General features: G+C 44.3%; 1 protein-coding gene across 1 annotated transcript; it reads left to right on the top strand.

Annotated features, from left to right (window-relative positions):
* The first annotated feature begins 21,746 nt into the window (after window positions 1-21,746).
* Window positions 21,747-59,963, top strand: EGLN3 (egl-9 family hypoxia inducible factor 3). Its single transcript, XM_060272974.2, has 5 exons — window positions 21,747-22,503; window positions 49,018-49,137; window positions 51,958-52,094; window positions 54,814-54,887; window positions 56,321-59,963. Exons 1-5 carry the CDS (start codon window positions 21,898-21,900, stop codon window positions 56,356-56,358), a joined length of 975 nt encoding a protein of 324 aa, XP_060128957.1. The 5' UTR covers window positions 21,747-21,897; the 3' UTR covers window positions 56,359-59,963.
* The last annotated feature ends 8,668 nt before the right edge of the window (window positions 59,964-68,631 follow it).

Here is a 68,631-nt window from a genome sequence, read left to right as displayed (position 1 = left end):
AGAACAGACTGTAGTATGAGACAGACTGCAGACAGAAGAAGAAAGGTGTGTGTTAGGCTTTGAAGCATCTTACTGTTCGAGTATCTCCAATGCTCAACCCGTATATATTTGTAAATACAGGAACTGCAAATACTGCAGTAACACCAATAAGCTTCCACTGTGACCTTTTTCCAAAGGAAAACTATAGCTGAGTAAGTGCTGCACTCCTGGAACTTCTCACTTGTTGGAGAAGTGGGGCACAGTATCTGTGTAGATTACCTGCCTTGCCACTTTGCTGGATCCTCTAGTTTTCTTTTCTCCAAAGAAGAGTGATGCTAACTTTGGGAGAAGGTGAACACCAGGTGCTTATTCTAGCAATGAGCAGAATGAGTTCTTATTTCTCTTCCACAAGCACATGTGTGTTACCTGCTTGCTCCCTGGCGCAAACTTCCTAGAACCATCGCACAAAACTGTAAACAAATAAATACAGGAACTGCAAATACTGCAGTAACACCAATAAGCTTCCACTGTGACCTTCTTCCAAAGGAAAACTATAGCTGAGTAAGTGCCGCACTCCTGGAACTTCTCACTTGTTGGAGAAGTGGGGCACAGTATCTGTGTAGATTACCTGCCTTGCCACTTTGCTGGATCCTCTAGTTTTCTTTTCTCCAAAGAAGAGTGATGCTAACTTTGGGAGAAGGTGAACACCAGGTGCTTATTCTAGCAATGAGCAGAATGAGTTCTTATTTCTCTTCCACAAGCACACGTGTGTTACCTGCTTGCTCCCTGGCGCAAACTTCCTAGAACCATCGCACAAAACTGTAAACAAATAAATAAGAAAAGTGACTCATACATTGTCTTAAAGAGACAGTAAGCTGTGTTATGTTTCCACTGATCTGCAAAGGTTAAGGAACGCATTCTGCCAGATAAAGTGAGCACAGAGGGTCTTAGGTTAACCTGCAGTGAATCTTGAATATTAAGCCAAACTGGGTGAGTTCCCAGTGCTTCTGATGTGTTCCCACAAAAAAACCGCAAAATTTCCCTTCTTAACAAGCGTAGAACAGAGGCAAGCTGTTGCATAGTTATTTCTCTCTCTGTCTGTCTCTTCCAAAGGGCAAACAGTGTTTGAGTCTGATACTAGGCAGAACCAGAATCAACTGGTAGAAACATTGTGAAATAAAATCGCAGCCAAGGAAGGGGAAAGGCAGTAGTTGTGCTTAACATTCATGACTTCTTGCCCTGTCAGTGCTGCTTCAACTCCAAAGTTCAAAATCACTTTGAAGGACAGTGGCCTTTCTACTGGATCCATAGATCCTCAGACCAATGTGAATTCATGAACCCTCCTGGATGGAAGCTTACATTAACCCTTGCAACCCAAACCCCTAGCTTTTCTTCAGTCTAAATCTGACCTTGCTGTTTTCTATATCCCCTACAACATTTATGCACCTTTACACTGTTGCACCGCTAAATTTAATATATAATTCTAATAATTATTTTCCTTTTACACTAGATGTCATTCTGGGCAACACTGTAGCCCTGGTTCAGCCCAGTAGATTCCCCCCATGACAGAAGGTAAAGGTAAAGGGACCACTGACCATTAGGTCCAGTCGTGACCAACTCTGAGGTTGCGGTGCTCATCTCGCTCTATTGGCCGAGGGAGCCGGCGTACAGCTTCCAGGTCATGTGGCAAGCATGACAAAGCCGCTTCCGGTGAACCAGAGCAGCGCATGGAAACACTGTTTACCTTCGCGCCAGAGCGGTACCTATTTATCTACTTGCACTTTGTGCTTTTGAACTGCTAGGTTGGCAGGAGCTGGGGCCGAGTAATGGGAGCTCACCCCATCACAGGGATTCGAACCACCGATCTTCTGATCGGCAAGCCCTAGGCTCTGTGGTTTAACCCACAGTGCCTTCCCCTTTAATTGGCACCTTGTTTAAACCAACAGCAAAGGCAGAATGAAGTCATGCGGGAGCCACAGATGTGGTGTGGTGTCCTGAGCTGTGTAAGGCTTTATAGGTCGACACCAGCACTTTGAACTGGGCCCGGAATCTAATTGGCAGCCAGTGAAGTTGTGGCAGGGTTGGTATTGGATTAGACAAATTTGTGGAGGAGAGGGCTATCAGTGGCTATGCTCTGGCTTCATGGTTGGAGGCAGGAATGCTTCTGAATGATGGTTACTGGAAACTGCACGAGGAGAGAGGGCTCTTGTGCCTGGGCCCTGTTTGTGAGTTTCCTACAGGCACCAGGGGAACCAATGGGTCATTGGCTTGACCCAGCAGGATTTTCCTATGCTTGTCTCATCAGGGTTTTTAATATTGTGGGGAGTAAGTGTTAGCATTTCACTCCTCCATTGCTGGATGTGTGATTGTTACATCACATGTCTGTGTTTACTTTCCAGGCTTGGAAAGTGTGAGAACGGAAGTCAGTCTTATCTCTTCCGCTGTATTGTACTTTTTGTACTTTAGTACTTTCTCTCTTGGAGAAGATGTGAGAGGATGCCATGATTGCTCTGTCCTGTATATATTGCTTAATAAATACTTAGAATGCACACACCTATGCTCCACGTTGTTTCTGCTATACTCTGCTAATAGAGTGTGCACATGTCTTTTGATATGTGTCGCTGGTGCGCACTGGGACTGATTCGTGAACGTCCTGGGCTGCGCTTCACCGGGAAAACACCTGGAGAGGTCTGTCTAATTCTGGGGGGTGCGTGTGCCCCCAGGCGTATTCCGACAGTAAGCTCTGAACTTTAGATCTTCTCCAACACATGCCCCAACTGAGAAGGCACTATTTGCACTAGAAGGAAAGCTATTATTATTATTACCATCACCACCATATGCAAGTTTTTAAGCTATAGGGAGAAAAATCAGGCAGTGCTAGAAAACTTGCAAAGCAGTGCATTAAAAACAGTTGGTCCAATAAAAGTTATTTCATCATCAGTTTTATCACTTATTCTTCATGGCCAAATGGAGCAACTACAGTACTATCGAGCTGGGAAATTCGGTGTTTGTTTGCTAGATTAATCTAAAGGCTTCTAGCTAGGTTAAGCAATTGCCATATCATGTAGCAAGGGTTGCTTTGAAGCTAGAAGTTAATTATCCACACTTTAATTATCCCATGGTTTAGCAGTCATTTACCGCTTCCCAAATGAACTCTGGCAATTGTAGTGAAGGGATGGGCCACAGCATGGAACAACAGCTAGGGATCCCAAGAGCAGAATTCACAGCACACTCACCATACTGCTATACCCAGGGTTGGGGGGGGGGGGCCTTTATTAAAATTAAAATGGTTTTTCTAAAAACCACAAAATATAAAGTTTTTGTTTGTTTTTATTTATTTATTTAAAAATTGTATACCTTTGATATATATAAAATATATATCAAAGCAGCTTACAGCAGTAAAAACATAAAATTATAAAATAGAAACCATTAAAAGGTTAAAAACAGACACCAATTAACCATTGTGGAAATATGCTTTCTTAACTGCCTACATAGGTCTGGTTTTCAGCCGGCGTTTATGTTTACGTTGTGCTACTGTAGTCCTATTAAAATGCCTCAGGAATTTTTATTAACAGCCTTCTCCTTGTCCCACCCATATTAAGTCCATTGGTTTTCTTTCCCCAATTTTCAAACTGCTGTTTAAACCAATGTGTTTAAAAAGCCATTTGGAATTTTGGCATGGGGAAAGTCTCGTGCATTTCCTGCACTTCAGCAAAAATTTCTGCCCAAACTGGCAAATATACAGGAAACAATCTACACACAAACGGCGGCAGCAGGGAAAGGGGAGATGGAACGGAATAGAGCATTCAGTACTGCAACATTTTGTTGCAGGCATCACCTGTTTTATCCAATTCTTCAACTCTTCCTTCTCAGAAATTTACTATCTCCTTCTTTTCTTTGATTAGAACAGATTTTACAGACTGTTCAGAAGCTGAAATTTATCCTGGAGCAACCAATTTATTTCATTTACCACTCTCCCTCCCTCCCTCCCTCCCTCCCTCCCTCCCTCCCTCCCTCCCTCCCTCCCTCCCTCCCTCCCTCCTTCCTTCCTTCCTTCCTTCCTTCCTTCCTTCCTTCCTTCCTGGGCTGTTTTAAAATGCCCTCATGCAACTGCAATCATGCAATGGTTGCAGGCAGTTTCACACGTCTGCAGTGTACTTTGCTCTCTCAGCTGTTCAGAAAGGGCAGGACATGCTTTTCCAGGAAAAGAAGGATGACCTAGAAGGTGTGGTGGCAAGTTATCATTAAACGAGCATATCTTTCATTATAACCTCAGGAGAATTGTATCAGGTATGAATTACAGCAGATGAGACTTGCATACCTGAACAGTTTTGTCATGCATGCTTCTACTTTGCAAGAGGCAGGGGGTGGGGTGGGGACAGGTGTTGTCCAGCACCCATGGGAGAATTTACAGTAGAAATTCCACAGAAATGAAGACTGGGAAGTGCAAAGGAAGCCAGTGTAGGAATGAGAGTTGGCAAAAGGGTGCTGGTGAAACTGGCCCCCACGGCTGCAGGCACAGGTGCGTGTGTGTGTGTGTGTGTGTGTGTGTGTGTGTGTGTGTGTGTGTGTGCTGGAACTGAGTTCCAGCAAGTTCCAGCTAACCAAAAGCCCTGAGTGTGTGTGGTGAAGCAACACTCCGATTGTGGGGAGATAAAACGCACAAGAAGCTTCCCGTCCTTTTTGCACTGTGACACAAAGGTGCGTGAATTTTTTTTGCCCTTCCTCCTCACCTTGCCCTCACTCTGAACACTTTGAGTACTTGGGTCGCATAAAGGTAAAGGTAAAGGGGCCCCTGACTATCAGGTCTAGTCGTGTCCGATTCTGGGGTTGTGGCGCTCATCTCGCTCTATAAGCCGAGGGAGCCGGCGTTTGTCCGCAGACAGCTTCCGGGTCATGTGGCCAGCATGACAAAGCCACTTCTGGCGAACCAGAGCAGCGCACGGAAACACCGTTTACCTTCCCGCCGGAGCGGTCCCTATTTATCTACTTGCACTTTGATGCGCTTACGAACTGCTAAGCTGGGACCGAGCAACGGGAGCTCACCCCGTTGCAGGGATTCGAACCGCCGACCTTCTAATCAGCAAGCCCTAGACTCTGTGGTTTAACCCACAGCGCCACCTGGGTCCCTATTACTTGGGTCACATAAAATGTAGTAATTTCTAATGTGGCCATTACTGTAAAGTGATTTTTTTTCAGGGGGGGGATACAGCTCCTTGCCAAGGGCACAGGGTATCCTAGTTACGCTTTCACATAGGGTCAGACATTTAGGGTTGGACCAGCCATTTGCACTGTGGTGGCTGACAAATCATTGTGTTCCTCTGCCACTATTAGATAAGTAGAGCTTGTGAGGGCATCTATGGAGGAACCCACCCCACATGACACATGCAGCTTGCAGTCTCACATGCAGCAGCATGTGAAATGGTGCACTGGGGTTGTATTTTGTTCGGGAACTTATATACGTGTGTCTTTATGAAGTGTGTGTGTGTTATACCAACTCATAAAATAAACCCACACTATTGTGGAAAGGCAATATAAATTATGCTAATGCATAATAAGAGCACTACGTAAGGGAGGAGTCCACTGTCTCCTCAAAAGCACACAAACGATGTAGAAGGGTCTAGTATTGCTTTGATGAGTGATGGTGAGATTAGATAAGATGAAGGGGCTTGATTAGGCAGGCAAAGCTGAGGATGGGAATGGCCAGCACCACTTTTTCCAAACATGCCTCCGACCTTCCATCATCCTCTGCCCTGCCAAGGAAGCTAGGAGCAGTAAGGTCTCTAAAAAGTGTCACAACTCCTCCAGGAAAAGGGAAAGACACTGCATTAATGGTGGGGGACCACAGTCACACAAAAACAAGAAGTGGAAAGCATGTGGAGCAATGATTCCAGCGAGAGATGATTTAATGCATAAAGGCAGGAAGTCATGACTGAAGTATTTCAAAACAGTGGTATTTACGACCATGGTCTTTGTTAATGGCCACCAGAATTACAGGGAAATTCCCCATTGGCACCAATGGGTGTTTTGAAGGGATGTGCACCAGCTGCAGAATTCAATATGTCTCTGTAGCTTTGGGAAACATCTAAATCTATTTCAGAGCCACTCTGTGTCTTTCCTATTCATTCTTCGTGACCCAGTTAGATCTTAAAAAACAAACAAACAAAATCTGTTCCCCTTCCTCATTCACCATGATGGGGAATTTTAAAATGGCTATAGCATCTGCTCTATTTCATCTGGGGTGGGGTGTGTGTGGCCTGGGTAGACCGACCAAGGCCACAAAACCACTTAAAAGGTAAAGTCGTGACTGACTCTGGGGTTGCAGCACTCATCTCGCGTTATTGGCCGAGGGAGCCGGTGTACAGCTTCCAGGTCATGTGGCCAGCATGACAAAGCCGCTTCTGGTGAACCAGAGCAGCACACGGAAACGCCGTTTACCTTCCCTATTTATCTACTTGCACTTTGACGTGCTTTCGAACTGCTAGGTTGGCAGGAGCTGGGACCGAGCAACAGGAGCTCACCCCGTCGTGGGGATTCGAACCACTGACCTTCTGATCGGCAAGCCCTAGGCTCTGTGGTTTAACCCACAGTGCCACATGCGTCCCACAAAACCACTTAGGGAGTAGCATATTGCTACTAACATGATCCAACTCTGAAACATAAGTTCACCTAGAAATTCAGGGTGTACACAGAGCTGATGCGCTCACCTAGTATTTTCTCTCACTGCAAATACTATTTTGAGGGGAAGCTTTTTCCTCAGGACTACAGTTTGACAGGGAAGAGTTAAATTCTCCCTCTGTGCTCTGCTTAGATCTTGTCAATTGATTGAGTTTCCTTCCAGTTGGTAAATTTTGCATTTTGATAAAAACCTCACACCTTTGAGGTAGTTTGGCCCTAAGTGATGTGACATTCTCTTGCACTAGCACATGGTTTGACATTAAACTGCAACTAACAGAGAGGACTTTTGTCCTAAAGAAAAAAGAAGCCTTTAGTTTGGGACATGTTTGCAACGGGTAACAATTATTTACTCAATTAGGTACACTCTTTTTGGGTGGGGTGGGGACGGGAATGGGAATGGTAAACCAAAGTCTTTCTTTATGGAGAAAGGAGATGACCAGGTGAGATTCAAAACTGAAGTTCTGTACATTTCACAGTTTGCTTAGATATATGTTGATTATTCTTGAAACAAGATGGAAAAATCAGAAAACAAGAAGTAAAATGGTGGATGGAAGGCCTGAAGGAAAAAGCAAACAGGGTGGGAGATAAGAGGCATTCTCTTTACCTAGTTTTTCTAAGCACTTGTATTATGAATAATTGTTTTTAAAAAACAACATTCTGGCATTTATCTAGTCATTCATTGAGTAAACACTGCAGCCCTAATATTTGGTGAAATTACATTTATATCACATATTTCTTCCATCATGAAGCTCAAGGCAGTGTATACATTGGTACCTCGGGTTAAGAACTTAATTTGTTCGGAAGGTCTGTTCTTAACCTGAAACTGTTCTTAACCTGAGGTACCACTTTAGCTAATGGGACCTTCCGCTGCTGCTGCGCCACTACTGTGCAATTTCTGTTCTCACCCTGAAGCAAAGTTCTTAACCCAAGGTACTATTTCTGGGTTAGCTGAGTCTGTAACCTGAAGCGTCTGTAACCTGAAGCGTCTGCAACCCGAGGTACCACTGTATGTGCTTTGAAGGAGGTCTCCTATCCGGGAACTACCCAGACCAGTTCGATTCTGCAAGGCAGTGGCTTGATGTGCCTTCAGACCATGTCACATCTTGCTGCTGAAGCTAACAGGTGCAATCCTGTGCACACTTACCTAGAAGTGGGTCTCATCCAACTCAGATTTGCCTTCATAGTCCCAACCTATGGGTGAAATTAGCAAACATGCTTTCCCTTTGTATAACTGAGTGAAAGGCAGAGAGTGTTGTGTGTAGTGAGGAAAGCAAAAGGCAGTAACTGTAGGTTTGTAATTTTGTACAGAATCTGGAATTTGACAAATGACTCCCCACCCCCCACTAATTTATGGCGTTCTATCGCCTCATTTCAATCTGCTGCTTTTATAATTCGGATACTAATATTACAGGTGAAATAATAGACTTTGTTGACTCAATGTATCTCTCACAAAATGTGTAAATCCATCCGTTCTATTTCCGTCAGGCATGACTGGGTGAACAACCTCTATAAATAAGCAAAGAAGTGACATGAATAATTCCGCCTTGAATTAAGGGCCAATGCTATCCTCATGTGACTTGAGCGGAGACCGACAATAAACCTGGTGCCATCAGCAGTGCCCCTGTGCAAGAACTGCGTGCCAGAAGTCCCAGCTAATAATTAAAGGTGCACAGTGTGTCAGAAGTCCCAGCTGATAATTAAACTTATTTTCGATCTTACAAGAATCACTGCATCCATGGTTCAGATTCAGTATTGCAGTGAATTCTCTTTGGAGCCAAAGGAACGTATGTTTTTTCTAATGAGGAACCAAGCCTTTGTTTTACAGCAAATATATTTATATGTATATATGTATATATTTTAAAAATATAGTTACTGATTCTTTCAGATCAACATCATTTCATAGATACGGCATGTTTTCTTCTCTAGTTATATAAAAAATATAGCTTGGTGCATGTGTTTTTATGTAGCTTGGCAACATTTTAATATATTGTACCTGATATGAAACACCATAACTATGTACCTGTTAATGCAATAAACAAATAAGTAATACAAATAGTATTTTGAATATTCAAAGTCCTAATTTGCAAGCAAAGAAGACAAAATCCAAACACTAATTTTATACATCTGTGAATCCATTCTTTCATGTCAAAGAAGGCATATTTTATTCATGCCACAGTGATAAATTAATCATTTATTTTTTTTGTTAATACGGATGTTTAGTTACAGCTGAAATGTATGTAACATTTCGTTATATGAACACACATTTAATTCTTCCACATCAAATTGAGTGGGATCAAGGGTGCTTAACTTTGACTGGATTATGCCTCGGAAGTTAAAATAAAATTCAGTCTAAGTCACTCCTCTGAGCAGACCTGAAATTATTATTTTTTCGATGCAACCAGAAACGGACAGAAAATATGAAATACTGTAAAAGTGCAAAAGTGCTCAGATTGTTTTTGCTTTGGTAGTTGGTGGAATGGGGCATTGCTTCCACGATCAGAATGTAACCAAAAAAGGAAACGTTGTGGTATGAAGAAAGACTGTTCCTCTGGATCAGATTAATCATAGCCCAGCTCTCTTCCTGCCTTCTGGTGTACGCTGCACGAAAACAGGATGGCATTTTGATGGATCGGGACAATTTTGTTCTTTTGGTAACTCTTTTAAAGGGTGCAGCAGTGGGAGGTAAAGTGGAAATGTGATCAGAAATGAGGAATGTCAACAATGTTGCTCAGTACTCGGAGATTTACTCTCGGAAAGGTCGTTGCATTTCTATAGTACTAAAAGTAGTGCAAAACTATAAATGGGAAAAGAAACTCAGTGCAAAGGATAAGAGCTTGCCAGGGCCGGCTCTAGGGGTAGGCTAGGTGGCGCGGGGCGCCAGGGCGCTGGGTTGGCAGGGGGGCGCTGCGCGGCAAAGCTGCGCGGAAACCACCAGCCACAGGAAGAAACGGGGCGGGGCGGGGGTGCCGGAGCGATCTGCGTACCACGGCGCCAGGGCGCCCAACCTGCTTAAGACGGCCCTGGAGCTTGCACACTGAGGTGACTCCCTTAACCAGCATTCAGAATACCAAGATATTAACATCTATGAATGTGCCTTGGAAAATGTAGCACATGTTCATTTTCCAGAGAAGGCCCTTTGGGTCCTCTGCTGAAGGTCAGCTCAGCTCCTCTGGGAAAAGGCAGATGACATGTAAAATAAGTTCATGGCACTGTTGTTCATGTAGCATTTTCTATATAGCTGTCACCATTTCACTCTGTTAAACCTCTGGATCTGGTCAGTAGAGAACCCCAAATAGTTGTTAGGTTAGGTAGCAGCCAATGTCCCTCTCCCATATCTTCACAGGGCAATGAGCTGTTTTTATTTATTTATTTGGAATTCCCCTTACACAGATAAATAGCATGAAGCCAACAGGTTCCAGCACATGGGAGAAATGCAGTCCCTCCAGCCTGACACGGAAAGCGTAGTGCTGTGCGCTTCTTCATACATCTTAAGAGAATGCAGTCTTCCGCGAGCAATGTGGCAAGCTGCCCTCACTGCAAGCCCTTAAGGCAAATACGTATTTGCATTCTCAGACTGTTCTGAAAGCACAATAGAAGACGCTTTGATCTTTCCTGCAAGTTAGGACAGCTGCGGAATAGATGCAAGCTCTTCTTGGTTTTCCCAGTTCTCTACCTGGCATCAAGGAAACTGGGAATGGCAGAGGTGAATGTTAAAATAAACCATGCCAAACGCATTCTAGGACAGAACCTGTAACCAAGAGCATATTGGAAGGACTATTGTTCTCTGAGAACAAGTCAAACAGGACAGGTTATAGTCATAAAAAATGATCGCAGGAGAAATATGTTCCACATTTTAACGCGAGTGATTAAGGTCTGAACTTCCTGGCGAATGTGAGCAGTTCAGTTTAATGAAAGGGGAATTTTAACTAAAGCCAAACAACTTTTACATCCTGGTCTGGCTGCCCAGACATAGAGGCCTGGCTGAGACACACAAAACCATGTAAAAAAATTCCTTCAGTAGCACCTTAAAGACCAACTAAGTTTATATTTTGGTATGAGCTTTCGTGTGCATGCACACTTCTTCAGATACGGATGCACACAAAAGCTCATACCAAAATATAAACTTAGTTGGTCTTTAAGGTGCTACTGAAGGAATTTTTTTATTTTGCTTCGACTCAGACCAACACGGCTACCTACCTGTATACAAAACCATGGATAGGGATATGCTCTGTGCTTATGTCCTCCTTCAGTCTCCTCTCCTCATGGATGCTGCTTCAGTTAGCTACTTCCTTATTTCAATCAAATCCCAGTGAGCTGTTACCAAGCCCCCAATCCACCTTTCATGCTCGCCTGCCAAACTAGGATTGCAAATTGCTTTAGAGAGATCAAGGCCTGTTTGCTTTTTTCCAGCTTTCTAAACTGTTGTTTGAGAAGCTGAGGAAGTATTTTGAATTGAATTAAATCTATTTTAATGAATACTTCATACCCTCCAATATTCTCTGATGAAAACAGGGACATCCTATTTACCAATAATAACAACAACAATAATCTGACTGGGTTGCCCTAGCCACTCTGGGCTGCTTGCAACATATATAAAAATCGAGCCAAGGAGATATAACTCTTCTCTTTGGCGATCACTCATAGCCGAGTAAGATTGTCTTCCATAAACATGGTTTTAACAATGGGTCTGTAAGTGACTGTGGAGGCCAATTCTGGACCCACACGTCCTTCCACAGTGGGGACATTGGTTCCCGGGTGGGAGCTGATCACGGTGTGGATTTGCCAAGCGTGCCTTCCTCTTAGCATGTTTCTCCCTTGCGTTCTGAATTCAAGTGTCTTCAAAGTCCACGACACCTTTGATAATGGCTGTTCTTCAACTATACAACCTCTAGAAGACATCTGAAGGCAGCTCTCTAAAGGGAAGTTATTGAATGTTTAATGTTTTGTTATGGCCTGCTTTAGGCAGTATGTGATCATATTTGGTGCAGAAGTTGCCTTTTTGAAGAATCAGCCACAAACCTGACCAGCACAAGAAGTTGGCATAAAGTAAGCTGGTGTAAATTAAGCCAGAAGAAAGGAATTCCAGATTCAAACCCCATTTGTGTGTCGAGGCTTACCAGAAATTACCCTTAAAATAACTCACAACAGACACGAAAATTTTGGTTTGGTTTTTGGCATTAATTTAGGCCACAACTTTATTTAAATACAATTTTAATCCGAGTGTTGGCTTAGGCTTTTGGTTAACCATTCGTCCTTCCCTAAGAAGGACCATCTCCATCTGTCCATTGTGGACAGGACTCAACTCATCTGTCCACTTGGGACAGGACTCAATCATCTGTCCCCTTCGGACAGGACTCACATCATCTGCCCACTCTTGGGGCAGGACTCACTTCATCTGTCCACTTGGGACAGGACTCACCACTGTCCGCTTGGACAGTACCAGCTCCGACTTCCTGAAGGGAAGTCAAGTGAACACCCCTGGGAGAGGAGGTAGCTGAGGCCAGGCATTCCCTCCTCTCTTTTTCCAAGAATGTTCCCCAAGGCTCTTACTCTTATAATTGCCCCCTCCATCCCGCCTATGGCAGGGATGTAAGGACGAGAGCGTAAGCCCCGGGATTCCTTTAATGGAATACTTCTATGTGGAGCAACAAAGGTGTGGGGGGGGTAGGCATCTGGATGCCACACCCCTCTTCCAACCGATTCACCAACCAAAAGCCTAACCGCCAACCTAACAAGTTGTGACAATTTGCTAAGCAGTAGGCGAAAACCAAGAGGCAAAGCCAATCAGCCAATTGGAAAAATTCCTACTGGGCCCCTGAATACAGGCGACCCCTAGAGAGGCAAAGCAATGTCAGGCTTAAACCTGCAAAAGAAAGCGGCGGGTGGGAGGGAGATTGAAGCCAAGGCAAACGTGATCAGAAAATGGAGGACACAAGCTTAAATGGGGGCCCCATGGGCGTACCCAGCATGGGGCAGGGATGGACAGCTGCCCCCCCCTAGAAGGCCAAACCGCAGGCCCGACTAAGGAAGCAAATACCCGGCGCCCCGTTTGTTGACAGGGGAGGGGGGGAGGAAACGCTGTTGGTGCCGCGGCTCCGCGGCTCCTCGGCGGTGGCTCCTCCTCTCAGCCCGCCCTGCCTACATCTGCACCAATCCCCGCCCATTAAAACCTTCGCACCTCCCAATGGAAAGCCCTGCCGGGTGGCAACCTCTCCTGCCTAGGAGTTCTGCTGGGATGGCAAGTGAAGGAGACGCGGCTCCCTGCATTGGTTGCAGCCACTGCTGTGCTCTGCCTCCCGGTAGGCTGCACTGCGATCGTCGGTGCCGTGGGCTGGGAATCGCCCCCTTTCCCCCCCTCCGCACCCCACCTCCCCCCCCGAGTTAGGAGTTGCTACTGAGACTCCTCCTGGACCGGGAGAGGAAGTGCACCGACAGGAGCCAGTTCAGCCTCGGCGGGCAGAAGCAGCAGAAGCCCACAAAGGAGGAGCAGGGGGCGGTGCCCGAAGGCGGTGGTCGCGGCTGGTGAAAGGAAGCTGCATGGGGGCGTTTGCGCCGGATTGCCGGTGGCAGGAGTAGCCCAGTGGCAGCGACCCTTCCTCGCCGCCCCCAACCCCAGGCAATAGGAAAGGAGCTGCCTTGTGGGGAGGCACAGCTCTCCGCTCCCCCTGCGTGCATTGCCCTCTCCAGACATTGGCTGCTGTTTCCTTCTTTCCAATGCGCCCCCCCCCAGTCGCTCTCCCTTGCTGCCCCTGCCGAAAGAGGGGCGTTGAGGGCAGGGGAGCCGCCGCTGCCACTGTAGGGTCGCAGCTGGGGGGGGCTCGCTCGCCTGCGCTGCGCCACCCCACCTTTCCCATCTTTTGCTCCCTCGCGATAGGGAGGCGGCGGTGGCAGCTTCTTCTTCTTTGAGGGTCTCAGCTTGGCAGGGGGGTCCCCAGTATCCTCCCAGGCCACGGGGGGATGGCCCCTCAGGACTAGCAGACCTCTGAGCCCCTTCCCCACCCCAGATATATAGGGTGGGAACTGGAAAGGCTTCGGGGGGACCTGGAGGAGGGAAAGCGGGGCCCAAAGGGGTTTTTCAGGGGGGGTGGTTAGGCCGTAAATGGATGGGAGCAGTGTCTTCAGAGCAGGGGAATTTCGTGTGAGAGAGTTTAGGGGGTTCATTTAGCGGCTGCAGCCGCCGCCGAGTTGTTGGGCCCGCTGGCCCTGTAGCCCCGTCCACATTCCCACTTTGTGGCCCCTCCCCTCCCATGCCTTGGCCCCGCCCCTGAACGACCATGGCTTGCCCCCCCCTAGTTTTGATCCTGGGTACGCCCCTGGGGGGCCCCCTCCACCAATCCCAATACATGCATTTAAATAACCACGCCCCCATTACTCAGCATGACCTGTGGCCTAGGCCCCAGCCCAAACCCTATATTAAATTTCTTAACAGCCCTACCACAACCCACTTTATATTAGATGATATAAAGCGCTTTAGCACCAGAGCTGCCGCTGCTCTGCCTGAGCCTGTCAGAGGGAAAACAAACATTTTAAACAGTGTTTTATGCTAGGTTGCCTGGCCACATAGCAAGCTGAACAGGGTTATCTAGCCTAATTCCCCCCTTTGTGGACATGCCTCCCTTGACCCCAGAATGTGCCTTTTGGGGGATTTACACCAGCATTGGCTCAGCCAGCTAAGCTGGTATGAGCAAGTTATGCTGGTGTGTCTTTGGCTGAGTTGGGGACTTAACGCTGGCTGAGCCGGAGATCTCTTGCATCATAGCTGCCAAGTTTTCCCTTTTCTCGCGAGGAAGCCTATTCAGCATAAGGGAAAATCCCTTAAAAAGGGGGATAACTTGGCAGCTATGCTCTTGCATCCTAAGCTTCTCAATTTAGTGAATCTTGCCATAGGATTGCCACCTAAATAATGGATAATGATATCAAATCTACTGTATATTTTGGTAAGTTGTTTGCTTATTTGGGGTTTATTGTAGCTAAATTTTTGCATGATGTTTCTCGAGATCAAGTTGCAGGTTTTCAGCTATGTTTGCAACTGGACACCATTTTGAATTAAGAAGACAGACAGAACCTTTCAAAACAGTCCTGATCTCAACCAAACTTTGCATGATAGTTCCTGAGATCAAAGAGTGGGTTTTCATCTTAAGTGTGGATACAGTCAGATGCCAATTTGAATCAATAATATATTAACTTTTCAAAACCACACTTTTTAAATTATTTTTTAGAATTCCCAAGCAATGTTGGGTATGAGGCTGCTAGTATTATAAAATATCCCTTTATAAAAAAAGAAAATTAAGTTAGTGCTTACTTGAATAAAGGCATAATCAAGTAAATTAGCATAAAGTTTCATTTTCCTATAATATGTTTCTTCTTGATATTACTGCTAATTACTTAATGTCCTTGTTCTAGAACCTACTGCCCCTTCAAAGGCTCACTTTCAAACTTCTACATGGATCCTAAAGTTGTCCCAATTCTTTGTAGAACATTCCACTTCCAAGTTTCCTTTATGTTCTTGGAGAATGCAATAAATAAAGAATTTCAATACTTACCAAAAAATCATGTTGACAGTGACAAATTAAATAAGGAATTAAGTATGTATGGTAATTTCAATAATCCACATTACTAGGAGTGGATTTTTCTGTTGGAACTGCTTTTGAAAGTGGCATTTCTCAGTTCATACGAACCATGGAATTTATTTGAGAGAAGCCAGATTGTGGGTAGCATTGATGGGTGTGTGTAGATAAATAGATATTTGCGCATACTGTAGCCTACATGCTGAAAGGTGACATCATTTGGAAAGTCAACAGCCTGTGAACCAAGTCAGACACTCTTATGCTGTTTCCAAACTCTTTAAACATTAGGATAAGAACTTTGAGGTTTCTTGCTTTGTGAAAGTGTAATATTTGCCCAGCGTGAGTTGAAAGCTGTCTAAGCATGATAGCTACTATGAGTGCTTGCTGCTAACTTTTTACTTATGGTAATTTCCTAATAACCAATTGATTTCTGTTGCTAATATGGCAATTTGTTAAAGCTCTCGAGACAAGAAAAGATTAAAAGAAGAGGAATGAGCCCATGTGGCTATCCGAAGATCACATTTATGAACAGTGGGGTGGCCAGCAGAAGAATTTTCTGAAGTGCAGAAATGACGCCTCGCTTTCAAGCCAAGGATTGTGGACATGCCACAGAGTACTAACAACTGTCTGAGGGCATCAGGGCTTTTCATTAAGCAGAATTGATGCAGCTTAATTTTAAAACCAGCACTTCTATCATTCATGCACAGTGGGCTCCATTTACACCGTACAAGGGAAGCTACTCATACGCGGGTGGCGCTGTGGGATAAACCACAGAGCCTAGGGCTTGCCGATCAGAAGGTCAGTGCCGCGGTTTGAATTCCCACGACGGGGTGAGCTCCTGTTGCTGGTCCCAGCTCCTGCCAACCTAGCAGTTCGAAAGCACGTCAAAGTGCAAGTAGATAAATAGGGACCGCTACAGCGGGAAGGTAAACGACGTTTCCATGTGCTGCTCTGGTTCACCAGAAGTGGCTTTGTCATGCTGGCCACATGACCTGGAAGCTGTACGCCGGCTCCCTCGGCCAATAACGCGAGATGAGCGCCGCAACCCCAGAGTTGGTCACGACTGGACCTAATGGTCAGGGGTCCCTTTACCTTTTTACTCATACTTAGCATCCATAAATTGGCATCCATTTTCAACACACAATTAAAACAAACAAATAACTAATGTCCTGATGCTAAGAAGAGTTGTCTGAGGCCTGGTCTACACACACCAGAATGAGGTGTTTGCATGCTGTGGTGCTAGAAGGGACTGCTTCCCTCACTGAGGGGGAGTGGTGAGAGGGTGAGGAGAGGAAATCACAGTTTTAATGTTTTCCTGTGAAACTCCATGCAAGTAAAATAAATCACTAGCAAATAAAAAATTAGCAGGCAAAGGACCAGAATAGAGGCCTGGTATTTAGTTGTCTATTTGTATAGAATATGCATTCATTTTTTAACATTAGGGGCATTCAGAAGTGGTATTCCTGCATTGCAATACAATGTGGTACAGTCCTTTTCAGTGCTATTTGTCAACAAAAGAAGTGCTGGAACTCACCCTGAACACCTCCCTTGTTCTCTTATAATGGCAATGGCGTCCATCTGAGAGGTGCCAGAACTGAGTTCCGGTGAGTTCCAGCTGAAAAAAAGCCCTAGGCCTTTCATTCTATCATGTCAGCATTCTACCTCTGCTACTTTCATTTGCTGCCTGAAGCAGTGGGTCCGAGATTGTCAGTGAAGCAATTGAGGAATTTGTTGGACCCACATTCTAGGCAGAGTTTGAGTTCCAACAGGTATCAAATCCCCACTCAGCCATTATGCTCACTGGCTGATCTTGGGCTAGTCACTATCTTATCCTTTTTCACAGGGCAGTTGTTGAGATAAAATTGGGTGGGGAAGAACCACATAGACCACTCTTGAACTTATTGAAAGAATGACAGGATATACATGTAATAAGTAAGTAAGCCATTGCTTTCCCCAGTGCCTCTTCAGCCCACCCACAGGCTGCTTACTACCAGGCTCTTACAAAGGGCAGTAACATAATCCATCCAACCACTGTGATAGTGTTGTGATAACATCCCATATCAGTTTCACTCTGTGGTTTCAGAGGATCTGCAACCAGCCAAAAAGAAAAGAAGAAACTCCTGTTGCCATAATGGCCTCTTTCCTTTCAGTTCAGACTCCATTCTCTACAAGGTTGAAGAAACCACAGTACTTCTTTCTTTCTTTCTTTTAGTACACTGAAGGAAGTATTTACGACACAACCTTTTTTTCCTTTTCAGAACTCTGTGTGTGCAGAGGAGCACGTATTTGGGTGGCTGCACTGTGTCTTTAATTACTGTGATTAGACATGGTAACACATCAATTGTGCATGCTGTGATTACGAGGCCAAGCAGATCTCAACGTGCACAGAACCACTGCAGAATGAAAAACAGTGTGTGGCCCTAAAGCAAGTCACTAGGATGCTTGTGCAATATAAAAAGTAGAGCATAGTCACAGCATTACTTTGACACTGAGCGCTGAAATGCACAGTTATCAACCCAGCAGCTCACCCTCTCCTTCCCATGCTTTCTTTCTGAACTTTAGTAGGCTATTCTCCTTTACTTGCTTGCCCTTGTCTACCCCTGGTTCTCATAAGGAGATCGTAGACAGATGGCAAAGGACCTCAGAATCATGTAGCCTAGCTCAATGCAGGGTTGCATGATGAAGGCCTCTGTGCAGGCAGGTCAGACTCTTCTTACTAGTCTGTTATTTTGTGGGTAACATACCTGCATTATTACAGCCTGGCCCATGTTTTCCAAATTAACAGAGTTGCTCATTATGCTGGGAGATCGGTGATTGATTGCCTGGCCTTTTCCTGACCTTTCCCAACAAACAAGCACACTCGGGACCAGACACAACATGCCATCACTAAGTAGGGCAATGCTTCTTGCCTAGGAGGCGGGTCGGATTTGCCAACAAATCTCAACAGAGACTCAGTTGGAAGTGTGGGGAGCATTTTCATCAGTAACCCACCCGAACCATGAGTGCAATAGCTGAAGGGCATGGATGGAGCAGGTTGATGGCCTGGTGAGAAGCTCCCTAGAGGGCATTTTTGCACAGCGAATTCAAGGAGCACGGGTGGCAAACTGTCGTGGGCATGTATGCTCTTTATCTTCAGCTCCAAAAGAAGTCATCACAGCTGAGGGGGTGCTTCTGCTGCTGGTGGTAATCTGATCAAGGGAGTGGCAGAGATGTCTAGGATAGTGATCAGACTCTATCGCTTGTCCTTTACAAGCGTTTTTGCAGGAAGGGCGCTTGCACAACACTGAGGGGGATGTCATTTGTGTGGAATCAGCAGCAGCCTCCTTGTATAAGGCATTCTGAGGGCAAAGGCAGAGAGATGTCCTACGTGGGGAGGAAGTGGTTTCGACACACGTTCTCTGTCCTGAAAACAAATGCCTCGGAATGTGGCGAGCTTGTGTTGAAACCACGTCCACCACATTTCAGAATATATGCTTGTGTTGGTACACTGAGTGCCCTAGGAGCAGATTCAGCCATACCCAGATAGTAAAAAAAGAGAAAAAAAGGTTTGAATGGGAAGGCAGCTGTGTCCTATTTGCCAGTCACAGTCAGGATGCAGCTTGAGCTGTCGTGGGCATGCCGCGTTGTTCACACTCTTGAAGCTGAAGTGCAAGCTGCTACAGGAGGCTGAGACCATGGGGGATCTCGTTATGAGAAAGCTGGAGAATGTCCATAATTCAAAGTAAATTAACACGTGATGAAAAGTAGTCATCATTTAGGCTTGATTTTAAGATGGGTCTGTAAAGGCACTGTTCAAAAACCAGCAGGCAATTAATATAAAACAGAAGGGATGCATGAATGTACATGCAAAGACTCAAATAGTCCTATTTAGGCTTGGGTCTTTGAAGTTAAATAAACATGCAAAGGGGGCACTAGCTTTGCCTCTCCATCACTGCCACTACTGCCCATGGATTGGAAGGCAACAGTCTGCAGCAGAGAACCTGCAGTACTCATGTAGCTCCTCCGAATGCAATGCAGAACTCTGAATTTCCACCGAGATAATACGTTGCAGGTACGGTTCTACTCTATCAGTTCTTGGTCTCATTTTTAAGAGTTCCAAAGTTTGAAAAAGCACCTATTTTTTTCCACAATGATACCTCGGAATTATAACAATCAGGCTTTAGCACCTGAAGTGGTCTTCGACTCCCATCACACCATCCATGACACTTATAAATAGAGGCTTTTATTGGTGAAATATGTATGTATCTCACAGCAGAGTGGCTGTATGGCATGCCGTATATCTATCTGTAGGATTTAGTGTTCAGTTTCTGAAACACTAGAGCACAATACGGAAGGAGGTGGAGGGTGTTGAAGAAAAGCATATTTAAAAATAAACCTAGATCTTAACACAATCAAATGTGATTTATAGCAAGTCTCTGTTTCTCTCTTTTCAAATTTAAGCACCAGCGCTGGGAGCTGTTCTTTAAGTTGCCACTATAAATCAAGGAGGACAGGCAAAACCCTTCCAAGACAAGGGAATACACTTATTGAATTTCACTTGCTCAGATTTCAAATTGATACTATTTACATACAAAACGTGATTTATTCATTGCAGATTTCCCCCATTTAATGTGTTGTTACTTTTCAAGCCTGGAACATATCACTGTAAATAAGAGCACTTGTACACTCAGGTGTTAGGAGATAGGCCTGTTGCACACAACACTCGGGATAACAGAGCCCTGAAATGTGAGCAGGCCATACAAGATACAGAATGTACTTGAGAGGAGTAACATTGTCAAAGGAAATCATCCCTCCAAATGCTTAAGTCGTATTAACAAGAACAAGATCATACACTAAGAACTGTGGAGAAAGCAAATTCTACTGCTGCACCACAGTGGAAACTGTGAAGTTAAGAGTTAGGTCCCAAGGTATGACCCAAGGCTACCAAATTACTAAAACTAAGCAGGTCTGGGTCTGGTCAGTGCCTGAATGGGACCCCCACATTGGAACCACATGTGTACCACTTTGGGTTTCAGGGTGGTAAGAAAGGTGGGATATAAATGTAATGAAATAAAATATACTTTGCTGTTGACCACACTACAATGACCCTCCAATGTGCCATGCTCTGCAGTAAACAACTACAAACACAGGTGTGAAATTTGTCCCATACTAGCTACCAGTTTGCTCCAAAGGAAGTCTTTTTATTTTGTTCATTTTGCTTTGGACTTGTACAGTGACTTTCATTCCACAGAATGGGATTAACCACACTATACTAGACACAGTTGAATTCAAGGCTTGTATCAAGCCTCCCCCGCCCCTGAAGTGAGGAGTGTGCTGTAGTGCATTGCATTGCAACTGTGATATAGTGCACATGCAGAAAGGAAGGCGCACTGAATTTTGGCCTTATACAAGGTGCTGCTGAAATTTTAAAGACCCAAGTCTTTCCGTGCTTGTATCCTAACACTTTGGGGGTTTGGGGTTTGCTTGTTTATTTGTTTGCTCTTGTACTGGGAGGTGTCAGATTTGTTTCCAGTGAAACAGAATTGCTGTCAAGAGCAATTGTTCCTGCTGGTCTAAGCCTGAAAGCATAGGAGCCAACTCCTAGGGTCTGAGGTCCCTTTGCCCCCTTGCCATTCATATGGTGTGTGTGCTGCATCTTGTTATTTATTGTGGAGAGCGGGGCTTACCTGAGCCCCCTCAATATTTTATTCAAGCTGGCATTCCTGCTGGAAAGCCAATTAAAAATCCAGGAATCTAATCAGGAGTACAGATGATGCTATAAAGAAGAGTGTGCCTGTGCATGTGCAGAATGCAGTTCCATCTACTAGACTAGAGACAGGATCAAGATAAGCTCAGACCCTCCAAGTGTCCCTATCTTCCAGGGAGAGGCCTAGATTTACAGAAGGTGTCCTGGTTTGATCCTGGAATGCCCTGCATTTCTTTAGCACGCCCCTATTTTCATCAGAGAGATGTTGGCGGGTATGTCGTAGCCTGATAACAATCGCACACCTTTCTTTTGAGAACCAAACAACAACCAAACACTTTGTCCTTCTTAAGTCCTGCGTTTTAAGTGAACTGGGGCACTTTTTGTACTAACAAACACATGGGGAACGCTTCGTTGCAGCAGCAGCAGCAGCAGCAGTGGTAACCCCATTATCTTGATTTCCAGAACTGGACAGGCCAGGACTGGAAAAGCGAAAAAAGTCAGCACAAAGCCCAGGTCCCCCCAGGTGAATGAATGGAGCCAGCCGCGGCCAGCGTTTGCGAGCTTCCTTTGTGGTTCCCGCCCCTCGTTCCAAGGCGGGCACGTAACAATCCCAGATCCCAGTCTCTCCCTGCACGTCCGGCACTGCCCGGGAGCTTTTTCGTGCGCTGCGTTGGATCCCGCGTGTTCCCAGCGCGTGTCCTCGAGGGATGGCTGGGGGAGGCGGCGGCGGCGAGAGAGAGAGGGAGGAAGCGAGGAGGGCGGGAAGGAGGGAGGCGCTGGGCGGGGGAGGAGGCGCCGCTCGCTCCCCGTGGTACGTGTGCACGCTCCCGAGCGGCATGTCCTTGCTCCTCGTATCCGGCGGCGTGTGGCGCGAGCATGGCATTTCCCGCGTGGAGCTCGGGCCCGGCCAGAAGCGGCATGCCGCCGCCGTGGTGAGGCGATGCCGCCCCGCCGGCCGGGAGCGGGATCTGGTCTTGTGCGCAAATCATGGCCTCCGGCGGGGAAGCGGCCGAGCAGCAGCCCCCGGCGGCCGCCCAGCTCCGCGGAGACTCAGTAGAAAGCATGAGGAGGATTTTCATCCGCCACCCGCCCGGGAGCCGCGAGGAGGGGGGCGTAGAGGAGCAGCCCGCTGGGCCGGCGGCAGGCCCCCTCGGAGGCCTCCTGTGCCCCGCCGCGAGCTCGGCGGAGGCCCCGGGCGTCGAGGGCGCTTTGCCCTCCGCCGGCTCTCCGCCTCCCAGCAAAGCTCCTCTCCGGGAGCCCCGCAGAGATGCGCAGAGGCTAGTGTTACACTACGTGGTGCCTTGCATGAACGCCTATGGCTTGTGCATAGTCGACCACTTCCTGGGGCACAGGATGGCCGAGAAAATCTTCCAAGAGGTCCTGGCTTTGCACCTGAGTGACAAATTCCAGGACGGCGCCCTGGCGAGCCAGAAGGCAGGCGGCGGCCGAGCCATTCGCGGGGACAAGATTTTGTGGGTTGAGGGCAGTGAGCCGGGCTGTGAAAATATAGGCTACCTCCTGAAAAGAATGGATAAGCTCATCATGTACGCAGATGGCAAGCTGGGGCGCTACAAAATTAGAGGAAGACACAAGGTTAGTAGCTTGCAAGCATCGAGGACCCTCGGGGTCCGCCCCGACCGAAGTTCACTCCGGGCTCCTCCGGAGTTTCTGATCTCCCTCTCTGCCATTTCATGCACTCTTCCGAGTCTTAACCACGCAATTCCTGGCCGCTCTGCTACAAGCTGCAACTTGGGCTTGGCATTTGGTCCACCCGTCCAGATCCTAACCGTAGTTCGATCGCTTTGTGAAACAACTTTTAAACCGGGTAGCCTTCACAGCCTGGCAGCCCACGTGGGATTTCCTAAATCCACGAACTGGAGAAGTAGCGGGTGCGTGTGTATGGCGGGGGGTAACCTCACTACGCTTAAAGACACAATTTCCTTTTTTTTGCTTTTCCGCCTTCATCAAAAGTTTCCGGTTTGTGAGCTAGTTTCAAGGAGAGCAATACTGTACATATATGTGTGCGTGTATATAATATAACCCTGAACATCTTTCTTTAACGACTCTCTATAATCTTTATATTGTTAATTGCTGAAACGAAAGTTATCTTGTCAGGCTATGAGAGTGGGCATATTTTCCTAGCTTTTAGGAGAAGAGGAATGAGACTTAGAATCCAGGTGGTGACAAGTCAGCGAGCGCTTTTTAAACACATAATCTGTAATGGGAGGCTTTTGAAAGCCGGGAACTGGTATTCCGCACGCATGATCTTGTTTGCAAAGCGAATTCCAGCTCTACAATATGTTTTGTCAGCAGATGATCAGGTGTGAAAAGGGGGGAGGATGTCTTGTAGTAGGAGAGGGAGAGAAAGAAAAGATGGGGATAAGCACTTGTAAACTCGCTCCCCATCCCTATACTGTAGCATTAAGTTGCCAAGAGGAACTCAACTGCCACTTAACGCCCTTATACCCCCCTCCGTTTGTTTACATTGGCTCGTAGTATGTGACCGTAGTAGAAGCGTACATGCTAGGGGAGAATTCCTCAATGGCGGAGGCCACACCCACTCCGAGTTGTAGGCGGCGCAGGACAAACCATAAGCCGCGCCTCCTCCAGACACGCGGCTTTTCCTCTCCTCCCTCTCCCCCACGCCTTGATTCCAGCCGTGAACCCTACGCGGGTTGGATGCTCCCCGCGAAGCCCCGCCTCGCCTCCCTTTTGATTGGCTGCCCTCACGTTCCACATGGCTGCGGGTAGGCGCAGGGCGAGATTGTCCCCGGGACGGGGCTCCACCCACGTGGCGCTCGCCGCAGAAGTAGGAACACATTCTGCACGTAGCAGACGTATTAATCAGAGAGGGGCCATCTGCTGCCTCGTTGAAATAAATTGAAAGGAGTTTGCAGGACTCGGCACCAAAAGAAAAAAAAATTAGGGGGAGTGATCACATCAGCAATTGCGGGGTGTTCACACACTGGTCTCCCGGCCTTAAAGCTGGTAGAAAAGCGCTGCTTCAGCTTCCTTTTTCAGCAACTGCCTATCTGCCAAGGTATTGGGTGGAGGTCAGTACGCAGAAGGCGTGCAGCCACCGTTCACTTCATTAGCGAGCCTTGTGTCGCCCAGGGGTTGGGAGAACCCGAGAAGGTGACTGCTGACTGCGCTGAAGACAAAAGTACGACTTTAGCCAAACTTTTGGGCACGCCGGTTTCTCTGACTTGCCGGACACTGATTTGCTCTGCTCGCTTCTCCCAAGAGTTAGGCAACGCTGCTGGCGCGTGTGGCTGATTCAGTGTGTTAGCATCGCTGATAGAAACCAGGTCTCCTGGCGCGCTCTCCGCCGCTTGGCTTGCGGCTCTTGACTTTCTACTACAAGGGGCGAAATCAGTCGGGTTCATTAAAATGCCACTGGGACATATCATGAGATTAGACCTAGAGAGAATTGCCTTGGACTACATAGTGCCTTGTTTGCATGACATTGGTTTTTGCTACCTGGACAATTTTTTGGGCGACTTGGTAGGAGACTGTGTCCTGGAACGTGTGAAACAGATTCATTATAACGGGGAGCTGCAGGATGGCCAGCTAGCCGGCAAGCGCAATGGCATCTCCAAAAGACACTTGAGGGGAGACCAGATAAAGTGGATCGCAGGCACTGAGGAGGGATGTGAGGCCATCAACTTTCTCTTGTCACTGATAGACAGACTGGTTATGTACTGTGGAAGTAGACTTGGCAAATACTATGTGAAAGAGAGGTCCAAGGTAAGAAATTCAAAGGGGAAAGTAGCTACTAACACTTCTAATGTAATGGGGACTTTTAATTTAGGAGCCATTCCTGAATGTTTGGATTATAAGGGGGTTAATACCCTGATTTGCTTTCATACTGATGCTGGGTTTAATCTTTCCATCATAAACTGCAAATACAGGTAACCGATAACAGGGATGGTTTTTATGATTCTCCACCCCAAGTTAAAATCCTAAAAAAGTTTATTGTGAATATGCTCCTTTGCAATCAACTGGATTTACTTACTGGTTTAAGAATTTTTCACTTTTTCAGTGCAGCATGTGAATGACAATAATTCACACTGGGGCATCCAACTTGGTTTAAGTGAGATTATAACAATGTAATTGGCTCTCTTGTCTCCTCCTAGAAGTGGAAATGCAGGGTGTTGCATTTATGAGGAATTTGTTTTTAACTATTGCTAATAATAATTGCAATATAGCATCGATTATACACCTGTAGAAGAGTTTCCTAGAACTACATTGGCAATTCAAAATGATTTTGAATGGTGCCAAAAGTTTGTATAAATCCATTGCCTAATTAGATTATCCTTGCTTTCCTGTCACTTTCCACTAAGCTCCAGGTAGGGTTCTTGTGGTGGACATATGCTGAATGCTTGTCAGGCTCCTGAGCAGCTTACGGTAGCTTGTCTTTAGAAAGGTAATAAAGTTAATCCCTAATTTATGCACATATGTACCAGCAGAGGACACTGCACGCTGAGTAAATAAACAAAATCCACAGCAATTAATAAATTAATTTATGCTGAAAAGTGGCCGAAGTGTGGGCCCATGCATAAACTCCTTTTGGTTTGCATTGATCAAACTGATTGCACAGCTTCAACCTTCTGTTAGCAATTAGTTTCATACAACTTAAGCCTTTGTATGTCAGAAGCAAATCCTATTGAGCTCGGTGGAATTTCAACTTACTCCCTGGTTAGTGGAGTTAGGATTGCAGCTGTGGAATGTGAAACATATCTGGAAGTGACAACAAAAATCCTGATTAAATGGCCATGAGAGGACGTTCTATAACAGTAGTTAGATTCAAAATAAAAAAAATTCCTTCAGTAGCACCTTACCGGTAAAGACCAACTAAGTTTTTATTTTGGTATGAGCTTTCGTGTGCATGCACACTTCTTCAGATATTTCGTGCATGCACACGAAAGTTCATACCAAAAAAAACAACCTTAGTTGGTCTTTAAGGTGCTACTGAAGGAATTTTTTTATTTTGCTTCGACTCAGACCAACACGGCTACCTACCTGTAACTAGTAGTTAGATTGATTTCCTTCTTCCTTAGTTTCAGACTTCATTGAAAGCACCAGGTAAATTATTTCATTGCTTTTGCTTCCTTCCCCACCACTCAAGAGGTAAAGAAGTTAAATAATGTCATGCATATGTTCAGTTGAACAAAAGCAGTTTTGACAAAAAGCCAGCACATTACCTAGTTTTTGAAAAGTTATTCGGGACTTTCTTCCTCACTTCTGTGTTGCTCATTATTCCAGCATCCTTCATGCTAATGAATGAATAGTTTTACCAGAACTCAACTTTAGGTAGTGACTAACCCCACAGAAGTGTATCTGTAACTCTGCTATAGGCTTAATTATTTACAGTACAATCCTATGCCTGTCAGAAGTCTCATTGATTCAAATGAGGCATACTTCCAGGTAAGTGGGTATGGGATTAAAGTATTTGGTTGTGTGCAACTAACTTTGAATCAGAGTAGACCCAGTGATCCATTGCTGTTAACATCTGAGTCAAAGTTAGTTGACTACAACCCCATGATTCACAAATAGGACTTCCAACAAAATATTGCAGTGTGGACTGGGTCTATTCAGAGTTCCAGACAACAATGGCCTTTTGCAAGACACTCCATTCCCCCTGGTTTTGTCTTCCCAGTCAGCCAGTGTACTATGGCCACCAAGCATGCTCAGTGAGCTAGTTGGGGTTTCCCCCTCCTCTTAGAGTTTTTTTTTGGGGGGGGGTATTTTACGTTTTTGTGTTTCAGCAAACCTCGGGACTCTGCTAAACCTCTTATGTATTGATGCATTTAGGCTACAGTCTAATGAGTTTGCTATTAGCATATAGAATTCTTAGAATTGCTAGTGTTTATCACAGAAGTAGAAGTTAAACTGAGTTAAAAGTGATCACCCATCACTCTGACTGCTAGTAAGCATAGCCACAATCTGTGTACAGTTTTAGCTATTTACGTACAGCTGTCTTAAGGTGGTGATTGTAAGCATGCTTACTAGGGAATAAATCCTGGCTGAATTAAATAGGACTTGTAAGCAAAGATGCTTAGAACCATGGAGCACAGGAGATGGAACATCATGGGGGAATGAATATGGAAGAGAAATCATAACATACATTGCAGCCATGGGAAGTTATATACTGTATTCATGTATGTTAGAAGCTGATTTAAGCCTCAGACTTGAAAATAATCTATGGTCACAATGATTCATACACTTACCTGGAGCCAAGTCCCATTGAACTCAGGTGGACCACTTCTGAGAAGATGTGCATAGGATGACACTGTAAGTTGTAGTCCAAAACATCTGGAGGGCCGAAGTTTGGGGATGCCTGCTCTAACCACTATAACACACAGGCTCTCCGTTTAAGATTGTTGCTTTAGACCAGGCACCCCCAAACTTTGGCCCTCCAGATGTTTTGGACTACAGTTCCCATCTTCCCTGACCACTGGTCCTGTTAGCTAGGGATCATGGGAGTTGTAGGCCAAAACATCTGGAGGGCCAAAGTTTGGGGACGCCTGTTTTAGACTGTAAGCTGATAACATACTTAGGTGTAAGTCCCATTGAACTCAAATGAGGAAGGGCTACAGCTGTACCTAGGGGTTGATGAAACCCCTCCAGGGTCACAGGCCCGTGTGTGTGTGTGTGTGTGTGTGTGTGTGTGTGTGCGCGCGCACATACAATATTCAACTGTCTGGTGTTTGAGTCCTACCACACCAACTGGAGTGCCCCTCTCCAGCTCTGCACCTGCTTTTCCTGCAGAAGGAATTTGCTGGGATCTCCAGCATAAAAAGCTGGTGCTGCAGGAGGGACAGAATAATGCTAATATAGTCTTCGTTGCCTTTCCGAAGTTTTCTCACATCAACTTTGTTTATAAAGTCTGGACTGACCTGCTTCTGTATAGGGAGCAGTGCAAGCCTAGTCGTGCCCACTCTGAAGTATGTCCCACTTGGAATATACGAAGTGGCCTTATACCTTGGCCCATCTAGCTCACTATTACCTGACTAACAACAGCTCTCCAAGATTTCAGGCAGGAATCTCTCCCAGCCCTACCTGGAGATGCAGACATGCGTTAGTTTTCAGTAAGGTTGATGTCAACTTCCCCAGTTACATTATGCGTCCGCGTTTTGCATGTCACACAAAGTTTTAGTAGAAGTAGAAGTGAAGAAGAAATCCCAGTCCAGTTGAAGGGAAGTCCTCTTGGCTGCTTGAAATCTTGACAAATCAAAGTGAGGCGTTTGTATAAAACTAGGGATAGCAACTAATCCTTATGGTAAATGTCTGCTACTCCCAAGTATTCAGGCCAAAGAAATATTTACATGCAGGCATCATTTCAATCAGAAATTGCATATGAAAGGCAGACAGCTTGAAACATTGTGCTGCTAAAAGTAAACACTACTGTAGTTCAGGGGTGCAGCTAAAATTCACAGTACCTCACAAGGTAGTAATTTCCACAAGCAAACTAAAGTAGAATTTAGCTCCTGTTATCACCAGTGACACAGTGGTCCTGCCTTCCAATGTGTGCTCCATGCTATCTATATCACAGTTAGGTTTTCATTCCCATCCCATCTCCGGCACTACCATGCAATTTGTCATTGTTACTTTAAACTTTCAAAAACTCTGAACAATAATCCAAACCAGGCTTGGGTACTCCTCCCTGTCTCTCCCCTTTCCTTCTCATGATCTCATTCTCTATTTATTTATTTATTTGTTTATTAAATTTCTATACCACTCTACATCCAGGGAACACTGGGGAGTTTACAATATAAAAACACAAAAATACATAACATAGTAACAAAAAACAATCACACACACACACACGCAGGGTTATAGATGGTTTAATTCAGGCATAGGCAAACTTGGCCCTCCAGATATTTTGGGACTACAACTCCCATCATCCCTAGCTAACAGGACCAGTGGTCAGGGATGATGGGAATTGTAGTCTCAAAACCTCTAGTGGGCCAAAGTTTGGGGGTGCCTGGCCTATGCCTGGTTTAATTACATGCAGAAGGTCCCAGGTTCTGTCTCTGGTTAAAGGATTTCAGGTTGCAGGGCTGGGAAAGATCCCCAAGAGCTGCTGCCAGGCATAGTAAACAATATTGAGCTCGATGAGCCAGTGTTCCAAATCAGTACCTGGCACTTTTATGTGTTATGTGTCCATTATCCCATCATTACCATCAATTTCAGTGGAGCTGCTTTGGAAAACTTGTTGGTTGGTTCATAGGGGTTTATGTTCATGTCCACAAGTGTGTCTAAGTAAGGCTTGACCTGATAAGAAAACAATCTTACTCAAGACTCTAGCTTGCTCCTTATCATAGTTGAGTATTGGGAGCTTAGCTTGGTGAGCCACATCTGTGCCTTTTCTAATTCCCAAGACTTACTAGCCCATTTTATAAACCTTTGCATTGCTCTTTTGGCATATTACAGCAGGAAAAACCTCACTGCGCCTGTGGTACTGCAACGGTCTTTGACACTGTACTGTGCAGCTGTTGCAGTACCCCAGCACATGTGTGTGTAGGTCCAGAGGTTGTCTCCATAGGTGTTTCTCCATTGACAGAAGGCACTTTGATCTAGCAGAAGCTTTCCTCGGCTGTAGGAGGAGGCTGGTGATTTCCTCCAATTCCCCTAATCCCTGCATCTGTTCCAAAAACATGGGATGCTTCAGAGCAGCATGGGAGGTGATGCTAGGGATTGCAGGGGAGCAGGGAATCAGCAAAAGTACCTCCTTCTCTGTTCCACAGGCAGAAGTCTTCACTGGTGTGAGGGGCACCATTGAATGCATACCTTGGAAATAGGCACTTAAGCACTAGTTCAGGGGTCCCCAAACTACGGCCCCCGGGCCGGATGCGGCCCAATCGGCCTCCCAATCCGGCCCGCGACGACCCCCGCTGCCGCCGCCCGCTCTTACGACGCGCGGCGCGGCGACGATCTTAAAAATCAGCAAAAAATCGCCGAAAATCCTTTGTGCGCATGGGCCTCTCCCGACCCAGAAGAGGTCATTTCCGATGCACTTCCGGGTCGGGGGAGGCCCATACGCATGCGCACAAGCGATTTTCGGCGATTTCTTCCCGACCGTGTGCGTGTGCGCATGCGCACGGGCGCGCACTCCCCGCCCTCCGGCCCGCCGCGCGGTCGGCGCGGCGGGCACCGGCCCACTGCGCGGTAAGTCTGGGGACCCCTGCACTAGTTGGTGTTACCTGTTTATTGCAAGGGGTTTTTTTGTACTACGGTACCTTTCACTATAAACATCCAGAGCATAGCAAGTCCTAGAGCTAAATGATCAGTGCATATTTCTGTGGACATAAAGATCTTTTGTTCAAAGTCCGAGGTCAAAGCTTTCTGTAAATGGAAAGTGCTTCCACCAAAATAAGATAGTGAGGATATAAAAAGTTGGAAAGTTTCCTCCTCAAAGAATATGGAGCAGCAGTTTGTCTTCGTGTAAAAAAGCCACAGATTTTAACTAAAAAACAGAGTGAGTTTGTTGGCACAGAGTGCTGCCCTTGTGTGGGGGGGAAAAAAAGTGAGTGGGCTGCCATGACTGAAAAGCAGGGTGGAAACTGTTGCCAAGACCATTGATTTTATCACTTTGTATATCTTGTGCTCATTTTTAATCTATGTATGTAACTATGTAACCTTAGGACAGAATTGTTAAATTGTTGTTCATTGGACCTCTTCATGTGATTATACAATTTTTGTATACATTTTTAAATCTGTTTATTTCTATCATTTCGTTCCCTTCTTGGGGATCGAACATATTCAATGAAGAGCAGGCTATGAATACTGTCCAGTAAATAAATAAAGGTGATTCTCTCAAACAAGCAATCCTTCAGTGCATGTCTGAAGGGGTACTGGCTGCTTCAAATGCCCTGCCGAACATTTGAATGAATTCTGAAGTGGCATCTGTGTTACAAAGGCCTGCTTTGTTGGCAGTGCAGATGGACTTGAGGTGAGCATAATGCACACATTCTTGTTCAGATCTGTATCAGCATGTACCTGAAATGACTGGCATGTGAGAAACGCCTAATGCAGCATTAAGTCCTGAACGATCCCATAGCCTCTTTGTGGTAGTCTACTTCTAGTACTGCTCTTAATATTGTCTTGAAATGGTTCCTCTGCTATCAAGATACAGGAAAAGTAATGAATATGCACAGGGCTGGATCTGAGAAATCTGGCTGCCTAGCATGGCGTGATGAAAGCAGCACAGCCTCTGCCACTTGCACAGCTAAGCTGAAAGGTCGGAGGGGAGGCAAAACCTTGCTCCACACTACGCTGCGGTAATTTTGTCTGCCTGCACCTTCAGCTGGTAGAGTAGGAAGGTCCACAGTGGAGAAGTGATGCTGGCATCAATCCATGGAGGTGATTTAATTTAGTCAGAGGAGGATCTGCCCCATCACATTGTGGGTTTAGATTGCTGTTAGTTGCACTTGGGTGACATTGAAATCAGTGGGACTTCACTTGCGCATGACTAACTTTCCACGTTTGATGGTATCTTACCGTAAGTGCATCTAAAGCTATGGTTTCCCCAGTAGTGATGTATGGAAGTGAGAGCTGGACCATAAAGAAGGCTGATCGCCAAATAATAATAATAATAATAATAATAATTTATTATTTATACCCCGCCCATCTGGCCGGGTTCCCCCAGCCACTCTGGGCGGCGGCAGAGTGGCTGATGCTTTTGAATTATGGTGCTGGAGGAGACTCTTGAGCAGGGGTCCCCAAACTTACATTGCCGAGGGCCAGTGCGCCAGTGCTGATCGCGCTGCGGGCCGGAGTGCGCGCCCACGGGCCTTAGTTTGGGGAAGCCTGCTCTTGAGAGTACCATGGACTGCAAGAAGATCAAACCTATCCATTCTGAAGGAAATCAGCCCTGAGTGCTCACTGGAAGGACAGATCCTGAAGCTGAGGCTCCAATACTTTGGCCACCTCATGAGAAGAGAAGACTCCCTGGAAAAGACCCTGATGTTGGGAAAGATTGAGGGCACAAGGAGAAGGGGACGACAGAGGACGAGATGGTTGGACTGTTCTCGAAGCTACTAACATGAGTCTGACCAAACTGCAGGAGGCAGTGGAAGACAGGAGTGCCTGGCGTGCTCTGGTCTATGGGGTCACAAAGAGTCGGACACGACTAAACAACAACAACAAGTGTGACTAGCTTAGCCTGGTTCCAATACATAATGACTCTGTCTCACTGTTGCAGCTGTATTTATCTCAGTTAAGGAAGTCAGGAACTACTATTACTATACATGAAGTCACATAAAAAACATGAGTTCCAGAAGTGCAAACTTATTTCTGTTCTGGGCCTGAAGCATAAGTAGCAGCATGATTTATTACTGGGTTGTTGAAGAGCACCGCCTTTGGAACTAAAATTGTTTATTATAGGTTACAAAGGATTTGGATGATACTTGCATAGCAGCATGCTTTGCAATTAGTTTACAATGGAACGTCTGATGAAGACTGCCATCCTGGAAAAATATGCATAATTTGTCTTTCTTTTTTTCTAATGAAATGCACATGTTCTGGCATAATGGCTGGGCTCAAATCTGTTCTCCTGGCTAACTGCCAGGATGCCCAGTGTTCATCAGACTGGGTCGAGAGCCACTGGAATTGTAAATACAACAGACAAGTCATTTTATGATATCGGACAGAGGAATTCAGCTTTGGCAGAGATCCTGGAGCAGTTGCCATAGCTGTGTGTCAGAGCTGATCTTTAGATCTATGTTTATCAAGCAAGATTAGTTAGCCTGGTTCATTATACAGTGGTACCTAGTTACGAACTTAATTCATTCCGGAGGTCTGTTCTTAACCTGAAACTGTGCTTTTGCTAATGGGGCCTCTTGCTGTCGCTTTGCCGCCGGCACACGATTTCCATTCTCATCTTGCGGCAAAGTTCTCAACTCAAGGTAACTCTTCCGGTTAGCGGAGTTTGTAACCTGAGGCGTTTATAACTTGAGGTACCACTGTATATAGGAATAGAGTTTTTGTAGTCTTCTTCATAGTCAAGACATTAAAACTCTGCAGTTTGATACACCTTTGCATTCTGTTTTTTTATGCAACAGCATTCCCTTTATGCAACTCTATTCCACATACAGCTTTCCAAAGTTAGGTATTGGGTTTCTATAAGGTGATTTAGAAGGCAGGGCTGGCCTTACCATTCGGCTGGCCCTTCTCAGGGGCAGATGCTGACAAGAAGTGACGGAGGACTGGGCTGTGTGTGCCACATGGCCTGCCTTGTGCCCCTAAGCTAGCCTGTCGCCTTCGGGTGTGGTGGAGGATGCTGTCCCATTGCCAATGTCGTAGTAAGATTCTGCTGGTCCCATTGGTTTCTATACGTAGAATGTGGGAGGAAGGCGCCTTTGGGAAGCAAAATGCCTGTAGCCAGTTTTGAAAGACTGTTTGATTTGGATACAGGAGACCTATATTCAAAATTTTGAACTGCTATGGAGTTGTGTTCAGCACAATGCCAATATGCATGGTATTTAATGTACATTGCATAAGCAGCTCCATAGGCTTAATTTGGACAGATAAAAAGAAAATGGGAAGAGAAGGCAGGACAGTGGACAAATGTGCTCCTCTCAGCTTGGCCTTTCTCACGGGTTATTGTGGAAGATGTATTCAATTATAATTGTACAAGGATCTGTACATTTGCAATAGAAACGATGATTAGATATAATCCACGTAGGTAGTCTGTGTACTAATTTTAAGGATAATTTGTTCTCTTTAAATTTTGTTCCATGGGCACAGAACTAATTGGAGGGCACACAGTGAAGTTATTGTTATTTTTTTAAAAAAAATGAATTTAGTTAGTATCCAAACAATCAGATTTGGTTAATGAAGAATGCTGTTCCAGAAACATTTGTATGAACCATGATGGTCCATGAGCCTGTCACCCACTTATGTGAATGAATGAGGGCAGTGGTGTAGAAGAATCTAGATTGCCCAAATATAACCATCTAATTTCAGGGTGTGGCCTCCCCAACTTGCTCCATGCCCACCAGAATGTTACTTGAGGATAACTAAGTCACCAACTGTCCCAGCATTCTCAGTGCCTACTCCCACCAAACCATGCACGGTCCTTTTGTTACCATTTCAAATTATACTCAAAAACATATGCCCCCCCCCACTCTGATCTAGGATATGGAGCAGTTTCTTTCTGCTCCTATTGGGTCCAAGCCATAGGTTGCCTACCGGTAGGTTGCTTCAGCTGAAGCATGAAGTCACTGGACTTTTTCTATCTGCTTCACTGCTTTGTTTTAAAACCAGGTTGTTAATCAGGGCCCCTAATCGGTCACATTGTAATTGACATTGCCGATTCTTCTTTTCTGCTTCCTGTAAAAAGGTATTGTGTAAATTGCTTAAACTCTATGTGACCTTTTCCTGTGAACTAAACAGAGAATATGCCTTTTGCTCTTAGTCATCATGGACTCTTGAATGCTTGTAGGAGCTGAATTTTCATATGCCCAGGAGAACTTAATTATGAAAATATAATGGCAGTATGTTTCTAAATCCACAAGGAAATGCAAATGCAAGGGGGTAGATATGCAGGGCAGAATTTTCAGGGTCTGAAATTTCTCGCTTCAATCCCTTTCCCCAAGCCATTCTCTTAGCCCACGGTCTTGGTAGTCTTGTTTCTAGTTTTGGAGCTCAGCTGGTGGGCGGCTAGTTCTTCCAAGACCTGTGTTTGATACATCACACAGCCCTTACCAACAGTCATTGGCGGAAGGAGGTTGTGGACTCTCCTTCATTGGAGGTTTTCAAGCAGAAGTTGGATGGCCATCTGTCTTGGATGTTTTAGTTGAGATTCCTGCTTTGCAGGGGGTTGGACTAGATGACCATTTAATGAAGAGCTATCAAGTATTTATTTTCATGCAAACTGTCCCAGGTATTCAGCCTTGGCAACTCCAGATAGACCTGGGAGAAGTTCATTGTCTGAAACCTTGGACAGTTTCCGAGTGTACAGAGTAGCACTACTGACACGTTAGTATAATAATATTGTCATGCACTTTTAGCTTCAACCATGACATTGCCCCTATTTGTGTCACGCACTGTGTCTGTAAAGAAACCCTGGTGTGTGTGAGCTGCTTCTCAGTTGAGGCTCCACACCATTGGGGCATATGCACAACCAGCTGCTCTGATCATGTGGAGCCCCCTACTCCTAAGGAGCTCATATTTTGGTTTTTAGTTGTTGCAGGAAGCAGGGCTGATGTCAGGGGTGTGGCTAAAATGTGGCTCTGCTCCAAGTCAACATGCCATTGCAATCCACACGAGCAGTGTGTGGATAGGTCTAATATTGCGCTCGATGGACTAGTGGCCTGATTTGGTATAAGGCAACTCCCTATCCCTGTGTTCCAAAACCAGCATAATTTGCTTATATGTTTTAATGCAATTATTTTCACCCCCAAAAATGTGTGGGGTTTTTTTTAAATGAATAATGCATTAAAAATGTCCCTAATGAATGGAAAGGCATGGATGTTCATTACACTGATTGATGCAGGCAAGTGCGTCTGCTGAAAGGCAAACCTGTTTGTTTGCAGAAGGAATTCCAGGTGTCTAATTGAGTTAACAATTTACTTTGGTATCTTTATTTCCTTCTAGAATCAGCTGCTCCAGTAAATGTCATTCTTCAAAAGCTTATGGGCAAGAGGGAATGAAAATGCAGGTCTTGCTAGGGGCTCCAGTTTATGCATAGATCTTCCATCTTGGGTCAGACAGAAAATTAATCGTATGTTAGCAGGAAGTTAAATTAATGAATAGTTCTGCTATTATAGGTTCTGATTTTGCAGTCTGTGTTAAAAGTATGGATGCTGTCGGCAGCTTGAATGGAAAGCTGTGCCAACCCTGCTTGCATTGCTTTGCATTGATGTTCCTGTGCCTCTTGCCTGTATTTTGCTTCCTAAGCGCTCTGTCCCTGATCAGCAACCCACAGCCACTGCTTGTTCAGAAACCCCTGCAGAAAACACCCATTCCCTGTCTGAGACCCTGGAGAGCTACTGCCAGTCAGTGTCAGCAGTACTGTGGTACCTTGGTTCTCAAACTTAATCTGTTCCGGAAGTCCTTTCCAAAACCAAAATGTTCCAAAACCAAGGGGCGCTTTCCCATAGAAAGTAATGCAAAATGGATTAATCCATTCCAGACTTTTAAAAACAACCCCTAAAACAGCAATTCAACATGAATTTTACTATCTGGTAACAAGACCATTGATCCATAAAATGAAAGCAATAATCAATGTACATATTGCAGTCACACAATCAATCAATCATTGGCTGGACTGGGTTCCACACAGTCACAAAAACAAAAGAGCTGCAAAAACTAAAACGCAAAATAAAAAGTGAAAAACCAGGCAGACCTCAGTGTAACACTCAAAATGGAGCACATTCAGCTTCTGCAAAAAGTTCACAAACCGGAACACTTACTTCCGGGTTCCAAGTTGTTTGAGTACCATGGTGTTTGAGAACCAAGGTACCACCATACTGAACTAAATGGACTAATGGTCTGACTTAGCTTCCTATGACAACTTATTTTTGTTGTTGCAACGAAAATTATAATTCTTCAGTTTTGTTAATTAAAATTAGATATTATACAAACTAGTATTGAACATGCATGCATTGTAGTTTGCATAACTGCTTGTAGGCACACCCTTTGATCCAGAGAAATGCGCTATTTGGTTTCCCATTACTTTTGCCTTTGTTTTTCAAACAGCAATATCTTATGGGCGGTGCTGCTGCTGCTGTTTGGAAAACAAAACCTTCACCCCCTTCGCATTTGGGCCAACTCTTCTTCTTGCTCTCACGGACGTGCTGGAACACAGGCATTATTTCGTAACAGGTTTCGTTGAAACTGCTGCGACTTCCTCCCATGTAAATGGGACTTAATTCCACTGAATACGTGCTGGATCAAGGTCTGATGCCAGCACTCATTTGTAGCAACAAAAGCAATTTTTTTGGCTATAAAAACCGATTACTGCCAGCTAATATTTTCATCAAAATAATCACTTTGCTGATTACAGTGTTTAGTTATGACTGTGTGCTTGGCGGCATTCGACTTAAGACTAGAGTCTGCTTTATTGCCTGAGATACATATAGGTAATGCTGCTAATTGTATTGCAATAGCGCCCGGGATGTAGTATAGATGAGGGACCGCATTGTATGAAGCACTCCACAAAGAGATTGGGAGATAGATAGGCAAGCCGGCATGCTTTGTGCTCACGGTCTGATTCTGTAAGCATTTAAACAATTGTCAGACACTTAACTATGAAGCAAGGCCTTGATGTGATAAGCTCTAATTGGCCTGGGGGCAGCGGATGGGGGGGAGACTTCTGCTTGTTGAGACCTTGGCTGATAGCAGAGTTTCTTGAAAGTTCCTGTAGGCCTTCAGGGGACTCTCCTGTGAAGTGTGGGCTTACGCGGCCCATGGAAACAAAAGATGAATGTCGTAAGTAGGAGCTCCATTCCTTCCTACCCACATAGTGTAGTCTTGTCCATTTTGAAGGTTCAATTTGCTTGGGAGTATGAGGCATCGTGAAAACCCACCCCCAATTTACAGGCCAAGAAGCGATGGTTCAGAAGCAGCAACAATGAGAACAGAGTGTGCTGTTCTAAAGCAGACTTAGTGTAGGCTCCAGAGTTCAATGAGCTATAATAACTGCTGGCAGTTTTGACCGTGCTTCTTGTACCAGCACCCAACTCGGCTATTTCAGAGCAATTGGCTTCTTTAAAAGAGGATTAGACAAAAGGATAAGGCTATCAGTGGCTGCTAGACACAATGTTCAGCTTCCATTGTCAAAAGCAGGATGCTTCTTCTGCATGGTAGTTCCTGGGAATCACAAGTGCGGAGAGCAGTGTTGCAGGCAGTGTTCAAAATTCACCAGGCGCCAGGCACATTTTGCACCTGGCTGCCGGCCACTTGTGACCAAGTGAAGATGCCCGGACACCAGGATGGCGCCATATGGAGGTGCATGCCCGGGGATCCTTGGATCTTGACTGTTTTCACACACTAGCAACACCTCCTGTATAATTATATCTGCACAATCAGAGTGAATTCCAGGAACCCAAAAGTCTTATTGAAGAATACGACTTTCGAGCTATCAGGGTCAAAAATGGCAACTAGGCATTCCGTTTTGGCAATTATAACCCTGGTTGGCTGTTGCGAGAACAGGATACTGGAGTTAATGGGCCTGATTCAGCAGGCTCTTATGGTGTGTCTTCAGACTTAGTCCCCTTTGCATCCCATATCACTGGTCAGTGAAGCTGGCCTTGGGCACTCATTCCATTTTCTTCCGAACTCAAAGGGGAGAATGGGAGCCTTTTTCACTGGACTAACCTTATCATATTAGGAAAGTGTGGGAGAGATGTTCTCCCCACCCAAAAGAAGAGCTAATGGATCAGGCCACTGGCCCCTCTGGTCCAGCATCCTGTGGGAAGTCTTGTGGATGCTTTGCTTTACTGCTGCTTGTTCTAATGTGATATCTTTCTTTTCTTTTTAACCTGAGGTATGGCCTGTTCTCAAGTGCAGATGTAGCACGAGCACATAAAACATAGTCGTCTTTGCTGTCAGATGGTGGCAGCATCTCTCCAGGGTCACTGTCCAAAGGACAAAATACGTGTGTGTGTGTGTCCGTCCATTGGGGGGAAAACTATGTTCCTTCTTGGGTTGAGAGATTAATCCTCTTGCTTTCTTCGTGAAGCAGTTTCCAGCATGATCGATGAACTAGGAAATAATCAGGATTCCTCCATGGTAGGTTATACATCTTAAGACATTTATTTCCCATTGATTACACAGGTAACACCAATGTGCCATTGATATAAATCTCATTGCATTAGCAACAGACCTGACCCCCTATCTAGTCTAGAGTTGGATTTTATAGCATGGCTTGAACACAATCACTTTGCAAGTGAGGCAGGAGAGGTTTATTAACAATAAGCAATATGCCCGTCATTATGACGTGTAAAAAGGTCTTGTTTAGTCCACAGAGGTGACTTTCACCCATTTGCATTGTCCCCCCCCCCACTTTATAGGGGAGAAAGTAAAGGGTGCCCTTGAGGATGATACCAAGACTGCTTCTAACTGCATAGCCACAAACATACCTTTATCCTAGGTTCTGTTTTGTGGTCACCAGCCAAGCATTACTGTCTAGTCTCTAGAGCAGGCATCCCCAAATTTGACTCTCCAGATGTTTTCGGACTACAACTCCCACCATCCCTAGCTAACGGGACCAGTGGTCAGGGATGATGGGAATTGTAGTCCTGAAACATCTGGAGGGCCAAGTTTGGGGGGTGCCTGCTCTAGAGACTAGACAGTAATGCTTGGGCTGGTGTAAGATAAAATGGATTGGGGGGGAGAACCATGTATTCCTCCTCAAGTTCCTTGAAGGTGAAATATAAATGTAATTGATGATGATGATAGGTGGCTTGTATATCATTTGTGTTCTTTCTAACATTCATGGAGCTGCAGAAATGTGCAGTGTGTCACACAGAGATGAGATGTTATTTGAGTCCTTCCCATGTAAAGATATAACTGGTAAAGTAAATCCCATTGACATCAGTATGACGTATTTTCAAAAGAGGCTTATGGTTGGACCTTAAGAACATGGATGGAAAAAAGGCAAATAATGATGTCGGGGCTAGAATATATCACGGCTGTGGAACCCTGTGGTCTTTAAGGTAATTTTAGACCCCCAACTCTCATCAGCTCCAGCAACCGTGTCCAAAGTTAAGGGATGGTGGGAGGCAGTCCAACAATGTCTGGAACGCTGAAGGTTCCCCATCTTTGAGTGTTTGGAAGACTAGTAAGAAAGAGGATGCGGTGGCAGAAAAAACTAGATGGATCAATATACGACTCTCAAAAACCAGATGGGTTTTTGTGGAAGAAACTGAATTTTAAGGAAAGAAACTTTTAAGGAAAGAGAGTTAAAGTTGATTAATGCTTGTTATGTAAACTCATGTACTTTTCATACCTAAGCTTAGAAAGGAAAAAGCACACATCACCTCAGTTGTACCCATTGCCTGTACAATGAAACAGTCCGATTACTTTACACAGAGAAGGGAGGCCCAGTCCTTTCCCAGCAGCTGCTTCTTTAGTTAATTATGAGTGTGGCCATTCTCAGTTGCACAGGTACACATATTTTGCCATTTAAAGCTCGGGAACTTGGATCCACCTTTAAAAATAAAATAAAATACAAATTAACTGTTAGCCATGTGCATCATGCAATTGTTGGATAGAGCATTTTCCTAGAATAATTGTGAAGGCTGTGCAAATATGAACTTCTGTAGTTTCTTGTGTGCCCTTTACTATGTGCAGAATTTGGTGTCGGATTTTGGTATGTTCAGTAATCTTGGCCTGTGGCTAAAGTACTGTTTCAGGCATCATCCAATCTTGATTTGCTTTTGAACTCTTGCCACTAGCTTGTTGAAAAATCGCTTACTTTCCCTGGGTTCTCACCTCTGAAGTGTTTAATGATAATCAATCACAAGAAGCCCTTGGGAATTCCTTTGTACGTATATTGCTTCCTGAATCTGAATATTTCAAAGTCGAGCAATTGGATTGTCATTTTGTTCTTGCGGGTTTGTTTTTTCCCTTTGCATTTTTGTATTTTTCCCTCCGAGTTTCTGCTTTACTGAATTAAAACTCTGTGCACGTCCCATGATCCTTCACATCTGGAGAGTGATTGGCATGGGGTCAACAGAGACTACCTTTTTCTCTCTCCTCACCTGGCTGTTAACTGTGTGCCCTGAGCCTTCTAGTCAGTGATTCACTTCCATGGCATCCGCAGACCGCAGGTGAATCAGACATGACTTCATTTCGTAAAACAAAACATAAGAAATCTTTGATAATTTGTATTAACTGAGGAATATTCAGTAACAAAAAACCATTGCCATCATTTAGGCACATTCAGACCAATTGTTCCCACCCACCCCATATATTAATCTGTACTGTTACCTGGGAGCATCTGTCTCATATGGTGGAGCATCATATGGAGCATCTGTCTCACCTGGTGGAGTTCTCCTATGGAAAGTGGCCTAATGGAAGATACTCTAGTGATGTTTCAATGACACCTGGTCATTGGCCCCTTCCAGGCCTGCAGTTCTACTCAGAAGCAGATTGAAGCATGGAAATCTGCTTGCAATGGCTATCCCCTTCCTCCTAAGTAGAAATGCTGCCAGGGAATGGACCAGACATCACGAAGCATCCTCTTCCTCTTCCTCCTGGATTCATCTATTGGTGGGAATGGACCCTTGCAAAACAACATCAGGCCTATGGTTACGTAAAAATACACTCAACAAACACACAGGACGTAACCGGATATGCTCTTACAGTGAAAAATATATTTTATTTATGTATCAAATAGCTCATAGAGTTCAACAGAAATGACTCATAAAGTTCAACGGAGTAAGCAGAAGACCCACGAGGTCCACACATTTACTAGTATCTATTCCATCTTTGTATGTTCATAAAATCCAAAAAATCCTCATGGGAGCTTGCTACAGTTCCACAGAATCCTTTCACAGTCTAGAACCGGATCAGGGTCAGTAGTTTTTAAACATAGAACCTTATGTTGCCATCTCTAGGTATGCATATTTACTTTAAATGCTGCTCCAGAAGACATCAATTAATTGATACATCAGCTGTGCCAGTATTCTGTTGGGTGATTAATAAAACAGAATTATAAAGTTCTAAATGCTTGCAGGGACTGCTGAAAAATTCAGCAACCACACATTTCCCAGCTGCTGCATAGATATAACTTGTACATATATAGATATACTTAAAATAACCTGAAGCAGATTCCTTTTAAGGTTATGACACTATTCCGTGTTGAAACAGGGAGAAGATCACGTACCTTTAAAGCATTCTTATACCACCTTAACAGCCACGGCTTCCCCTAGAGAATCTTGGGCAACATCATTTTTTAAGGGTGCTGAGAGTAGTTTTAAGAGATGCCCTCACAGAGCTACTGTTCACAGCACCCTTAAACTACAGCTGCCAGGATTCTTTGAGGGAAGTCATGACTGGGGGTGATATAAGAATGCCTTTTAGATGTTTGGTGAGGATATGACGGTTGGAAGTGAGGAACTGGCAAACAGTCTTTAGAGAGACACCAACCCCCGCTTAAATAGACTGCTTCCTGGTACAGTGGTGCCTCGCTTAACGAATGCCCTGCTTAACGAATTTTCCGCTTAACGAAAGGTTTTTTCTAGCAGAGGTTGCCTCGCTAGACGAATTCGTTTCACAAAAAATTCATCTAGCGAATTGCGGTTTCCCATAGGAATGCATTGAAATTCAATTAATGCGTTCCTATGGGCAAAAAAAAATTCAATGCGTTCCTATGGGATTCGCTAGACGAATTATTCGTTATAAGAAAAGACCCGTGGAACGAATTAAATTCGTCTAGTGAGGCAGCACTGTATTAGGGAAAGCCCGTCACAGGTTTTCCTTACACAGTGAATATTTTTTTCCAAACCCACAAAGACCATTACATTCATGGAGTATAGTGGCGTTTGCGGACAGGCTTGAGAGAAATCTGGGAGGGGGTGGGCTAAATGTAAAGCTGAGGCGTGCCTTGAGTTTGATTGACAGGCACATCTAATTTAATGATCGCTTACTTTTGTTTCTGCCCACTCTTTTGAAAAGCTTCGAATCCCCTCCCACCCGCCGCTGATTTTAGGCCTTAGCCGACACTGCTTGCCCGACTAGCGGGGCTCGCTGTATTCAGGGGTACAGTAGGAATTTTTTCCACTTGGCTGATTTTACCTAGGATTTTTACCAATGCATTTCTTTGTATTTTGAGTTTTAAGTGTTGTGCATCCATTTTTCTTTTCTGTTTAATTCTCTTACTTTGTTGTATGTTAACCGCTTAGGGATTTTGCATTTTAAGTGGTATATAAATTAATCATAATAAAAAAACTATCAACTCACTGTATGTATCCCCTTGTATTCAGCTCTGGAAGAATGTGAGAGGCAAGGGAATGAAAGGGTTTTTGTATGTACAGTACGTTCTTGTCAGGGGATAGTAGGGTGGGGAGGGGGGAGCTTCCAGCAAGAATCAGAACTGAGAAGCACTGTATGTTTTCTATGTGCTTTCCCTTCCCTCGACCGCTTCTCTGTGAAGTGTACTCTAGAGTGAAGTTTGTGTTTGATTGCTGATAGCCTCACGCTCTGCACGTAGCACTGTCATTAAGCCATCATCTAGCTGGCAAGGAGCCAGATCACACACACAGCAGTTTGAGGAAGTCTCCCTGAACCGAAAGGGCTTCCACTGATACATGTGTGTGTGTGTATAGACATACACATATATTATATCTCTATATACATTGATGGACCACGAGTGTTTGCTCCTGCTAATTGGAGTCTGGCTCCTGACTCCCCTCCCTCCCACACCCTGAACAGGAAAAATAATTAGTTTTCAACAGCCTCTTGCATTGTCGGCTTGTGATGGCATGGCTGCTTTCTGTTTCCAGTTGATCAGTTCTTAAATTATGGGCACTTCGGGGGGAGGGGCGGAAAATGGGGACATCTGCTGCATGCGATTTAAAAAGGGGAAACAAGAAGTTTTAAATGTTCAGGAACCCAGGAAGGAGCCTAATGAGAGGACAGGAGGAGTTAGCAGGCTTGCAGATAAATATCCATCACAATATAAGTTGAAGGGTGGAGGGGCAGGAAGGGGCTAAAGAGTAAGGCAACACCCTTCTCACAAAAGAAAGATTGTTTTGATAATTAGAGCAGACAGGGGTGTTTGCTGCGAGCAAAAAAAATCGCAATTCTATGGCCTGAGCATTTCTCTCAGCCTTTATCTCTTCCCCCTCTCCCAAAGCCTTCAGACTTTTGCTCTGTGATGAAAATGCAAAGTGAGAATACACAGCCAGTTTGAGGGGGCAAACTTCTAATTTTTTATCCATTTATCTTATCCACTTCTAACCCCTGAAATTACATCCCACCCACCCCCAAGCTTGGGACAGGATCCTGTCACCAAGTTAAGAGATTGAGAAGAAGTTTATAACAGAGGTTGGTTAGCGGAGTCTGTAACCTGAAGCATCTGTAACCCGAGGTATCACTGTAGTGTCTTGCAACATTTCTCTAGCTGTGCTGATATAAACGATTGATAACTCCTAGTAAAAACAGGAAATGTGTGCTTCCCTCTTAAAATCTCGGGATGGGATACATGCTCTCCAATTTTATTCTTGCAGCAACCCTGTGAGGTAAATCAAGCTGAAGAGATAGTGATTGGGCCAAAGTTACCCACTGAGCTTCATAAACTTTACCAATATATTTACAGCATAAGCTTTCGAATGCTATTTGTGTCTATAGCTTAGCAAGGTTTTGAACCTGTGTCTCTCAAGGTCTTAGCCTGGCACACTAACCACTACACCACCTTGGCTCTGTGGGGTTTCCAGCTGTTCATCATTAGCTGGGCTGCATGTATTTTTATTTTTAAAAAGAACCTGATCTCTTGAGAGCAAACAGCATGCAAACCATGTTCCAGTAAGGCTAATCCATGCCTCTCAACAGACTCTCGCGCATGTATTGCCTTCCTGATTGGCTCCTGCACAGGGTTAAAAATGGTTCACACACTTTACGATGATCCTTGCAGATTTGGATCTCAGTGTGCAATCGCCACACCAGCTGGTTCACTTTGAATGCACCTGTCATCTGTTGGGGGAAGTGAACTTGAGGCCCTCCTCCAATGCGTAATCAGCACAGCCAAGGTTTAGAGTGCCAAACATCTGTTCAGCTAGCAACCTATGCAGAAACATGTGAACTGGATTTATTATTAACCTATAATTGCTGGTGATCTTATCTTGCTTTTGATGAAAAGCAACATACTGGCTCTTCCATGTTGCAAAACATCCAGTGTTTCTGTTTTTATGTATATGTGTCTAGAACAAATAAAGCAAGGCATCCGCTACCAATTAATTGCCAATATCTTTTTATTTATTTTGCTTTCCTCTCTGTGTTGCAAGCATTCTTTGATGGATTTCAACCAGAATTGGAGAGAGAGGCTCTTGTAACTCAACCACCAATTGAGTTTTTAATGTGGCGGTGGGGACGAAAGGAAGGGTGGAAGAGATATTTTGCCTGCTGTTTCCTTTCTTGTATTCTAAATCTGAGGGTTTAGAAGGTGAATCCAATAATATCTCTCTGGGCAGGACTGTATGAAGTATCATTGAACGGACATGGCACAATGCCACAATCTTTTCCTTTGTATAGCCAGTGAGCTGTATGCTGCCATATATTGGCCCAAGGTATCCAATGGTACATATATTAATTTATTCATATTTTCACCAATCAGTACAAGCAGATGAAAACCACTGGGTAAGACAGCAAACCTACTGTTACCAAACTACTGGCAACAAGTCCTCCTATCCACAAATCTATATTATCTAGTGAGAGAATATTTGTGGTAATGTTTTGGATGGAAATGTTACATGTTTGAAGAAGATAGAGAATATATATCAAGTTGCCTTACGCCAGGTCAGGCTAATTGTATACCAGCTAAGTTTTATCTATCCTGGCTGGCAGTGACTCTTTAGAGGCATTGGCAGAGGCCTTTCACATCACCTGCCACCTCAGTCTTTTAACTGCAGATGCAAGGGATATCATAGAATCATAGAGTTGGAAGGTGTCCCAAGGGTCATCCAGCCCAACCCCCTGCAATGCAGGAATTTCAACTAGAGCATCCATGACAGATGGCCATCCAAACTCCGCTTAAAAACCTCCTAGGAAGGAGAGTCCACCACCTCTCATGGGAGTCTGTCCCACTGTCAAACAGCTTGTACTGTCAGAAAGCTCTTCCCGATGTTTAGTCCGAATCTTCTTTCTTGTAACTTGAAGCCATTAGTTCGAGTCCTACACTCCATAGCAGGAGAAAACAAGCTTATTCCACCTTCCATATGGTAGCTCTTAAGATATCCTGTCTCCCCTCAGTCTCCAGTTCCTTCAACCGTTCCTCATATGGCTAGGTTTCCAAACCCTTGATCATCTTGGTTGCCCTCCTTTGCACACATTTCAGCTTGTCAATATCCTTCTTAAATGGTGGCACCCTGAACTGGACACAGTATTCCAGGTGTGGTCTGACTGAGGCAGAATAGAGCAGAACTATAGAACCTGGGAGCATCTTCTTCCACTGAGCTATGGTTACTCCCATTGCATCTTAATTCAAAGCTCCCTCACCAGGTTGTGGCACCGCCTGCCCCTGACCCAGGGGCTTCCAGGTAAGCAGCAGTGCCCATTCCTCCACAAAGAGGTGAGGTGAGAATTTCTCCTTGTAACTATGGACACCTGTCTCTCCAGATTAGGAAACTCCTGGCCTCCAGCAAGTGGTGGTAATTAAGATACTGTAATCAGGAATGACTGCCTCCGGCCTCCGATATTGCTCTAGTTGTAAAAGCAGACCGAATGAGTACGTGTCGCGAAGAACCACCTTTTCCTGCCCACCTGGAACGTAGCATGCATTCTCCCTTGTTGTCTTCAGTTGCACTTTATGGTTCCTGTGGGTGTTTCAAATTTGTTGGTCTGGTAAAGTAAACAAAATGAGGACTAACTATGTACTGAAAATATTCAGAACAACAACAACAAGAAGAGTTTGGATTTGCTATCCCGCTTTATCACTACCCGAAGGAGTCTCAAAGCGGCTAACATTCTCCTTTCCCTTCCTCCCCCACAACAAACACTCTGTGAGGTGAGTGGGGCTGAGACACTTCAGAGAAGTGTGAGTAGCCCAAGGTCACCCAGCAGCTAGCTGCATGTGGAGGAGCGGAGACGTGAACCCGGTTCCCCAGATTACGAGTCTACCGCTCTTAACCACTACACCACACTGGCTCTCGTAATACAGTATGTTTTGGCCAGTTCTGCAGCTCAGTCTCAGACAGCAGACACATATACCATGTCGGCGCAGTCTGATAGATTTGGAAAGCTCAGCAAAAGAGCCGAGAGCGACCTCAGGCTGTGGAGTTTTGCTCCCTTCAAGGCGTTTAGATATAAAGCATCCTGAAAGAAGGAAACTTGAGCACTTTAAAAGAAAATGAGAGTATACGAGGAAACAGTATGTGATTATGGTACCTTAAATAAGTGGCTATGGGGAAGCATTTGGAAATGCTCCTTCGGATAAGGGACATATGGCAAACTCGGGGGCAGATAATGAAAATGGAGATAATCTTTGGAGCATCGGCATTACAGCTTGTTTCCCCACAAGAAAACATGGCCTGTTGTTATCCACACCTGGCCAACTCTCAGTCCTATACTCTGAAACCACACCCTGAAAGTGAGCTATGCAAGTGCTTCTGCACACCTGCCATTCATTTCAATGGGATTAGCTCAGGAGAACTTCCTAGTGGATTGTGTCGTCCGAAAATAACTTGAATAATTTAGAGCTGAGAACTAGACATTACACAGAAATATATACAGTGGTACCTCTACTTACGAATAACTCTACTTACGAATTTTTCTACTTACTAATGGAGCTCCGTCCCCCATCTTGGATGCGGTTTACTTACGAATTTTTAGATAGGGTTGCTTCAACTTACGATTTTTTTCTCCCAGTGCATTTCTATGGGATTCGACTTACAATTTTTTTCGACTTACAAATGTGTGTTCGGAATGCATTAAATTCGTAAGTAGAGGTACCACTGTATACTAAACCAGGCGTCTGCAACGCCTTCTGCCCGTGGGTTGGAGGATTCCCATGGACTGTCGTCTTGTGGGCCGGACATGGGCCGCACAGGCGCAGAAACAATTTCCGGTGCTGCACTGCCCATGTCCCAAACACTGGAAATGGCTTCTGTGCATGTCAGCGGCTGCGCAGAAGCGATTTCCGGTGCTGGCTGCCCATTTCCAAAATGTCCGCAGCGCCAGAAATCGCTTCTGCAGCTGCGTAGGCGCGATTTCCTGCGCTGCTCGGCAAGTCCCCGCGCTGCGCTGGTTTACCGCAGGGTACGGGGGGCTTGCTGAGCGGCCGGCTCGGTTCACGGGCAGCCTGTGGGCCGGATAAATGGCCTCCATGGGCCATATCCGGCCCAAGGGCCGGAGGTTGCCGATGCCTGTACTAAACCCTCTAGTTCCTGCTATCACCAGTAAAAGCAGTTTGGAGTAATTTTTGGAGGATAGCGCTCTTGGCAGTTATTAGCCTTGAGGGTGGTGTTCTATCTCCACTGTGGAGGCAGCCTCCCTCTGACTTGCTGGAAATCTCTAGTGGGGAGAGTACTGTTGGACATGGGTCCTGCTGTTGGGCTTCCCATAGGCATCTAGTTAGCCATTGTGAGAACAAGCATTTTCATGGAATGTCTAGTTGGCCCCTTGAACCCTAGCACTGTAGCACCAGAATGGACTAGAAAGTGACCATACACCGACAACCTGGACTTACATGGTGCTTGTTCAAATTTCAGGTGGGGTGGGTGTGCATGTGCAGACAAGACAACTTCATGCAAGATTGCCTACACTAATGCTGCAGAATTTTTAAAATGTATTTTTAAGTTCTCTGCCGGCACTTATTGACTGTTTCACCTGATTCTATTCTCCAGCTTAAAATTATTAACGAATCAGTTGAAATGAGAATGATTTTCACATTCTTCACCCAGGAGCATTGCTTCTTAAGATCATCGATTTTACAGGAGAATGGGGTGTGTGTGTGAATAATCTTGTTAGCACCTACAGAAATCAGTCTGTGGTCAGTGGGTGAAAAGCTTAGCATTGTACTTTGGGTCATGGCAAAAAAGAGTAAATAGAAAGTTTAGTGGAAACATTTGGGGGGGTTGTTTATTTTATTTTTTAAAAAATCTGTACTTAATTCTATTGGTATCTGCAAATATTTTATCCATTTCTCTTCTACATTATTCCTTTATTGCCATTTTATCTTGCTCATATTGGTTTTCCCGTCTCAGTTTGGTATCCTCTTGATTTCAGTTTGTGTTACGTGCTTGGCTTGCTTCTGTGTCAATTATCATTGATTCCCGGGGTGGGGGGGTATGTTTCTCTCAACAGTTTTATCGTGAGCGTTCTATTGATGTTTGCTGTTTATGCATTTTAAGTATTTTCGTCAGAAAAACAAACAAACAATAAAACATCCATTAAGAAAAATCTAACCAGTGTTCATTCTCTTTGCATTTCATCACTTAGGCAATGGTAGCCTGCTACCCTGGAAATGGAACTGGCTATGTGCGTCATGTAGACAATCCCAATGGCGATGGGCGCTGTATCACCTGTATTTACTACCTGAACAAGAACTGGGATTCAAAGGTAGGAAGACGGTGATATTTTGAGATGCACTCAAAGCTTGCCTTCTGCATTGCACTGCTTTCTTCCTCTTTAGTACTGTATTGAACTGTGTAGAAAGTCTTCAGCCAGGAGTAGCAGGTGAGATGCACAGTGCGGTGGGCAGCATTTTTGTTGCCAGGTGGATTCTGTGGCACAACTTAAGTGCTCTGACATCGCTGACACACTACTCCACCCCACCTCAGAATGCGGCAGTGATGCCAGCTGCGATGCTTCCCCTGGCCATCTGCTCCTGGCCTAAGTCAGACTTCCCCAATCTAGCGCATCCAGGTATTTCAGATGACAACTTCTCTCAGCCTCATCTGGCACACCTAATGGGGAGTTGTAGTCAAAAACACCAGGAGGGCACTAGGTTGGGAAGCAACTGAACCATAACACCATTTAGTTACTGGATACATAACCACCGTTTACAGTGAGTACATGGAAAACGTGAAGCTAAAATTCATTTCCTTGTTGCATTATTTTTATTTCCATTTGACACACAATTTTTGGAAGGCAAGTAGTTATTTGGAGGTTCTGGGCTGAGGGTTTAAAGAGATGGATAATGAAGGTTTTAGCCTGATGAAAACAAAGCAACACCGCAAAGAAACAAATGTGCTCTTGGCAGCTGAAGCAGATTACATAAAGGATGTTTTGTAGTCCTCTCGTCCTTTGAACTATCCCTCCCTCCCATGAAACAACCTTTAAAGAATGCTAAAGGAACAATTGTGCTTATGAGGGATTTTTTTGTCTTGCGTTATGCAGAAGGAGGTTGTGCAAACTTGTATTTTTTCAATATCGGGTAAGCCTCGCCCTCCCATGCCTTAGCCTAAACCTCATAAATAGCAGTGTATTTGCTAACATACCTGTTCAGGGCTTGGAAGCAGTTTGCCATGATGTACCTGAAGAGAAATGCATTGACATTGTGTCCTTAGGATCTGTCAAAAACATCAATTTTCAAAGCCCTGAATCCGGGGGGGGGGGGGGAAATGTCTTCTATAGTCAACAGCAGTGCCCAGCCCTCATGACTGCCAAGGAAATATTGACAGAATGGCTCAGCTTGCACATCATGGTAAAACATTGGTCACTTCTATGCTCTTGTCCTGGGAAGAAGCAAAGCACAATCTCTGGCTTAGTTTTGCAGCTGAACTGAGGATTGTGGTTTGTTTGCTGTAAAACTCCAGCTCAGTAATCCAAGAACAAAGTCAACTACTGATTGTGGTTTCTTGGGAACAAAACAAGCCATGATCCCTGATTCGGACATAACACAAAACCAGGTATTCATGGCTTCAAGGAGCGAAATAGACCATAAAGGTGCGATCGTGGTAAACCATTGATGTGCAAACCAAGCCAGTAAGATCCCAAACCCTCTGAGTAGAAGAACACAGACTACATTTTCTTAGGACTCTTTTCTGCTTAGAGTTTTGTTTAAATATAAGTACTATATAAATTGCCCGAGCGAGTGAAATGAGTTGCTGCCTCCTGGGGGACTCATTATAACTTGCAAGCTGCCATATTATTAGGACCAATTCCCTAAAATGGTGTGGTTTTTTTTAAGTACACACAGAAGTGTCTACAAGTGGCAAACACAAACATCGTATCTGTAGCTCATCAGGAGCTATAATTGGCTGCAATCCCCTATTGAAATGTGTCAACCTGGACTTATTCTGGCAGCTCATAGGTAGCTGGAAAATGCTTCTAAACTCCTCCATGTGTTAAAAGGCTTTAAGGCGGCACAGGTAGCTGCTGCCTCTCCACTTGGTTGGCTGGCAGATTGTGGGACCAGAGACGGCTTTGATGTCTGCGTGGTTAGACTCTTCATCCAAGTGTTGGCATTTCCCAGGAGGAAAATGTACCTGCCGTTTCCATTGATGCTTCCCACGCTCCTTGTGAAGTAAATCTCTCAACCAAAGTGACAGTCCTGTGGGTGTGCCCCATGGCTTACAGTTGGGCTGTTGTGTAAGTGCCAGTAACAAGCCTGAGAGCAATAAATAAACGGAGAAAAGTGGGGTAAATAAAGCCCCCGGGTTTAGCGTACCAGAGACAAAACAGTGAGGAAACTCTTGCCCCATCTGTGCTATACATTTAAAGCCGTGTCATATCACTTCAAACAGCCATGGCTCCCCCCCGGAGAATCCTGGGAACTGTACTTTGTTAAGGGTGCTGAGAGTTGTTAAGAGATGTTGCTTCCCCTCAGAGATCTACAGTTATCAGAGTGGTTTTGCAACCAATCTCTCTTCTCAGGGAACTCTGTGAATTGTTGCTCTGTGAGGGTCATAGGAGCCTCCTTGGCACTTTTAACAAACTACAGTCCCCATGATTCTCATGGAGATTTTACTTTTACAGCAGAGTGTCCCATGTGGAAGTTTACGGGGAGGGGTGGGATCCGAAGAGAAACAACCATATATGCAAGTGTACACTTTGAAGTATTATCAAGATTCATGCCTAGCTTGCAAGTTACAACGAACCCGACAGGAGGTAGCAACCTTTTTAAAAAGAAAAAAGAAAAGAAAAGCCAAACAACTCCACAAATGATAAGACAAGCATTCTATAATAAAGAATGAATGAATAAAGCTGTTTCTTTTCTATCAAGTCCCTAAACAGAGGTATACTTCTGTATTTATCCTGTTGACAGTCAGTCATCATTCCTAAGCCCATTAACGGTGGTTCTCCTCCCAGTAATATTTTTCCTTTTACTTTACATTAAATCTCCCCTTCAGTTTCTCAAACACTTATGATTCACAACCATACCTTAAATTTTCTTAAGTTTAAAAATGAATGCTCTCTCTCTCTCTCTCTCTCAAGCTACATGGGGGAATTCTACGAATATTCCCGGAGGGCAAGTCCTACGTAGCAGACGTTGAACCTCTTTTCGACAGATTACTTTTTTTCTGGTCAGATCGAAGGAACCCACATGAAGTGCAGCCCTCCTATGCAACAAGGTAAAGAAGATGTGTGAGGTTTTTTTTAAAAGCAAAACTGAACAACAACAACCATTGGATGATACCCAGTTGTGGCATCTGTGAGTGGAATGGACTTCAATTCTGGCACCTAGGCTACTCCTGCCTCTCCCCCCCTGCAGTTTCCTGTGTGCTCCCCAAATCTGCCAAGGAGGATTGAGGACCCTCCAGAGCAGATTTGGACACAACGTGGAAGAGGAGGAATAGGAAGAGAACATTTGCTCATGTGGCAGTGGATTCCATCCATGGATATTCTGCATTTTTATGTCCTTGCTCCCAAGATAGACAGCAATTGATTGGTTTTCGTTGTTGGGTGGGTGCTCTGTTGATACTGAATTGGTTGCCCCACTGTGTTGATTTTATGACTGAATTGTGGTTTTGTTTATTTTGAATATTGTTTTAATTGTGTATTCTTTTGCACGTCACCTAGAGAAACATGGTTATTCAAGTAATAAATAGTAAATGGGTTCATCTAATGAGTCATCAGAGGAAGCCCCTGCATAAGGACTTCCTCTTGCACAACAGGGTTTCCCCCCTTCTCTCCCCTCCCACCTGCAGATGGGTTCAGGCCAGGAGGAGAAGAGGAATCATTCTATCTGGCAAGCCAAAATGCTTGCCCTAACACAACAATGCCTTAGTGCAACACTGAACTCCTCCCAGTGGGTCCAGTGTGGTAGGCTACATTTATTTACATGCAGAAGACCATCTCCAGGCATCTCTAGTTAAATGATGTAAAGTAGCAGATCTCAGAAGGACCTTTCTTGCACTGCCTTAGACATGGAAAGTTGCTTCCACTCAGGCTAAAGGAAACTCTGCTATATGGACCAATATTCTGACTTAGCCACTAAAGCTGAATTTTGCTGAAGAAATTAGCCGGGACAAAAATCTGTATCATTTGCTTGCTTGTTTATTACTAAGAGCATTTGTATGTCACTCTACAATCCAAATTCTCTGGGTGGCATACAGTAAATGATTGTACAAACAACTTAAATACAATATAAAACATAAGATCATCAAATCAAAAGCAACATAAATTTAAAAAAGAAAAAAATCCAGCAGAAACCCAAAATTAAAATAGATTTTTTAAAAAAACAAACGAACTGATAGGATTATAACTATGAGTTATTTAAAAACCATCAAGAAACTGTCTTATGAAGTATCATAAACACAGTTTTGATTCACTATCTTTATTTTTCACCATAGCTTCTTCTAATGCCATATTTTATGTTTGTGAGGAAATGACTTATGATTTTTCACATTTAGAGTAAATAAAAGCCCTGAATTATGGAAATTTGCTTATGCATGGTTTTGTGTAAAGCACTATGCAAATTAATGTTGACCTCTTGGCTCAACATATGATTCCTATTGTGCTTCTAGATGTTGAACATGTTGTCCAACCCTGTTCAAAAAAGTACTTCCAGCTGGCAGATTTTTCTAACCCACCTAGGGCTGGTGCATGTAAACAAGCACTTCTTTCAAAACAACCCCATAAAGGTTGAGGTATATAGCAAATGGTTTGTTGACAGTGGCTTTCCATGTAAATCCTGGCTTGGAGGATTGAGATCTAATTTTAATGTGTCAAAATAAGCACAAACTTCAGGCACCTGCATACACCTGTTTTGCTCCCCACTTTGCACAAGCAAGCAAGCAAGCAAGCAAGCAAGCAAACAAACAAACAAACAAACAAACAAACAAACAAAGCAGGAACCACACTTTGCTATAGCTTCTGTTTCTGCCCAAATCAGGAAACACTGGTTAATAGCTTTTATACAAGCCAAGATCTGGAAGCCAACTTTAGACCATATGACTACATAGTCTAGCTTGTTTGGAAGCTATCAACCATAGTTTCCTGGTTGAGACATAAAAGGAAACTATGGCTAGCTGTGGTCCCTGGCTCATTTCATCACTGGTGCAAAAGGAAAGGCGAAGTGGCTGCACCTGGTTGTCTGAAGCTCCTGCCTATCTTGGCTTAATAGTTTCAAGGCAGCCTATGAAAAGTGTTTATGTTGCTGATTTGAACCTTTGTCTGCCACCACTATTCCCCACATCCCTTTGCACTGTTTATGCTGCTGCCCCCATGATTGCTCTCACTCTGATCTGGGCATGTGTAAAATATTTTTGTTCATGTGGTTTTTTCTGATGGCATTTTTACCTTAGTGACACCTGGTGATGTTTGCTTAGACCAGTGTTTCCCAACCTTGTGCCTCCAGATGTTTTGGGACTACGACTCCCATCATCCCTAGCTAGCAAGACCAGTGGTCAGGAATGATGGGAATTGTAGTCCGAAAACAGCTGGGGGCACAAGGTTGGGAAACACTGGCTTAGACAATGTACTAGGTAGCTATAGTCAATTATTTTCGTGTTTCATAATATTGCCATACAGAACCCAGGTTACCTGCTGTATGCTGTGTTAATCTCTAGATGTGTCTATAACCGGATGGAGATGAAGGCATAAAAAACAGCTATATTTGCCTGCCTATTTATATTTGTGTGCCTTGCATGCAAATGAACAGAGTTGTGATGTGCATGCCTAGACTGTCACCTACTGACCAATTTGGCTGCTTATTAATGTATTTCTAACATTGAAATGAATCACAGTTTCTGTATTATTTATTTATTTATTTATTTGAGAGAAAAGTGTAGTTTTCTCCTCTCTCAGGGTAGCATTTAGAGACTTAAATCAATTTCCTCTCCTTTACAGGTATGCCATGACTGTGTGGTATTTTGATGCTGACGAAAGAGCAGAAGCCAAAAAGAAATTCAGGAATTTAGTTGGTATGTTCATTTATTTACGACCTCATCAAATATGCCACCCATCATATTGTGATATTACAAGCTCCCTGGAATTAATTACATGGAGCTCACCTTAGGCCTGATCCAGGAATTCAATTCATATGTGAAAATAGGTTTCTGCTGGAAGATATACTATATAGTATGCAGCAGTCTGCCTGCATTCCACAATTTGGACAATCCATTCAGAGTATTTATCCCCCATGGAAGCTTCTCTGAAACCGTTGCATCTTCAGAATGAGCAGTATGCTCACAATCCTCGACCGTGCCTGCCTTTCCCTTGATTGGCCACTGGGCTTTAAATCAGATAATATCAGTTCTTTATAAGTGAGCTCCAAAATGTGTAATGGCCCAGTTCACACGTCACACCGGTCCATAGTTTAGAACAAACTATGGTTTAGTGTGAGCAGGCAGTATGTGGCTCATGCCTTGCTCCTGCTGCCACAGCTAGAACACACAGAGTTTGGCTTGTCATGTTGCCTGAACTGGGGGTTGTTGGTTTGTTTCCTCCAAACAAGCCATGAGTGGAAAGCCAAGAAAACTTGGTTACCACTTGTGGTTTGTTTGGAGAAAACAACCCGTGAGCCAAGTTCAGATGACACCAACCAAACTCTGGTTTGTTTCCTCTCTAGCAAGGCAGGAGTATGGGAAGGAATGACTCTGGTATGTTTGAGCAAGGTGCACCAGGATGCCACTCCTTCACTTTAAACCAGGCACCCCCAAACTGTGGCCCTCCAGATGTTTTGGCCTGCAACTCCCATGACCCCTAGCTAAGAGGACCCAGTGGTCAGGGATGATGAGAATTGTAGTCCAAAACATCTGGAGGGCCAAAGTTTGGGGATGCCTGCTTTGAACCATAGTTTGTTTTAAAATATGGCTTGATACAATGTGGGAACCGGACCAAGATAAGGAAAGCGTAGCTGCTGCTGCTGCTGTTCTTAATGATGTGATTGCATTGTGCCAATGACGCGGAGGGTGGGTAGGAAAATTTGAACCACAATGACATCACATCACAAATCATCTTATAATGAAACATTTGCTGTGTAGGTAGGAAAGAGATGCAGAGAGGTGGCAACCATACGTTCCCCAAAACATTTAGTTTCAGCCTACTCGGATTTCTCTGAAGTTCTCATTGCAGATTTAGCATTTGAGAGATCTTTTTTTATATATAGAAAAAAAAAGTACAGTTGTGATGAGCAGCAAGACCAGGGTTTGGTTTTCAAGCATGTGGTGGTGTAGTTAGACCACGAAAACCTGGGTTCAGATTCCTGCTACTACAAACCCAAACAGTAAGAATATTGCCGTTTTCTCTAGGAAAGATATATACTGGTAAACTCACATATTCAGTATGAGTACTGTGTAGGCCTGCCTCAACATGTATTCTGGCATTTAATCATATATTTGATCTTTCATTGTAGATGCAGGGAAGACAGAAGCAGTTCTCAACGAAGACTGAACAGAGGGATACCCAACGTAATTCCCTTTAATGATGATTTTGGGACTGTTTTGCAAGCAATAAGATCCAAAGATGTGGTCTGTTTCTGGTGATTACTGGACTCTCTTCTTGCAGAAATGCACTACTTTTTTGGGCACTGTCTAGCATTTGCATATTACAGTGATGGTACTCCTGGCAGCTTCCTACCACATCCATTTGGCATAAAGCACCCCTGTTTTCTACCTGCCTTTTCAGCGAAGAACGCCTCCAGGTGTGTTTTTTTTTTAGAAGGTGAAGAATATCACCAAGCCTCATGCTAATGACAAGACCAAGTTGGCAATACTGGTAATAAAGATCCTAAGCATTCGAAACTGTTGGGGAAACCTGAGCCTTGATTTGCACTTTATGTACGTTTTTCTAGTTCAATGGGAAGGATCCCTCTCTGGCAGACTGCAGATGGACAGCAACAGAAGCAATCAAGGATGCAAAACGGAACTACAGTACACGTCTGTCAGGAGCCAACTTCATTATGTTCAACGTGGGGCCTTTGATGGGCCGCCTTGTCACTTTGCTGCACAGGCTATTACCAGCCTATATTGTTGATTCCCCCCTAAAAGGATAACCCTCCCACTTCCCATAAAATTGCCTGGATTTTATTCATGTTGCTAAAGCCAAGCAGCAGCAGGAGCGTTCCATTGCTCTGCCTTTTAGAGCCCCAGGACAGAGGTGGAAGCAGTTGAGCAGCTGTCCACTGTTTCCTTTTTCCCTCTTCTTTTCTGAAGTATGAATGATCTATATATACACATTTTACGAAGCAGCCAGCTCCACCTCCTACCCAAATTTGTAAACCTTTTTTAAATTAAAAAAAATGATGATAAACTGAATGCATGTATGCCAAGAATTCACCTAGTCAAGCTTTATTTTTAAACTTTTAAAACTGATCTTCCACCTGCCACAGTTTGAATGATGGAAATGTAACTCTGTCTGTTTCTTTTGACCTGGCAATTGCACGGCAGGATAGCTGTGGTCAGATACAGAATGCCATCCTGAGTCACTTTACATCTCTGATTTAATTTCTCCTCTGACATTAATGGAGCTCAGATTGTACAGTTGAATCTCAAACCTAATTTCTGTTGTTTGTGAGTCTATGAGAAAGTGTGTTCAATACTTCAACCTTCACAGCTCAGTCCTAAAATTTGTTGTGCCAGCAAAAAGTGTCAGATGGGGCGTACAATACTGTCTGTACCTACGCAATATCATAGCACATTACCTTGCTGGCAGGCAAGCTATAAAAACGTTTTGGACTAGGGTTCATAGTCTCTGTGGTGCCAAGTCATATCCCCACTGCAGGTCAGACGTTTGTGTATTTTTATTTCAGGGTATGTGTGATTTTTGTGGGGAGAAATTACTTGGTCCCAGGTTTTAGATTACTGCAGGAAAATATTTCCTTCCTGCATTTGAGCCATGAATTGTGCTGAGGCAGGATTAGTAATTACCAAGCACAAGTTTTCTTATCCTAGTTTCACTTTTTTAAAGGAGAGAGAAAAGGAAACTTTTTTATTCTCAGTAGCAGAAACCTAGACATTCAGCACTTACCATAGATCATGCTTAGGATGGGAGCAATACAATGGTTATTTCCCTCAAAATAGTATTATTTTCACCAAAGTACCGTATGTAACACAAACAACATATAAGTATATGAGTATCGTTTCACTGATACCTATTGCAATGATGTGAACCTTGCTTTGTTCTTCCATATGTATATATTTTCTTCCATGTTCCATATATTTCCACAAACTTAATTGACACAGGCAGTTTGCTTTTTTCTTGTTCATACAAACCAACATTTTCTTCAGTGGTTTCATTTTGTGCTATTACTCTTTATACATTATCATATTCCCAGACAAGCACAATGCTTTCCCAGAGCTAAAGCCCATGAACAAGACTAATATTTAAGCATTGCTTAGTCTTAGCAATAAATATTAGTGATAAATATTAAGCCACTTAACAACACAGCATGTAAAGACAATATATTTCATAGCAAATTAACAGTTGCTTCTTTAAGGGGAAAAAAGACTTTCTTGCTGCCATATTTGAGTCTGAATTTTAAGATGCTTCTGAACAATTCCACCTCCTCAGGTTCCTGTGTGATCAAGATGGTTTTATGCATTTTGGTGGGATTGTTGTGTGACTTCAACACAAAGAGCCTGCTTAATTTCAGAAAGAATTGATCAGCTCAAATTAGACTTTAATAGATAAAGCATAGAAGCTGATTCATCCCATCTGTGCTAGTGAGTGATAAAACCTCCTCCTTCACAGATAACATAAATAGCTCACATCAGGAACTATATTACCACACTCTTTTATAAAGCTACTGTCCTCACCACTCATAGATAAGTAACAGCCTGCGTGCTCATCTTTCTTAACTCCTAAGTATCTAAAAACTTGAAAATGCAGGAGTACTCAGAACTATGGTTGTAAGCGTGGTAAAGTATTTGAATGTTTTAGTGATGTTATATTTATGCAAAATTATGGGTGAACTGTTTTGAATGGTTCTGAATTCCATTTCTGCAAACAGTCAATAAGTGGTCTATTAAGAGATGGTGGCAGCATATCAATGAAATAATTGGATCAAGCTAAAAAGTATTGATTGTTGAGTTTTATATGAGTGAAATATTCACTGCTGGTGTCACAACCAAACGGCTCCAATTGGACATGGGAACTGGAAGGGGTGTGAAATAATTCCAGTGCCTTTAGTAATAATGGAGTATGATTACTAGACATTTGAATTTCACCTCAGATGCTCTTACCTGAGGTCAAATACTGCAATTCTGCATTGCGTGGAGTGACAGGATAATACTCCCTATATGAAAACATGGTGTGTGCACCATTAAGAGCACATGATTGCAGCCTTCATTGATTAGTCTAATGGTTGACTCAATTAAAAGCATGCAGCCCAATAATTACCTTTTCAAATCTGTTTCCTTTGCACATCAAACACACCAGGCAAAGTTGCTGTTCAAAGCAATTGTGTTTGCTGTGGAATAAACATTGGGCAAAAATGCCAACTGTCTTTTTTTTTATTAAAAAAACACCTATTCCTATGAATAGGCTATTTGTATTTTTAAACCTGGATGCCCATTTGTAGACTTCCTGTGCCTAAAGACTTGTGGTAATCTCATATTCCTCCAGTGTTTCCTTTGCTCCTACGAGGTAGCAACTTCAGGGGAGTGGGGTGGAGAGTCCAGGAATTGTAGCCTTGAATTTGCATCTCATACAAATGTTTTGTTCTGTATCCACTGATTAGGTAATTTTGGTATTTTCATACTAATTGATTTCTAATTTTGCTTGCATGAAAATTGTATCCATTTGCTGGCAAATCTCTCTCTCTCTCTGGTTTTTGCTTTTTACACCTGTGACTCACTCCCCAACAATCTGGGAGTGCATTTTGGACATAACTTTTGCCAGGCTACATGCTGGTCATCGTTGCTGGCAGGTGAGCCGAATACTGAAACATTCTGTGGTATTTTGCTGTTCTCCCCACATTTTGTGTTCATGTTAATTTAAAAAAGAAAAATGTGGAGAAAAGTGTTTCAGGAGTCAATAAACACTGGGTCATACCATCATACTCTGTTCTGACTCAATAATTCATTTCCATATATTCTTATTTTCTACTGAAAAGCCGGAAGCATACCTTGGTTTATTACCCTGCAGATTTTATCAGCGTGTGAAGTCTATCATGAATCGTTGTGGCTGGACTTGAACGCTGAGTCAATAGGGGGCTGCAACAATGATGTAGAATGGAAGGCGAGAGGCCGGGGTGTGTATGTGTGCCAGTTTTTAACGTTGCACAGGGTGCCGCTGGAATTTGAGACTCCAAGGTCTGCCACTGGTCCCATCCTGCCGTTATTAATTCTGTCCAACACATCATCAGGCTCTGGCTCCTTCCATTCTGCATTCAACTACACGTCTCTTTCCTCCATTCAAAAATAAAAATACAAGCCCCACTTCACAGAATCACCGACCTGTAGCATTGGAAGGAGCCATGAGGGTCATTCTAGTCCAACTGCCTGCCATGCAGGAATCTTTCACCCAACATGAGGCTCAAACCCATGACCCTTGGATTAAGAGTCTCATGCTCTACTGACTGAGCTATCCCTTGAACTATTGATTTATGGGCAGTACAATCCAAAAGGGTAGATGAGGCAGTGGAACTACTAAACCCAAGTCCTGGCCTCAGTCGCCCCAGTAGAGATGAAGGTGAGGAAAGGGTTTTCCTTCCTTGGAATTTCCTTGGAAAATTAAATATGCATGTCAGCAATAAGGCCGGCATATTCCTCCCCACCATCTGGTTATGTGTTGGAGGCATAGGAAGGCTTTGGAGCTAGCAGATTCAAAGCCTTTTGCAATTTGTCCACAGAATGCAACCTTTTTTGTCATTCACTGTCAAAGCACTGAAGGTTGGAGGCACAGCTCAGTGAAGAAATCTCCATAGACTGATCTGCTTTGCCCACAAAGAAAGAGATCTACAAAAATCCAGGGGCCCCGGGATCTCCCTAGGGCAATAGGCTTGCACCCTCACAACAACACAAACAAATGCTCCTTGGATGCACTCCTGCTGTTGCTGCAATTTCTGTAATCACTTTGTGCAAATCAGGGGTGTGCCTACACTTTTCTGCGCATCTCCTGTATTTAGCAATGATTGCAAGAGATTGACTGGAGACTGTTCTGAAGCAAAACACTCCCCACTGTAAATATTTGCACTTCCTCAGTATTAAGTGCCGGATTAAGAAATTCTGAATATGCTCAGGGAAGAAGTCCTCTTGGCATTGGGAAAATCTGTGCTTTTCAACATTGATTACCATTTTCCATCCACTCAAGTTTTAAACCAGCTTGGGCATTTTCCATGTAAGCATCTAAGCTTTGGGGCAGCTCTACACATTAAATTGCTTTTAGGTTGTCTTGCCTTGCCTCTTTGTATAGCAAACATCACAGTAGTAAACTGTGGCTTCTTACCTCTTTTCTGGTACTTGCCCCTAAATATTCTCACACCAAAAGTTTGTGGGTGAGAGAAAAACCTCAACACTTATTGAATTCTAGTAAGGCAAGTCTTTTCCCATATATTTAAAAGTCTACGAGATTTCTTCCCCTTTTTATTCAACTGCACCCCAACCCCATGCTCTGACCCTCTCAATTTTATACTGCCCTGCAGAAATTCCAAATACCCATTATTTGAAGCCCTTTCCTGCCCGTTTCCAGGTGTGTCTGAAGCCCACCCAAGTTGATAAAAAATGAAGGTGAGGGTGGAAATATTTCTGTGTCATAACCTTCTTATATTAAGAGGCACACAGTAAGCTTGGAATTTCAGACACAGACAGGAACATAACGTAGCGAGGGAGAGCAATTTAAGGGGGGAAATTGGGGAACTAAGGACATTTAGAACCACCTGTGGTGGGGCAGAGAAGATGAGGGGAATGCTATAGGATGCACAAATAAAAGGGGACAACCATGATGTATAGACAGAGCTGGCCCAAGACATTTTGGAACCGAAGGTGAACTAGAAAATGGGCCACCCCCTCTGCCAGGGAAGAAGGGGTGAGTGAAGATCTACACCTGGAACAAGGGTGGGAGGAGACTAGTAGTGCCTCCTTTTCACCAAGAGTCTACTGTAGAAGTGGCATTGGGAGAGGCTGCCAAGAAGACAACAGAACTGGCCTTCAATGAGTGGCGGCAGCAATAGGCAATGTATTTCTTGGAGGCCAGATCTGCTGCCCCTGGTGGTCACCTCACATTGCCTCATGGGCTGGCCAGCCCTGTGTATAGAGGAACATAGTACAGTACTCTGCCTTATACTGCTTTAGCTGATTGGTCCATCTAGTTCAGTGTTTGTTATGGCAGCCAGTAGCAGCTCTCCAGGTTTCAGATAGAGCACTCTGGATAGCTAAAAAAAAAAAAAAAAGTTACATTCATGCCATACATTTAAAGCACAATGATACCACTTTAAATAGTCACACCTTCCCCCAAAGAATCCTGGGAGTTGTAGTTTGTTAAGGATACTGAATGTTGTTGGGAGACCCCATTCCCCTCACAGAGCTATGCTTTGCAGATTGGTTTAAGAGTCAACCCCGCTTCACAGCGAGCTCTGGAAACTGACTGTTTAAAGCTGTATCATAGCACGATGAATGTGGCCAGAGAGGCTACTCCCTGGTGCAGGAAAAGAAAGAGAAGTTGGAACTGGAGAGAAAGAACAGTGTGTGCTGTGGGGTTGAGAGAGAGGAGACAGTGTAATGGAGTGCAGATGGAAAATGAGAAGGATTTTTTTTGGGGGGGGATTGGGGATAAGGGAGGTGTCTGATGGCAGCCTGTGGTGCTGCATTGTGAAGGAAGGGTATCTTCTGCCCTGGATCACAAAGAGGGGAAAGGGTCAACAAAGAATAGACTGAAAAGAGCACACTGAGTGACAGAAAAGCTCTTCTGTGGTTGATCTAGAATTATGGTCCTGCTGAGTTAGTTTAAAATACATAAAAAGTCATCTGGTTGACTTGAGTTGCACACTCCTGTAGGAAAGAAGGCCTTTCACTGCTCTCTTGTAGAAACACTCTGTGAAAAGACAGAACATGACTTCTTTTAAAAGGTAGGCACTATATTAAAAAAATGTTATAGGAGCCGAACTAAGGACCTCAGTGTAGCAATTTCTTCATGCTGACAACCCTGGTTAATGCCAACATCTTATTCAATTCCTCTGCTGGACTCCCACAGCAGTAAATCCTCCCACTACAACTAAAAGATAAGAGAGTTTGGTCCTTGATCTCAGCCAAAGGGGCTTTACACAGTGGAATCTTATTTCTCTGGAGGGGAATGAGAAATGAGAGAGCGAATGGTTTGTCTCAGAGCTGCTGTGGTGGCAAGAAGTAGCATCTGGAACAATCAACGTGCAGCTCATGATTAAGGATGGAGATCCTCAGCCTGTGGAGAGGATTAGCCCACGCTGAAGCAGCATTTCAACAACCACTGAAATATTGCTTTTGTGGTCTGGTGCTAGGCTACATACACACCATCCATTTAAAGCACTGTTATACCACTTTAGCAGTCATGGCTTACCCTGAATAATTATGGGAACTATTCTTTGTTAAGGGTGCTGAGACCTCCATTCCCCTTGCGGATATACAATTCCCAGAGTTCCCTCGAAAAATGGATTTATTGGCAAACCACTCTATTCTTGAGATCTTCAGCTCTGAAAATTCCTGGGGGATGTGGGGCTAGCCTGCCAGCTACAACACCACACCCACACCCTTCTGATGCATGTTAAATGCAGGAGAGTTAGCCTGTGCAATCTCGGGAGCGAGTGAGCTGTCTTTTTATTCTCTTCCCAATGCACCCAATGTAGCAATTTCCAAATAGGGGGCATGGTGAGGGGAAGGGGGTTAAAAAGGCTGCCTACCCACTAGCTTAGGAAAGCCACATGGCTGAGAAACAAACCCAACTAACAGCGAAAGTCCCATCTTTTTATGACCCCGCAGTGCCCCTGATGTATCATTGCTATGTTGGGAACAAGTGTTGCATTAACAAATAGCTTGCTCACTGCAGCCACCTCTGAGCTTTCTTGCCGCCGCCGCCGCTTGTTACGCCCTGTTGCCAAGTAAGTTGAGCAGGACCCACTTATATGGGGATGGTGCACTGAGACCAAAATCCCCTCTGACCTGGAACAGGCCCAATAGCCCTGTGGGAAATTGGTTTCACCTATTAAGTTGAGCAAGAATCCCTACTGCCTCTGTTTAGGAATTGCTGCCAGGCAGTACTGAGATAAAAGGGTCCAAGGATGTGACAGCATCAGAAGGTCCCCCCCCCCCCACATCTGCGTGGGAGTTTCACATTGTAGCAAGAGAGAAGAATCCTCTCCTGTGGGAATTCATTTCAGAAAGATGAACTCCCCTTCCTCTGTTTTCGGGGAGGAATGCTAATGGTAAAAAACAACAACGCTGCCACCACAAAAGCCATTTTCTTTCACAACAACCATGTTTTCTAGGCAGGGCTGAGACAGCTACAATAGTACGGAACATAAAGGCTTTCTCTAGGCATGGTCTTTTTGCAGGCTGAATATTCAGTGCTGAGAATGACTCCTGCACTGATCTTCCAATTACATTCATTCATTCATTCATTCATTCATTCATTGCGTTTATATCCCCCCTTTTGCCAATGGAGCTCAAGACCGCAATTCCCAGGTTATCTTCCTTTCAGACACTAAACAGACCCAGACCTAAGCAAGGTTGCTGCATCCTATGCCATCAGACCTTGAGCACACACACCTTGAAAGTCCTACTGCAATCTGAACTTTTTGCCCTCCACCACCACTGACATGTCCACATTAAGGTAGGGGGAATTGTTGCATTTCTATCCCAGCTTTCCCCCCAAGGAGCTCAAGCTGGTGTGCACAGTTGTGCCGTTCCTCATTTAATCCCCACAACAACCCTTTGAGGTAGGTTTGTCTGAGAGGAAGTAACCAGCCTGGGGTCAGCCAATGAGCTTCATGGCCAAAGGGGGACTTCAACCCTGTTCTTCCAGGTCCTAGTCCAACCACTAACACCATACCGGAAAAAAATTAGCTTTGAACACTCGTCTCTGGACTCACCCTGAGCATTAATTATCATTGAACAATCGTCCTGATTTGCTTGCACAAAGCTGATGCTGAGATTGGGCTATATGCCATCTTTATTGAGTATTTGCTCTGATTTCTTTGCAGGGAGCTGATACAGCAATGAGCACCCATCCTGATTTGCATGTGCCATGTTTACATCTCTTACCATTTATCATTTTGTTCTTCCCACACTTTTCAGTGCATTTTCCCATCGCTTTCCTAACTGCAAAAAGTCCAGGTGTTGTTTTTTTAAAATGGATTCGTGGTGCCAAGGCTTTAATCCACTTTAATTGCACAAACGTAAAGATGTGATATGCAAATGAATCCCTCCAGCAAGATATTGACAGACAAGCCACCTCTGATTTATTTCACCATCACCATTATCATTATTATTGTTCTTTTGCCACGTCCTTCCCTGTCTTTCAAGTTTACAAGGAACAGTGAAATCCTGCGCAAGTTGCTTCTGGGGAGCATTGACATGCGTGCATAGCACAGCAAAGGAAGAAAGCAGAAAATAGATAATAATGCATGCAAAGCATAAACAAATACTGTACTTCTTTATGTAATCAGCCTTGAAACGTGATATGCACAGACTTGCCCATTCTACCTGATGCCGTTTTTCCATGGCAATGGCATTATGTTATAGTGTGTCACTGGATAGAGATTAAGAAGTAAATTGCTCGCATTTCAGAGGCACCAGCAGCTTCTATCATAATTTTTTAAAAGACAGTTCAAAAGCTGTCTAATTGGCAAAGGGAAAGGCTTAACTGACTTAAGCTCCTCAGTCTTTAGAGAGTTTTCCAAAGCTCACTGCAAACACTTCTGCTTCAAAGCTTATGCTGCTTTATCTATGAGAAGCTAAACATTGGATAATTCTTTAATTAGTTCCCAACAAGATGCTTTCTCTGCAGCACAGGCTTGCAACAGGGTAATTATGTCCTTAGTTTTAAAACAAGTGTCAATACAAATGGTTTTCTGGCTTTCTTGTCTCTGCTGCCTACTTCCCGCCCAACATCTTATTTCTACCATTTGATTTAACTATTGCACTGCCAGCCAGGAAACTGCAGCAGCGCCTTAAGGGTTTGATACACCTTACAGGCGAGTGTGTGTGCAACGGAAACAAGCAGGACATGGCTCCTTCCTGGAAAGCATTTGTGTGTGCACTGGGAAACCTGCAGGCAGGAAGGTGAATATCAGAGGGAAAATTGCAGGGGTGGAGAGAGTGCCACTTTTCCACAGCAAACCACCACATCCCAATGTGCTGAGAAGTTTTCATTATGCACATCAGCACAAGACATGTGGCTAGATGCTTAGGCTCAGTTCCTATATAATGGGACAACATTGTTTTCCACTACAAGAACAGGTTACGAGTGAGCCTCAGATCCACACACACTTCCTTCCCCTCCTCCTTTGTGCCTGCGAGGTGGAAATTTAAAGCTTCTCTTTTTGCTTTAAAACTAACAGTAGTTGTCTGTGATGTCAGAACCTGGGAAACTGTGGTTTGTTTAATCCAGGGATGAAGCATTAGATCTGGCTGGAGGGTGGTTTGCTTAAACCATAGGTGGGGAATTAGATGCTTATCTCCCCACGCACCTGTGGGCCAAATCTGACAGGAGGGCAGGCCTGCCCACCTGTCAGCCACCTGACTATCAATCAATATAAGTTTATTGTTCTAGCCAAGTACTGTGACAAACCTGCACCAACAGTACCAGTAAAACAACACAGCTCATATCCATAATATGAGCCAACATTCATGATGTAAGAGAAAGGTTATCAGAGACACCAGCAAGCTCAAAACTAGCTTGATTTCAAATTAAACCTTTAAACCAACACAACAATTTATAGTGATTTTATCCAACTCCTTTTTCCTGATATATTTTTTAAGCCAGTGCATAGCGGGCCACTCTGGGTGTTACAAAGCTATTATTGTCACTCAAAAGAAACCAGGCCATTTCTGCTGGGGTGTACCTGCTTCATAGCTGTCAAGTTTTCCATTTTCTCGCGAGGAAGCCTATTCAGCATAAGGGAATTTCCCTTAAAAAGGGGGAGAACTTGACAGCTATGACCTGCTTGCTTGTGTGAATAAAGGTTTCGGAAAACAATCTTATATAAAGGGGCAAGATAACATATTATGAGTGATGTCTTCCACCTCAAGTTGACCACAAATACATAGTCTGTCTATGTATGGGACCATTCAAGACTGCAATGGGCATCACTTGGCAATGCAGCTCAATTAAGGCATTTCTTAAGGAAGCTGGTGAGAGTTTGGTCGGATAACTAGCTATAAAATGTTCTGTTCTCAAGAGTGGATTCCAAGGGGGGAAATCAGTGTTTCTGATTAGTTGCAGAATCCGGGACCGGCAGCCGTGTGACACCGGAAGTTGCGTCGACGTAACTTCTGGTGTCGCTTTGCCCTTCTATGGGCACCAAAAATGGCCGCCGGTGGCTTCAAAAGTAGCTTCTATGCATGACCGGAAGTGCGTCGACGCAACTTCTGGTGTCGCCCCGCCCATCTATGGGCACCAAAAATGGCCGACACCGGAAGTTGCGTCTACGCACTTCCGGTCATGCGTAGATGCGACTTTTGAAGCCGGCGGCGGCCATGTTTGGGGCCCATAGAAGGGCAAATCAGAAAGAAAGAAAAAAGGCCGCCGGTAGGAGAAAATAACGGAGAAAAACGGGAGACGAAGTGATACGGGGGACCACCGGGAAAAGGTAAGTAAAAACGGGGGTTTCCCGGGGAAAACGGGGTACTTGGCAGCTATGGTTGCAGGTCCCTTCTGGATTTCACCCAGAAGAGCCAATCCCTTAGTTGACACTTACTCAAGGTCAGAGCAGAGCTCAGTTCTGGAAAATAATACTGTAATAGTCTAAAACATACTGCATTGACAAACTCCTTTCCAGAGTTGGTTACCATTCAGTTCCATATAGCACAGAGCAGGAAAACACTCAATCTTTCTTCCCAGAAGTCCACACATTGTCATTTCTACTTCGTGTACATAACAACAAATCAGGCAGAAAATGAAATGCTGGAACAATAAAGTATCTAGCACGAAACAAAACACTACCTTAAAATCTGTGCTAAAAGAAGGCAGTCTTAGTCACGGCCTGTGGTACAGCAAGGAAGGTGCTTATCTAATCTCAATTGGGAGGGAGTTCCACAGACAGGCCCACCACACCATATTCATGGCATCTACTATGTAATTTGTCACAGTGTTTCACAAATGAAGCCATCAGCAATGCTAAAACACGACCTAAATTAGGAGCACAAGTTATGCTGCTGTTGATGGCAAAGAGAATAGAGATCAATATTAGCTTAGGAGGAGAGACACAGAGGAGCAAAGCTGCTTTAGAGAAATGCTGCTGCTCAAACTTGTGACCGAATATGTAGGAAATACAACTAAAGGTGTTGTACAGTAGTCCTTCCAACACAGTGCTTTGCGAACAATTCCGTGCAAAGTTTGCAGCGTTTGAAAATCTAGATCGTGTATTAAGTTATTCAGCAGTTTTACTTTGTTGCAGTGTGTGTCCTGAGAAAGAAATTAAATTCACTGAAAATATTTTCGGGATCCTATTTATGATGAGATGACAGCCTAACAAGCCTTTTAATGATGCTTCTGTGGCATGTAAAAATTCTTATTAAAATACTCCAGGCAGCA

Source organism: Zootoca vivipara, chromosome 1, assembly GCF_965207765.1.
Source record: "Zootoca vivipara chromosome 1, rZooViv2.hap1.1, whole genome shotgun sequence".
Lineage (NCBI taxonomy): Eukaryota > Metazoa > Chordata > Lepidosauria > Squamata > Lacertidae > Zootoca > Zootoca vivipara.
Note: the sequence above shows the minus strand (reverse complement) of the source record. Positions and strands in the feature narration are given on the sequence as shown.

Excerpts from the sequence above, each read along its gene's own strand:
- EGLN3 (XM_060272974.2), top strand. The coding sequence starts at position 21,898 with ATGGCCTCCGGCGGGGAAGCGGCCGAGCAGCAGCCCCCGGCGGCCGCC. Across the intron at positions 49,138-51,957 it reads ACAAGAACTGGGATTCAAAG|CTACATGGGGGAATTCTACG; the intron begins GTAGGAAGACGG and ends CTCTCTCTCAAG. Across the intron at positions 52,095-54,813 it reads CAGCCCTCCTATGCAACAAG|GTATGCCATGACTGTGTGGT; the intron begins GTAAAGAAGATG and ends TCTCCTTTACAG.